This window comes from Adiantum capillus-veneris, chromosome 5, assembly GCF_014529385.1.
Source record: "Adiantum capillus-veneris isolate H3 chromosome 5, ASM1452938v2, whole genome shotgun sequence".
NCBI lineage: Eukaryota > Viridiplantae > Streptophyta > Polypodiopsida > Polypodiales > Pteridaceae > Adiantum > Adiantum capillus-veneris.
Window position 1 is genome coordinate 54,053,391 of NC_140935.1, and position 71,549 is coordinate 54,124,939.

At 43.0% G+C, this 71,549-nt stretch overlaps 1 protein-coding gene across 1 annotated transcript; it reads right to left on the reverse strand.

Annotated features, from left to right (window-relative positions):
• Window positions 1-24,255: 24,255 nt before the first annotated feature.
• Window positions 24,256-59,349, reverse strand: LOC147457338 (uncharacterized). The gene is made up of 6 exons (XM_086513306.1): window positions 58,014-59,349; window positions 26,683-26,738; window positions 26,365-26,598; window positions 25,987-26,263; window positions 25,059-25,423; window positions 24,256-24,950 (listed from the first exon to the last, which is right to left on the reverse strand). Exons 1-6 carry the CDS (start codon window positions 59,337-59,339, stop codon window positions 24,797-24,799), a joined length of 2,412 nt encoding a protein of 803 aa, XP_086369432.1. The 5' UTR covers window positions 59,340-59,349; the 3' UTR covers window positions 24,256-24,796.
• Between the last annotated feature and the right edge of the window lie 12,200 nt (window positions 59,350-71,549).

Sequence of the window (71,549 nt, forward strand, 5' to 3'; positions counted from 1 at the left end):
TACTGGAATAAGGCAAGAAAACCTAGGCACAACTGTCCATGAAGTTGTGAGCCACATTTCCAACTCACGTGAGTATCTGAAAAAGCTCATAGCTCCAACGGAATAGAATAGGGAGAGTCCTCATGTCATACTACTGACCATTTTGGAACACAGAGAACTACATGTTCACCCTAATGTAGGTTACATGCCAACATACTTTGTCAGCACACCTACTAAGCCCTTGACGTATGAAACTATTGAAACGGTATCCAACCCCACCAACAGGTGTTCAAAGTTGAAAACCTTACTTAAGCAAATTCTAGAATAGGGAGAAAATCACCCATTCAGAAATGCATTGTGCTAACGTATGCTCTTAGCAAAAAATACTTGTAAGCTACCCATCTAACACGGAATGAAGAGCAACAGTAAGAGTGAGGTGCTTTTCCCCAACCACTTACAAACAGTCTTCCACGATTTCCGATAAACTCATAATAAATCTGCAGTAGAGATTGCAATTGCAATGCAAAAAGGTGCAGAAATAATAAAGTCCGTGAATTTGCATGCCGCTCCAAATAAATTTGTGTTAAACACTAGGGCCCATAACACCTAGTGTGCATGCATTTAACACAAATTTACCCAAACCGCAATTCTATGACGAGACTTTCCACGGTACGTACGTGAAAGCCTTTCAACAAGAGTTGGACCATAACCAAATGTGAAAGCTCGGTCACACCTAGGTACCAACCATGAGACATTCTCAGTAACTTAGCATACTTGGCTGTATGTAGAAACGACCCTCCGTTAAGGTGGTTTCATAGCACTTGTCATTGCAACAAGTCTGTATTGAGTAGCTGACAATTTTTGGCCACTGAAATTGTTCTTGATACGGTGTGCTCCAAATGGTCTAATAAACGGATGGGGACCAGCACGTAGGGACCTCATCGCGACATCATTAAAAATTTGGTGCCAGTGTCAATCCGAGAGACTCATATTCTCCACATGTGGAATATGTCTCGAATAAGGATGGCCGAAAAAGCAACATCCATCAAGTACAAGATGTACTTGTGTGTAGAGGTGACTGCAAAACACTTTGCGACAAGAGTGAGAGGGACCCTCATTATCATTGCTCCACATTGTCTAAACTGAACGCCTTGAGTTCCTAGACCATGGTGTATCCCATGTGACAACATGTGCCAAATCGAACCCGACAAGTGGGTTCATAACAGCATAATGTACATTGGACACTATGGCCCAAAATACTTTGTTTCGACATGCCCTTGGCATGGCTCGGAAACCAATGTTAGACAAGGGGAACTAGAACCTAGGAGTCCACCTCCCAACCACCCACTATATAGCATGGCTCCTAGCCCTTTGCCCTATTTGGACTCCCTTTCTACACTACCTACCCCGGCCTTGCCCTTGTCTAGTCCGGCCTTGTTGTTGTCCTAAAAATAGGTTATGGATAAAGTATACTAATGCATTAAAGCTTTGGCTATAGCCGGCCAAGGTTTAATACAGACCCTTGTTGTCCAGATATCGAGAGCGAGATTACCAAAGAGGAAAGAAGTCAGCCAAGGGTTAGTCAAGGAATTGTCATCTAGATAAGAGTGTGTGTGTGTACTCCATATCGGCACGGGAGAATCATTTTATTACCAAGTTAGTGTAGGGCCTCCATCTTAGCACAGGAGATAGCAGAATGAGATTACCAAAGAGGGAACAAGTCGACCAAGGTTTAGTCCAAGAATTGTCAAACTAGATAAGTGTGTTGTGTGTGTGTGTGTGTGTGTGTGTGTGTGTTGTGTGTGTGTGTGGCCTCCCCCATCCCAGAGGAGAGATCCACTTGGTGGAGGATGGTCCACCAGACCAATCCCCCAGCAATTGTAGTACATGCTTCCTAAAATTTTCCATGTCTATAGCTCATTCTTGTACTGTGTTAAAAGAGTTTATATGTGCGCATACCCATCAGTAACGTGTTGAACAGGGTGTAGATGTAACAATACCCAATTTTTGTATGATAAAGGGGTCCTCCATGGAGGAGAGTATGGTTTAGATGCGTGAATACCATCTGTAATGTGTTGAGCAGGGTTTAGATGTAATAATACCCAATTGTTGTTTGATAAAAGGGGTGCTCCAGGGAGGAGAGTATGGTAGTATGAAACCTACATACCTCTCATCTCATGATTTTGGTTGATGTGTCACCTCAATTTTGTGAACTATGTCATCATCATGGTTACTATACAATATTCCAATCGTACAAAATAAAAACCATTTGAAATGCCACACCTGCTCAAGAGTGGATAATGATTACAGCATATGGATTATATGCAAGCATGTAGGTACTTGATTAATTTAGGAGCTGGAGCCCCACCCATCCTTTGGATTGGGTGGATCAAGCTAGTAATAATATAATTTGTATCAACTTGACCAATTAAGGAGCTAAAGAGCCCCAACCCATCCCTTTGGATTAGGTGAGTCAAGCAATTAATAATAGGCATTAAGTGCTCCAATTCTAGGGAATAATTATAAAGAAAGCCGCCAATCCAATTTTTAGGATATGAATACCCATATCCTGATAGAAACCGTTTAATTGAAGTCAAGATAAATTGGAGTAGCTATTATTATTTAATATATTATCTAATTTCATTGTTAAGGATGGCATAGTCTGACCAAAGACTAGTAGGAAAAAGGAGTGTGTGTTTAAGTATGAAAACTTTTAAGTATGATAATCCCTTCATAATTGAACATACTTAGACAATTGTATTTAAATAATATGTAATTAACAAAACTTTAAAAACAAAATGTCATAAAACTCAATAACATTTCATATACAACAATACAACATTCTGTATCAAATGGATCATACAGTTATTTAGATCAAAATTTGATCTCTGATCATTACAACTTGATATCTTGATGTTGTATCTCTGTGTGTCCACCTTTGGGATGAGCTTCCACACATCTACATGGAGGATCCAGCTGTTACCTACATCCATACAAAAACATTCAGTTAGGAATGCTATGTTTGTGTGTTTTGCAAATGCCGACACTGGATCCAGTTGTCATCCATGTCACACCTGTAGACCTAGTTTACAGCTTACCCTTAGGATTGACTATTAAGTTAAGATTTCAAGTAAGATAACCTCTAAATGTATATGCATGTGTAACCCAATACTCACCGAGCTCTCTCAAAAAACTACCAGTATCGATTACCATATATGACGCAAATACATATGTATTTATGGGTTATCTATCAATGTAGAGCACCTGGCAAAAATCGAGTAGCACCTCCTTTGTAATTCGAGTAGTATTTCAATAAAACTTAGTTTCTGCCATCTCCCAATGAGATCCTCCACAGGAGGTTTACGGCTTCAAGAACTAACATATATATCTCATGTATCAAAACCTCGCAATATATCACATGTTACTAGCTCAAAAATATGGTAGCGTCCTCAAAACATATTAGAGACTAATGTACTTTGCAAGTGATTCCTTTTGAACCTCCTAGCATATCAGTATATATTCAATCATGAATGAGAATCAATAGTCTTCATGAACCCATCAGTATCACGATTTTTCAGTTTATGTAATGTCAATCACCATGCTAGAATACGAATGCAATATCTATACCCTTTCCACCAATTATCTCAATAAAGCTAAGTGTTTATTTGTTGTTCCAAACCATTGATTTTTTGTATGAAAATCTAACCAATTTTGGTCATCAGTGTAGTATGATAAGTTAATATGATAAATGCGGTTTGATCAAAAAAATTGACCCTTTTAGTACGATAAATGAGGTTTCACCCTTTTTTTAAGTTAGTACAATAAATGGGGTTTGACCAAACCTTGACAGAGTTTTGTTTGTATTTTGGGGAGATTTTCAAAAGAAACAGTATACACCATCTCCTCAAGAGACCCTACAGTAGGTTTGAGGCTACAAGATAACCCACAAAAAATATCCTGTATATCAACATGCATCACACTTCATGAAGACTCATCCTAGTATCATCCATTAAAGTCGAGATCAAAAAGTATAATTGTAAGGTTATCCGCCTAAATTAGCCTTCAATTTATTTCAGATATCTTCATCCCAGCTAGGTCATTCAACCAATAGAATGTGTGTTATATTTTAAAGGTCTCACTTATTTATCCTTGATCTTGTTAGTCCATGTCATGTCATTTTATGGCCATATGTGATTTAAAACATCCTCGATAAGCAATGCTTTTCAACAGTCTATAGTATAGTTTGTACCATCGTGAATATGCACTAATACCATCCCACAACCAGCAGTACAATCTCCGAACTCACATATGGCATTCAACAATCACAAAATGTCCTTGAAAGAGATTAAAAATTCTAACACATAGGTTCTAGCTAGTTTATTTTATTTGTTAGGTCAAGCTTGATGTTTCAAAAATAGAATTGAAGAAAAACCAAAACAAATATTGATATAATCATGTCCAAATTCTAAGCAGGTGCCAGGGCACCTAATGTGGTCTGCATCCTGTTCCATGAAGTTGACTTTGCATTCTGTAACAAAATTGACTCCCTGATCGAGTTTCCATTGAGGCCTATTGCGGCAAAGGGACTATAAATGAACAAACCCACATAAACCAATTGCTTGAAGTAGTTGCCATCAGGAGTGTGTGTGTTGTGTGTGTGTATGTGTGTGTGTGTGTGTGTGTGTGTGGGTGTGTGTGTGTGTGTGTGTGTGTGTGTGTGTGTGTTGTGTGTGTGTGTGTTGTGTGGTGTGTGTGTGTGTGTGTGTGTGTGTGTGTGTGTGTGAGAGTGAGAGAGAGAGAGGAGAGAGAGAGAGATACAGTGTATGCATACGCATAGAGTCAAATACACAGATAAAGACGGCAATCAAGGAAGCTTGGTAGCAAAAATTGATGAGCATGGGGTTACCTCACACAGCTAAACCTCGACAGGGATCTGCGAGCAAAAAGAGAAGAGAGAGGACCATATCCGTCCATCAGATGGTCTATCGAGTATGGTCGTCCTTTAGCATATCCAAAGAGCCAATATGTCGTCCATTGAATGTCTTCATGGGAGGAATGTCCACGATCCTACGAGGACTGTCCATGCAAGCAGGGCACCAGGTTACGCAAAGAAAGAATATCAGTTGTATGTGTGTGAGAATGTGTGTGTGTGTGGGTATGGCATACCATATCATCATGCACCATATCATGCACGATGTACAGAGATACCAAAAAGAAAATGCACCATGTTGTGTGTGTGTGTGTGTGTGTGTGTGTGTGTGTGTGTGTGTGTGTGTGTGTGTGTGTGTGTGTGTGTGTGTGTGTGTGTGTGTGTGGAGATGATACATGTTCTATTAGAGATTTCAGGGAGGAGATGCACGATAATGCCTAGCGAGGCTGAGCTGGAACAAGGCTATTTGGTAGAGCCGTGTGATTGAATACCGAGCGGTTTGCTTTCTTTGTGCATTAGAAGCCGTATTGAAGCCAAGCTTTATGTGATAAGGAGAGTCTTACGACTTTATCTACATATAAAGGGGGGGGGGGGGGGGGGAAGAGAGAGAGAGAGAGAGAGAGAGAGAGAGAGGAGAGAGAGAGAGAGGAGAGAGAGAGAGTGAGAGAGAAGAGAGAGGGAGAGGAGAGAGAGAGAGAAGAGAGAGAGAGAGAGAGAGAGATGAGAGAGGAGAGAGGATCATGCTTTGCAGTAAAAGATGCTGCATGTGAACAATTGCACCACATTTAAGACTAAACATTTTTAAGAGCCATTGGTATTCGAAGTGACAAAGATAGAGATTACACATAATCGAAGAGCACGAAAAACCCATTGGGATCCTTAAGATCTGCTTGTAGAGGTAGCACCCACTTGGATGCAACTGTTGTTAAAGAGCCAAGAGACAAATTTATATAAATATTCTTCTTTGAAGATGAAAGGTGAGGATTTATTAGAACTTTTTTAACCAACCTACATGCCTTTTTGTTGAGATACATGTATATCCTAATCTCGCTCTGTGAGCAAAGGCCAACTTAATAAGAGTAGAAAGTGTATTAAGCAGACCATCGGGTCCTCTTAGAGGAATATTCTCATAACATTGTGTTATGTCTACGGTAAAAATCGAAAAAAATGTTTTTTGGGAGGTTAATAGTAAACTCCGCTGCATTTTTTATGATCCAAAACGAGCAACAATCTATATTTCTGAATAGTTTAAGATCATTACGCTTGATGGCGCAAATTGCTTCTAATTCAAGCAGAATATAATTTAAGCAGCAGGTGATGTCATTCGTAATCAAGGAAAAAGGGCTATTGGAAGCGTCAGAAATCCATCTAAATTTATGTTTATGATTTTTATACGTTGGGAAGAGTACATGAATTTTAGAGAGTTAGGACCCTAATTCTGGAAGCTCATTATTTAAAAGTGTAGCAGTACAACTCAGAGAGGTATCAATTTTTACAAAATCCAAGGCATTGAGTCTGGCAAATGCAGACTCAAATGCTAACTTTTTACATATCAAGGAAGCATTATTCGATGCTTTATCAAGGCCTATAATAAACCATTTCTCTTTAGCATCAGAAATGGACTTCTTAATGTTAGGCGTAAGCCAGGTAGTATCATTACTTAGCCATACTTGCGGCATAAGACTGATCCTTGTCCAAAAAAGTTCTGTGAGAGTTGAGATCAGTCGAATGTAAGTATCCGACTCCAGTTGGAGTTTTAAGGCCAAGTCGGCCAGGCATTCAAGTAGAGCCACTAAGGCAAGCTGAGGATTAAGTGGAAAAGGAGGAATATGATTCAAGCCTTTACTCAAGAGGTTCCTAACCGAAGTATCCGGTATAATTTCAACATTAGATGTACATACATGTGAGCCAAAATAAGTGAAAGTCTTACAAAACTTCGGAAATAGGTGACAAGAACAGATTGGAATCTCATCAATATGGAGGAACTTATTTGAATAAAATAGATTCTTGATAGGTGGCAAGTATTTCCAACCGAACATCACATCCTTTAGTAAAATATTAGATCTAAAAACATGACTAAAGCATTTTGTAAAGATAGCTTGGGGAGTAAAGAAATCCAAAATCTTGTTGGTAAACAAGCAATGTACAAAAATTATATTACACACTTCATTTTGCAGAGGTAGGTAAAGTCTGCCACAGGCGTTCCTCAGTACCTGCACATTATATATCCAAAATATTTATGATTGGTAGGTTTCTACCACGGCTTCTAACATAACTTCTACCTCTCCCTCCCCCAATAACAGAATCACTCGAGGAGGGAGTCAAGAAAGAGGTGTAAGATGTAGACGGAGAGACAACAGTGTTGGGGCGTTTTGAGACTTGAGATTCTTCATCATCAATGTTAGGTTTGATTTTCCCAACCATGCTTTTGATTCCTTTATATCCTCCATAGGTGGTTAGTAGTGTGCCGCACTCATCAGAACCAAGTTCCCGGAGGGTGTCACACATAATTGATTTATACTGAATAAAGGCGATTTGAGCCAAGACCAGCTCTTTAGCTTGGCCACCAAGCCATGAGTAAAAGAGGGAGAAATGAAATTCTTTTGCTTTGTCGGGAAAGATACTAGGAAGATTGTTGAGGGCATACCAAATGGCATGGTCAAACCAAATGATGCTCGACTCGCAAGCAGCTTTAGGATCTAAAAATGTCATAATAATCAATATCTAATTCTCCTAAATGATTTTCTCATATTAAACTGATCATTTAATGTGGGGAGGTACCAGGGGAGAAAAATCTAGAATATTGGTTAAGCTAGCAGACCGGCCACAGTAGGGATCCAAAGGAGGGAAAATAGGGATCAAAAGGGGGGGCCATCTGCAAAAGAGCCATGTGCAACAATGGGCTAAAAAGACCCTAAGGTTCAGCCCATTAAGACTTCCAAAATGCTAAGGTTCCAAAATTCAAAGGTTGTGTCCAAAGGTCAATCCTAGGGAAAATTGGATGCTTAGTGTGTGTACAAAAGTCTTCTTCAAAGCCTACAAAGGAGGGGGCGAGCCCATTTAGTAGGGGATGAGAGAGAAAGCCACACACACACATGCTCCCTTTTCACAAAGGGAATTAGGGACACATGTCAGCTCCCTAGGCCAGATGCCCACAAGGTGTGCCCAATTCCTATTGGAAGACCCTTGAACTGGACCAATGAGAATTAAGCTAGAGTAAATCTAGTTTAATTAATTTAAAAACATTTAATAAAAGAAACCAATGAGAATTAAGTCTCCTAGAAGACTATTGGGCAGTCTCCCAAGGGGTCCAATGAGCATTCAGGAGCTCAATGGCTTGCCTGTGTCCTATGGCCAGGAGGCAAAGGGGTCCAATGAGAGTTTAGTTTAATTATTTAATTACCTAAAGCTCTCACAAAAGGGGAAAGGGGGACACATGTCAGAAGGCTATCACTTATGCTGCTTAACACCCATTGGCTTGACTTGGGGAGGTCCAATGAGGCAAAAGCCAGACCATTTTAGCAGGAAGGGCTCGCCAAGAGAGAGAGAGAGAGGGGCTGATTTTTGCTTGGCATTGACACACACACACTCACACTTGACCATGTGTGAAGAAAGAATACTCTATCTCCTCCCAAGCTTTAATGGAGAGCTCATCACCTACTCCAAGCTTGTGAGATAGAAGCCTACATCAACACTCTCTTGGCATGTGGATGCAAATCCAACCAAGAGCCAAGCTTCAATGCATGCTCATCTTCTCTACCAAGCTAATTACTAAGCTAAGCTATGCTAATATGAGTGATTATGTGAGGAGATGTACATCTTTCTCGTAAGATACTCCTTCTTCCTCTCAATCTACTCTCATACCCTGCTAGCTCTCACCATCTTCGAAGGTGTGTGAGGTCTTGGGTCTGAGAACGGGGATAATTCAAGTTGTGTTTGATTAAGTGTTTTGCTTAGTGCATGAAGCTTCCATCTTCATTGCACTAGCTAGTCTTGAAGGAACACAAAGAATTGTATTGTACAATGTCTCTCTTGATGGGAGAAACCATAATACAAAGCCTTTTGGAGGGGGGACCGGCTCCATGCAAATCCGGTCCTCAACTGTTGTCAATAGCTTAATTTCTCTCTCTTTTGAAAGTATTGTTGATGCTATCTAACTAGGTGTTATGCTTTTCGTTGCTCTCTCCCCCAAGCACTCTTGTAATTCTCATTAGGAATCTATTCTAATGAAATGCCCACTATGTTCATGCTAATTTCCGCTACACATAAGATATTAGGCCATTAAATGTTACATTGGTATCAGAGCTCAAGGTTTCTCTTTTCTTGCTCAAGAAGGGAGGTCCTCAAGCTAGCTACAAATGGTTGGTATTATTAATTGCCTGTGAGTAAGTAGAATAGGGATTTTTCAGCCTTGCAGTGCGCCTGCCTTTGTGCAGTTAAGGGGCATCACCGTCGAGAGCTATGGTCTTAATAGTGGAGTCCTACGGGGCTTGCCTACGGCTTAACCACTATTGAGCTATTAGAAGCTTGACAGGAGCCGGTGCTGTTTTGGTGTCGAAAGACCCTCTCTTCTATTCCTTGCAATTAATGGTATTCGAGCCGCGGGTACAGTAGCTTGAGTGCTTTTTCTAAAGGGGTAAAGAGGAGTAGCAACTAGGGCTTGAAGTGCCAAAGTACACCTAAAACGTTTACACCTAAAAGTTGTTAGAATGGCTGACAATAGTAAAGAGAGTGAAATTAATATTGATAACTTTGATTTTGCTCATGAGCAAGCTACTAATGATGCTTCAATGCTTGTTAACTATCTTGTTTCTAGGCTTCAACAATCCATGGGCAATCCATCTCTCCAAAGTGAAGTGCAACGGCAGCTCCGTGCTCACGGGATTCTCCAAGCTCATCACCATGACGAGAGAACACCTAGGAAGCCTCCTTGTGAGACTACCAAAAGAGGTCTCTCTCCGATTCGGGAAGAAGAAGAGAATCCTTATGAAGGGCTCAAAAATTTACTTCTTGATGATGTATCTCCTTCCCAAAGGAGAACTCAAGAGCCTCCACCGAAGGAACGAGAAAGAAGCGAGTCTCCCGCCACCTCGGTGGAGATGGCTCCACGAAGACGGCGGGCTAAACGCTCTCCATCACCACCAAAGCGGAGAAGACCATCATATTCTTCTCCCCACCACAATTCAAAGAGGGATGATAAAAAGCAAGAGAAGAAAAAGGCGAGAAAGAGGACACCCTCTTCTTCATCCTCTTCCTCTTATGAAAGCTATGGTGAAGATGACAAAGATCAAGACAAGAAAAAGGCGAGAAAGAGGTCACCCTCTTCTCCACCTTCTTCAAATTCTTCACCCTCTGAAGAAAGTGATGGTGCAACCTTTGAACCATCAAAAAGAAGAGGCCATAGGAAATCCTATGCCGCATGGAAGAGGTCGTCCAAGTTGAAGAAATTCAAAGAGGGAGGGAAGAGCATCTCTTTCCTTACCTATGATGGTACCTTTGGTGCTACGGACAAAGTCCTGGCCTTTATCCAGCAATTCGATGCGGCGTTTGGAGATGAGGGCTTCACGGAGTCCTCTAAGCTACGCCATGTAGCTATGCACTTTCAAAAGTCCACCAGACAATGGTGGTCTAGCCTACGAGCCAACGGTGAAGCTCCACGAACATGGAAGGCTTTAAGAGCTTCCATTATGAAGCAATTTTTGGCCACCGATGCCAAAGACAAAGTACTCACCGAATGGCGAAGCTTAAAGCTCTCTCCCAATGAATCCATCCACAAATATGTAGACAAGTTTTGGGACCTACAACTCAAAGCCACTGTCTTCAAAAGGTTGGATTTTGGAGAGCAAAAGCAACAATTTTGTGCGGGCTTAACCGAAGAAATGGCGGAGTATGTCAACTCCCAAAGGCCACGCACCATATCGGCGGTAATACACCATACTATGGTGGCCTCTCGAATCAATTTCCAAACGGGGGTTAAAAGAAATAATAAACCCCGGAAAACAAGGGTTCCAATGAGCCTAAGGGGAAGGACAATGTCCAAAAGTCTCCTAAGGGCAATTTCAACAAAGCTAAAGAGAAGGGAGTTTATAAAGGAAAGAATAAACTCTCTCCTGAAGAGCTTGAGCGTTATCGTAAAGATAACCGGTGTTTCAAGTGCAGCGAACAAGGGCATGCGTACCGCGCTTGTCCCCAAAAGAACAACCGCCAAGATCCTCCTAGAGCTTCCTTGGTTGAAATTCAAGAGGAGGAGACCCACCAAACTCAACACAAAGGATCTCCTCTATGCCATGCTTGGGGAAAGGTAAGAGAACATGATGCTTTTATTCTCTTTGACCCTGGTTCTACTCACAATTTTATATCTATGGAGTTAGCCACCAAGCTAGGCATACAATCCTACGAGATGGGAGATGTCCTACCCGCAGACAGTGCCTTCAAGGGGCAAGAAGCTTCAGTCACTCCCTTAATTGGGAAATTGAGGCTTCATGTCCAAGGCTATGTGGACAAAGAGGACTTCTTTATCTCTCCTCTCAAGCATGAGGATGTAATCCTAGGGGCACCATGGTTTGACCGCCTGGCTGCCGATGTTAAATTTCCTGAAAGGAGAATCTCCTTTAAGTTCAGGGAAAAAGACATGTATATAGATGCTAAGGAAATGGGTAACACCATCCCCATTGTACATACACCAGCTTTCAACAAGTCAATAAAGAGCTCTATTTCCGTGTACATGATTTTTGTTAAAGATTCTCAAAATGAACCTAATGCTTTAACAAACGAAAATAAAAGCAACCAAAAGGAATTAGAGTTATCCAATTTTCTCAAGGGGTTTCAAGATGTTTTTATTGACGACATCCCTTGTGAGCTACCTCCTAAACGAGGTAATGATGACCATGCAATTGAACTTCTTCCAGGAAGTTCACCGCCTAATAAACCTCCTTATAGAGTTTCTCAAGCTCAACAAGAGGAGATTATGCGGCAAGTGCATGAGTTAGTTGAGAAGGGCATGGTTAGGCCTAGCTCATCTCCATTTTGCTCACCTGTGCTATTAGTGCAAAACAAAGACGGCACATATCGTATGTGTGTCGACTATAGAGCACTAAATAGGATCACTATTAAGAATAGGTTTCCCGTTCCACGGGTAGAAGACCTATTTGATAAGCTACAAGAATCGACCTACTTCAGTAGGATTGACCTAAAGAGTGGCTATCATCAAATAAGGATAGTTGATCAAGACATTGTAAAGACCGCGTTTCGCACTACATTTGGTCTTTACGAATATATTGTCATGCCTTTTGGCTTGACCAATGCACCAGCCACATTCAACCGCTTGATGGAGAAGTTGTTCAGGCCTCATCGAACCTTCACTAGAGTGTTCTTTGATGATATTATCATCTACTCTAATTCATTGGAGGAACACGAGCAACATCTCCAGGTAATATTTCAAGTTTTAAGAGAGAATAAACTTTATGTTAATCGAAAGAAAAGTGAATTTTTCTTGCAAGAGATTCAGTATTTAGGTCACATTATCTCTCAAGATGGCATCCAAATGGATCCATCCAAGTTAGAGGTAATAAAAGGATGGCCTAAACCAAGGAATCTTCATGAACTAAGAAGCTTTATAGGTATGTGTGCATACTATAGACGCTTCATAGAAAAGTTCTCACAAATTGCGGGCCCATTACATGACCTAACAAAGAAAAGCGTTAGGTATACATGGTCTGCTAAGGAGAACAATGCTTTCGAAAAGCTTAAAGAAAAGCTTATCTCTCAACCTGTGCTTACACTACCGGATCTCTCAAAACCATTTGAGGTCCAATGTGATGCTTGTGGTGATTGCCTTGGAGCTGTTTTGCTCCAAGAAGGGCACGCCATAGGTTATGAGAGCCGAAGGCTCGACCCTGTTGAGCAAGCTCTAGGCATATACGAAAAGGAACTCCTTGCAGTTCTACATGCCTTAGACTCATGGAAGCACTATTTATTGGGGACTCCTTTCATTCTGCGAACGGATCACCAAAGTCTTAAGTACTTCATGACGCAGACCAAGCTCTCCGACAAACAAATGAGGTGGGCAAATTTCCTTTCGCAATTTCATTTTCATATTGCTCACATTGCTGGCAAGCATAATCAAGTAGCCGATGCACTCTCAAGACGACCGAGAGTGAATGCGGTTTCCATAGCAACTCACAATGATCTATCTTCAATGATAGATGAGTATGCTATTGATCCCGATTTTAGAGATGTGATTTCAGCCCTTACATTAGGGAAGAAAGAAGAACCATTTACTTTACAAGATGGTTATCTTCTCTATGGCAATAGACTATGCGTTACTAACTCCCTGCGTGAGAAAGTAATGTATGAATCTCATGCTCCCCCGTATGCGGGGCATAGAGGGATTCAGTCTACCTTAAAGGGAATTGAAACATATTTCTATTGGCCTACCATGAAAGTGAACATACAAGAGTATGTTTCCAAATGTGTGGTATGTCAAAAGACAAAATTTGATAGAGGGAAGCAACCTGGATTGCTTCAACCCTTGCCAATCCCTAATTCACCATGGGAGAGCATATCCATGGATTTTATCTTTGGATTGCCTAAGTCTATCCATGGGAATACGGGAATATGGACGATAGTAGACAGGTTCAGTAAACAAGCTCATTTTATACCTGTCAAAAAGACTATCATAGCCCATCAAATGGCAACCCTCTTCATTTCACAAATTTTCAAATACCATGGCTTACCAATTTCCATAGTGTCGGATAGAGATCCTAGAATGACCAGTAATTTCTGGAAGGGTCTCTTTGAGAATTTAGGGACAAGGCTAAATTTCTCTTCGGCCTATCATCCACAAACGGATGGCCAAAGTGAAATAGCTAACCTAACAATTCTCGATCTACTAAAAGCCTATGTAACGGAAGTAGATCAAAGATCCCAATGGGAGAAGTACTTACCCTTAGTGGAGTATGCTTACAATAACACTGTACATACTTCCACGGGAAAAGCACCTTTCGAGGTAATTGAGGGAAGATCAAAAAGTCCCTTGCTACTTAAGGTACATGGGAAGATCTTCGCTGCAGATGAGTATAGCCGAGACCTACAAGAATCTTTTCAAAAGATTAAAGATGCTATCTCTATCTCACAGCAAAGGCAAAAGGCTGCTGCTGACAAGCACAGAAGAGCCCAAGCCTTTAAAGAAAACGATTGGGTCTTGTTAAAGTTTCCCAAGGCTCGATTAAGGCACACGACGGGCAAGAATCCTACGGGCCACCAAAAGTACTATGCTAAACTAGCAAAAAGGTACTATGGTCCCTTCCAGATTCTTAGGCCAATCAATGACATGGCCTATCAACTTAAGTTGCCCAATCATTGGCTCATACACAATGCTTTTCATGTGAGCCTATTAAAGCCTTACAAAGGAGAGCCACCTCAAGAACCAACTATTGAAGACCCACCGGAGATCGAGGACCAAGAGGAGGTGCTGCAGCCCGAGTCCATTCTCCGACATGAAGACAAGGTATTAAGAGGCGGTAAGACTATCCGACGATATCTTATTAAGTTTAAGAATTATCCTTTTGAAGATGCTAGATGGATGCAAGGCATACAATTAAAGGATAACCTAAACCTTGTCAATGCTTACAATGCTTCCCAAGAGTAAGCAAATGTACAAAATGTTAAAAATGAACAAAATTTTTGTCTTATAAGACTCTCTTTTTCTTTATTTGTGCACAAAAATGAAGTAGTATGCATGCTTAGATCAAGTTTGCGGAGACGACGTCTCCCAAACACCAAGTAGAGCTTGTCACTCTACTATGGAAGACTGATAGGATTGATGTGCAGACATGCTTGCGGCAGCCTCAGGCTCTCAAGCGCCAAATGGACTAGTCATCCATTATGGAATGATGTCGTAGGGTAACATAGGGATCCTCTACCCGCTAAGAAAAGGACTCATGAATATGCTTTATCTTCTCTACACCATAGTCGAGGACGACTATGATTTCAAGAGAGAGGTAATGTCATAATAATCAATATCTAATTCTCCTAAACGATTTTCTCATATTAAACTGATCATTTAATGTGGGGAGGTACCAGGGGAGAAAAATCTAGAATATTGGTTAAGCTAGCAGACCGGCCACAGTAGGGATCCAAAGGAGGGAAAATAGGGATCAAAAGGGGGGCCAATCTGCAAAAGAGCCATGTGCAACAATGGGCTAAAAAGACCCTAAGGTTCAGCCCATTAAGACTTCCAAAATGCTAAGGTTCCAAAATTCAAAGGTTGTGTCCAAAGGTCAATCCTAGGGAAAATTGGATGCTTAGTGTGTGTACAAAAGTCTTCTTCAAAGCCTACAAAGGAGGGGGGCGAGCCCATTTAGTAGGGGATGAGAGAGAAAGCCACACACACACAGGCTCCCTTTTCACAAAGGGAATTAGGGACACATGTCAGCTCCCTAGGCCAGATGCCCACAATGCCCACAAGGTGCCCAATTCCTATTGGAAGACCCTTGAACTGGACCAATGAGAATTAAGCTAGAGTAAATCTAGTTTAATTAATTTAAAAGCATTTAATAAAAGAAACCAATGAGAATTAAGTCTCCTAGAAGACTATTGGGCAGTCTCCCAAGGGGTCCAATGAGCATTCAGGAGCCCAATGGCTTGCCTGATTCCTATTGGCCAGGAGGCAAAGGGGTCCAATGAGAGTTTAGTTTAATTATTTAATTACCTAAAGCTCTCACAAAAGGGGAAAGGGGGACACATGTCAGAAGGCTATCACTTATGCTGCTTAACACCCATTGGCTTGACTTGGGGAGGTCCAATGAGGCAAAAGCCAGACCATTTTAGCAGGAAGGGCTCGCCCAAGAGAGAGAGAGAGAGGGGGCTGATTTTTGCTTGGCATTGACACACACACACTCACACTTGACCATGTGTGAAGAAAGAATACTCTATCTCCTCCCAAGCTTTAATGGAGAGCTCATCACCTACTCCAAGCTTGTGAGATAGAAGCCTACATCAACACTCTCTTGGCATGTGGATGCAAATCCAACCAAGAGCCAAGCTTCAATGCATGCTCATCTTCTCTACCAAGCTAATTACTAAGCTAAGCTATGCTAATATGAGTGATTATGTGAGGAGATGTACATCTTTCTCGTAAGATACTCCTTCTTCCTCTCAATCTACTCTCATACCCTGCTAGCTCTCACCATCTTCGAAGGTGTGTGAGGTCTTGGGTCTGAGAACGGGGATAATTCAAGTTGTGTTTGATTAAGTGTTTTGCTTAGTGCATGAAGCTTCCATCTTCATTGCACTAGCTAGTCTTGAAGGAACACAAAGAATTGTATTGTACAATGTCTCTCTTGATGGGAGAAACCATAATACAAAGCCTTTTGGAGGGGGGACCGGCTCCATGCAAATCCGGTCCTCAACTGTTGTCAATAGCTTAATTTCTCTCTCTTTTGAAAGTATTGTTGATGCTATCTAACTAGGTGTTATGCTTTTCGTTGCTCTCTCCACCCAAGCACTCTTGTAATTCTCATTAGGAATCTATTCTAATGAAATGCGCGCCCACTATGTTCATGCTAATTTCCGCTACACATAAGTTATTAGGCCATTAAATGTTACAAAAAATATACATACACATTTAAGGTAAGGTCTGAACACATTCCACACGTAATAGTTAGCATTATTCTTACTGAAGGCATCACACCTTTGGTTCTTGCATATAAACCTGTATTCGAACTGCATTTTTTTTCATCAAGGAAGTTCATATTGAACGGGAGCTTTAATCAAATCACCTTTATCCAAGAGTTGAATTCCTTTAAGAACTTTAAGTTTGCATTCTTCAATAGTGGCAGGTGCCAGGTTAGCCAGGAAGACCCAAGTTTCCATAGAGATGGGTGCAAGAAATCCTTTATTGGGGAACAACCAAAGTTTGTGCTCTACACCTAGTGATTCTACTTCAATCTGTCGTGATGGTAGAAAAGGAAAGGCCCTACATACCTTCGGCACCATATCTAACAGGAAGCTTCACTAAGTGAACATAGGTCCTTCTTAAATTCTTTTACATCTTCCAAAGCAGCGGCATCCCTACAAAAGAGGCTGTTTGGCGGAGGAACTATAGGTGTAGAGGGAGCAGTAATAAAGATGGGACTAAGCCCGCAAAATTTTCTGAGGAGATTGGAAAGTTCAGAACCTTTAGACGAGAAGGAAGCTAAGTCTTGTGAATGGGCTTTGGAAATAACCGCCAAATTAGAGGTAAATTCTCGAAGTAGGTTGATACCATCAGAATTATTCTTAACAAGGAGATCCAGAACCTTCATCCATTGGTCAAAGGAGATAAGCTGACAAGAGACAAACTAGAATCCTTCGAGGCATCAAAAATCAAGGTTGAAGCCTCACTATCCTGAATACACTTTAACACAAGTAACGAAGCAATGGAAAGGGGTTCCATCCGAAGCTTGAGCCCTTGGGAAAGGGATACAATCTGCATAGAATTCAAAAACGGGAGTTAGATTACATCCTTTTGGAAAGGTTGAGTAGACCTGGTAGTCTTATACAGAGTGTAATTGTTTTTTGAATTTTACATCCCTATGCAGATAAGGCCGAATCCTAAGAGAAATATAAGGAAAGGTGCTTTCTATTTCTTTAGCAAGTCGTAATTTCTCCGACATCAGAGCTCGTTTGACAGGGTCAGAACAGACTTTAATTCTTGCAGTGAGCTTTCCCGTAACCTGGTAGACATAAGTGATAAACTAGTGAAATGACATGAACCAAAAGGGGAAATCTAGAAAGTGAGAGTACAGTTTGGAGTGGTCGTGCTAGCAACCTTCAACCAGTCAGGTCAAGGGGGACCATTGAGACTGTGTGATAGCACCCCTACTTACTATCATATAATAAATTATATAATAGTAGGGCATTAACACTAGAACTAAGGTCTGAGAGAGAAACACATAAAAGTCAATCTCTCCTATGCGTTTAATGTGTGTGTAGCAGTTCTAAATAAATACAAATACATACGCAAACGAACTATACATTCACAGACCAATAATTCTAGGCAAGTACCATGGTTTAGTACAATAATTTATTTGCAGTTAAAAATAAATTTTGTACAAGGTAGTAAAGGTAATAAGTAAAGCTTGGGAAATAGTCATCCCAGACTCTGGCGTGTAGTTGCTTCAGGTAAGCGAATAGCTCCCAGTCATCTACCACAAAGAACAGAATGTTTTTATCAAAGAAGGTAGCCCTCACCTACCTCCATAGCCACAAGAGAGATTGTTAGCACGTGGCTGTACACAAGTGATGCTGGGCATCCCAGTTGTTATCCATGTCACCATGAAAAAACAAACCGTTCTTTAATATGTAAAAAATTAGAGTTTATACTAGGAATACCCCCCCTTTTTTTCAAGAGTGAGCCTCCTCTCAAGGCTAAACCATAAGCCCTTTCTTTATCTGAGTCTCATATTATGCCATAATCAACATATTCTTCAAAAATCAAGTATCTCATAAAGTCGCAAAATATGCTACTAACCAATGATTTCCATCTAAATATAACCAACCAAGGCAGGTTTACACATTCTTTAAGCAAGAGCAAGAAAACGGACAAATAATTTAATTGTTTTAATCTATAGAAAACTAGCCTTTCCATTTCTCGAAGTCATGTATGCTAGGAAAAAAGCAATAGCTTGCACAATCAGTACCAACTGAAGAAACAGTACGCCCAGCAACAACTCTTATCTGAAGAGCCATATAATCAAAGTTTCGCTCACTTAGTGATAGTCCAGTAACGTTCATACCAATTGGGAAGGTCTATAAACTTGGCATAGACAATCCGCTAAAAGCAGGTGACATAGACCAGTACAAGCTAAAAGACGGACCAGCACTTACTTTTAAACAAGTAATTTTTCATCGGTCTTCATTATGCAAGAGTGGGGTCATTCCATCAAGTATTGATACCGTAAGTGATGTTTAAAACATATTCATGTTTAAAGATTTTTATTAAAGGTGAAGACCCATCTTTCTTTTAAAAAAACACGAGGCATCAGTTATTTAACAAGTTATATCCTTAGAGGTGTGAACAATCTGGTAACAAACATCAACAGGCAAGATAACTTTATTATTTTTGTTTTTAATCAACTCCTACTGATCAAATGCTCATAACCTTCCAACCTAGTTTACCAAATCTGGCTGTCCTTCATCAACCAACAAGTGAATTAGTTTCGAGATTTGGTATTTCATAGCATCAGAAAATAGTCCCAAAACAACAAGCTGGAATCATAACCTCATAACCTCATAACAGGTATGCAACCATACAACCATGTATAAAACAAAGGTCAAGTTCAAAAACAAGTCATGCTTCCCTTAGTAAGTGAACAACATATTTAGGGCAATATCCTTAAAAGTTATCTCCTGTAAGAAAGTAACCAGGCAAAGCTAAGTCTGCAAAATTTATTTTCAAGTTTCAAGCATCTAAACGGAAATCACTACATTACATGGAAAAGAATAGTATCATCATTCATAGTAATTTTTTATACTGCCAGGCATAATCATAGTCTCGAGCATAGGTAGCGACACGGCTACAGTCAAAGTGCACCAATTTTATTTAGTATACCAGTCGATCTACTATTCATGCCATAGCTTTAGGTCAACCATACCAGCATATATTGTTTTTAGGATTTCAAGAAAGTCGAAGACCATGTTAGCTAGTCGACTAGTTTATGAAGCCATCCAGTACGGTAAGCTTGGTAAAAGAGAGCATGGTTTAATAGAAGCCATACTTGTATTGGACAGGAAGGACCAGATTTTTGCCACAACTTTATAATGAGTAAGTTTTAAGTTAGATTCCGTAAGATCTAAAACGGGATGTCTATAATCCAGGACAAGTTACCAAGCTATAGATAATAACCCAAAAAAGAACCGAGATTTCTAACGGTTTAGTGACAAGGTCACACACAATATGATATTCATTCATAGTTTCCATAGTAAGCATGGAGAAAGCATTTCAAAATTTTCCTCAACCCAACATGTATGCAATACTCTAGTCGGAAAAGGGTACAATCGACATGGCTAAGTTTAGGATTTTGAGACAAAAGTAACAAATCCAAAATTAGGCAGTAAGTCATACTACACCTCAAAAGATCTATGCTCAATCTTTTAATAGAGACACTATTATGCATGGAAACAACCATCAAGCTATTCCCAATCATGGTCAAGTTCTTTATCAAATCAAGATCTGGCAGCAAAACGTCAAGATGTAGTTCACAAATTTTATCAAGACAATTAGTCTAAGCAATCTTTCCATAACTTTAATCGAAAAAAACCCCGTCATATTGAGCGGCAATATAGAAAATGCATACGAACCATTAGATTTCCCACCCAAATATTAGCAAAAAAATACTCCAGATTACGACAATGCTTGAGGCTTTTAAGAAAATATCAGTTAACCTGTAGATTTGAGGATGACGAATCCATCAGCACCTTATCAATTTTTTTCGGCATGATGAGGACACCACAGCAAACCAGAAAATGAACGCAAAATAGAGGTTACAGAACCCAATGCTAAGTGAGTCATACCTTCCAGTGTATTTATAGGAGAAGAAGCTACTCCATAGCAGAAGGGGCCAGAATCAAGCAGGTAGTGCAGCCAACTATGTCTGCATTGAAGACCCCCTATATAGGGATTATTTACAGCACCGGATCCGGATGCAAGTGGCCAGCGTAGGGCTCCTCCACACAATCTACGCACGCTCACCCTTACATATTTTGCAGACAAGGGCGTGCGGCAATAACCCACAGAGCATCACTCAGCAAAGATATTCTCTCACGTCACAGCGATTTTAAGCATCAAGGGAAAATTTTAGTTACCTTAATAGCTAATAAGTTAAAAGCCATACCCACCCAAAAAAAAAGGGGGTTGTGAGCTAAATATGCTTTTTTAACCAAGTTGGTAGATAGCCAAGTTGTCTAGCCGGTTGTCGAGAGGTCGAAAAGCCCGGTAGGTAAATTTACCAAACATACACCTGTTCACATCAATGGGTGAAAACACCAGTTGTACACAACAATATTTCTAAGGCAACTATAATTAGAAGCCATATAAATTAGACACATTAAGAGAGTAGACAATTTGCCAGTCACTACAAAGTGAGATAAAGTGAGGGAGTAATTAATTTTGGGATTTTCGAAGCAATAAACAATGAGTATAGGTATCAATGTAGTTCTATAAAAGACGGGCAATAGTTTTGAAAGGGTGAGTGCACAAAGATCTTCCTTGAGTCGCTTTCTGAGATTTTTTTCATCCAACATATGCTATGACTCCTAGTGATGATCAGGTTTTACCAATATCCATTGCATATCTTCAACAGTCGAAAGTGTCTACTAAGAGGATCACATTGCTCCGTTATGAACGACATTTATTTCCGCAGTTAAGAACATCAGTTACTCAGACTAAGTGGTGGACATATAAGGATAGAGTGACGCGGGTGACTCTTTGGGGTCGAGAGCATTTTAAAAATAATATCCATCTGGCTATGGTGGCAGAAGCCATGGGCCTAGGGCCACACTACTATTATGTAGAACATTCAATGAAGCAAGGGGTTTCTGAGCGTTATATGTGCTAGCACAGTTTCTTCCTCCACAAACGATTTTTGTGTATCGTGGATATGGGCAGACACTATGAGGGTATTTTAATTGCACTCCTCGCACTAAGGAGTATGGTGTAGTCTTGGCAACCCGTATCCTACCCCTGGCTCAGAGTCCAAACACCTGCTATTACTGTGATAGTTGTTTGTACGATGATGTAATGGATGGTTTACTTGATATGTAGGGGAGAAAGAAAGAAAAAAAGGGGGTTATTTCTTTCTAGAAATCAGGCTTTTCCATCATAAATAATTTGGTGAAGTAAGATACAAAACAAAAGTAGTTTTGTTTGTGTGTGTGTACCTCTGCTAGGAATAATATGACATCCCTTGATTTGGCTCCCCTATACACAAGGCTTTGTGGCCCCTTGGCTAGAGGAAATTCACTATGTTCTTGATGTGTAGGTCTCGTGGTCAAAGACCTCATCCGACTTTGAAGAGGAGAATGCAGATAAATTTGAAGCCTCCCATTTCAAACAGCTCATAGAGCTAACATTCCAAGGCTTTGCTGTAAGTAGTGAATGTGACCAAGAATCTCCATTTGATTTCATTACCCTCTAAGGTCGAATAGTGCTTGTTCACATGAACAGGGGTTGCAGTCACCACTCCAAAGGGTGACTCCTCCACACAAGAAGGATTCCCCACAATATTTTCAAGCGAAAGTTCTCTACAAAGTTTTTTTAGACATCATTATCACAACTTTGCATGACTATGTTCACTTTGTTGATGAGTGCATGTGCTCTTGAAGTGTGGGAGGGATTGAAAAAAAGAAATTGGAGCTAAAGCAAAGAAAACTAAGGTGAGTTGAAACAATCATATACGCTTACCGTAGAGAGTGGGGAGGACATTGCAGGTCTAACCAATAGACATCAAAAGCCCAGTTACAAGTACCTACATCAACAAGAAGAAGACAAAGTTGAAGTGTTATTGGGAGCACTTCCAAGACAACATTATAACATTGTCATTTTTTAGAAGTGAAAGACCTATAGTAGGTTGATGCCATGTTGATCGTCTATGGATATCTCTATACAATAGTTCAAGTCTTAGCTTCTTACCTGCTTCTATCATACTAACTATTCTCAACTTGAGACTAAGTATTTGTACTTCTTATCCATACATGTTGGTAGCCTATGGACTCAAACTAATACTTGTCTAAGTTGCTAATTTAGTATTGTGCACTAATAATGGTGACTTAGATAGGTCTTACCCCAATCTAGGTGATTGGGCATTGTCTAGCTCGTTTACCCAACAGGTACAAAAACGTCATCACCATAAAGCAAAATGTGAGCATATGAAACACTCGATGGGATGGGTAAATTGAAATCTCTATCCAAGAAAAATGAATAACTAAAGCTCTATGGATTTGTAATAAACCCAATACGTTGAGAAATCAAGAATATTGAAAATTCAATAGATTGAGCAAACCAAGACTAACCATAACCTGCCAAAGCCATTTTTGACATTAAAATTGTTGATCCTTGATTTATGCTCTTTTATGGTTCAAAATTAGTGTAGCCCACAAATAGCTTGAGAAGTGTGGCTTCAATATTTCTCAACCAAAGTGCAAAAACTTCTCCAATAGCCAATGGAAGCAAGTGGAAAAAAAAATATTGAGTTTCAATAATGCAGATAGTTGTAGGCTAGATACCTTGTTGTCCAAGCAATTGACAAGGGATGATAGTTGCCACAATGCTTCATGATTGTCCCGAGGAAATTTGGTAAATAGTGAAGAGATTGAGAGGATGATTTGATAACCTGTTTGCTATTTTTGTAAGAACCAATGATGAGGGCTAAATAAGGTGTTGATGAGGTTTTCCCTAAGCGATAGAGCACTTTCTCTACAAATTGCTAAGCCAATTTTTCTATATATGGAATAGTAAATGCAACTAATTGATAACATGAATTGGAAAAGTTCAAAAATAGGTCCCTTGGTTAAAGGGCATTTGATTATTAGTTTCCTTTACCTAGAGCTAGGCTATTATCAAAATCTAATATTTGCAACATGATGCAATTGCTTCAAAAAAAAACCGTCAACTAGCCCTAGGACTGGTGCCATGGGCTCTGATATTAGTTAGGGGTTGTCAAGCCAACGATGACAAATAAGGTAAATAATACAATGGACTACGGAAGAGGATGAGAAACCAGTGATGACAAATAAGGTAACATTATTTGAGAAACCAATGATGACAAATAAGGTAAAATAATACAATGGACTGCATCAGAGGATGAGAAGAGAGGGACCCTCTACTTGATGTGCCACTATATAGAAATAGGGGGGAAAAAAATGTCAACTATCTCACACATAATCCTACATATACATGATACTATGCTTACTTAACGCCCCTGTTGTAAGAAGGAAAATGGTTTGCCAGCATAAGCACGTCATGAGGCACTAATCAAGAGATTTATGCAATGTTTTTTTTTTTAAATGTTCATTAAAATATCTCTAAGAATACAAGCAATGCCTCTGTCGGCTTTGTGATGGCCTTGTTCAAGAATCTATGGGTAAAACTCATGCACAGTTGGAAATTCATCTAAAGGTGTATACATCAATAAATGTCCATTATACACCTCGGTAGCACATACTTGTTCTGCTATAAGCAACTCCTTTTTAGCTCACACTAGTAGTGTATATAAGCAACAGACTACTAAACCCCTTATTAGACAACTGCAAAAGGAAAAAAGCAAATTCTTAACACAAATTGCAACTCCTTTTTAAGTTCACAGAAGTAGCGTTTCTATGCGACCACTGAATATTGAACCTTACCCTTCCTGCAGGGGAGAAAAAGATACATACTTTGCTTACCACTTTGACAAATCAATTTATGACCCTAAAAGAAAAAGTATATTTGGTATGTTAACATCACTATGACTTGCTTTGTCAAGGCTCAGATTTCATACTACTTTGAAACCATTTGGCCCTGCAAGCTTGGATTGCACAAGCGCAACACGCTACTAGCAAAGATATAGGTCTTCAACTCAAAACATCAAGAACTAATTGTCGCCGAGGTGTTGACAGCCCAAAAACTGCTAACTTCAGCAGACTAGTAGGATAAAGAAAGTGTCGTTTAGCGTCGCAAATGCAAGCACTAAAGAACCTTTGAGCCCATCCACCTTTTTCTTCAACCTTTGTCATTTTGCAGCAACCCCAAAACAATGTGAATAGAAGCATGTCAAAAGCTCTGCAACTGGGCTATGCTATGCTTCAAAAGAAAATGCCTTCTGTACAACCATTACCTCGAACATGCATAAACAATTAGCCCATTCCCACCTACACATTAGGACTCCAGTCAAAAGGCTGGTAAACAACCTTGAACTGGTTTCCATCAAGCAACTCCAGCAGGTTCTCAGCCTTGTTTGGCTCTAAGTGATTGACAAGCCATCTCAATATCTCCAGCTCATTCTTCCCAAAATCAACACTAAACCTGCAACCATTTCCAACAAACTCCAGACTGTTAGCCATCTTGGAGGATGTATAGTCTCAATGATAGAAACATGGTTAAGATAGTTGAAAGCCTGCATAGGCTTCTTACCACTTGATGATTTTGCTGAGAGAGACAGTTTTAGACTCCATGTCAATGACCACACCACCATCCAGAAAGAAAGCCCTGACAGCCGCCCTAAGCTCCGCATCAATGTCTCTAGGAGAGTAACACTTGAGAGCCGGACTTGAGCGAGACGCATTTGTTAGCGCAAAATGTATAAGACATTGCGATTCTGGCAATGCTATCTGGCAAGAAGTAAAAATATCAGTAATGCTACCAATATGCAACCGCAACGGAAGAAATATATACTTTATTACAAGAGAAACAAAAAAGCAGCAAAACAACTGCTGTCCTCCAAAGGGATGACACACAAACAACGAGGCATAAACCTTGCTTACACTAAAATCCAGCTCCTAATATTTGACGATAGAGATCAAAGTTACATTACCACAAGTCTGTTATTCTAAGAGGAATGTACAAGGAAATCACCCTTTCTACACCCATAATAAGGATACCCACCCATTGTTAGCGACAGAAGCTCATGTTCTAAGGTAGAAAACCTAATGCATTTGCAACTTGAATTACCTTCGCCACCCAATAGAGTTTTGCTACCCTTAGGATGACTTCTAAAGGCCAAAAATATTAATAGCTTGCCGTTGAGTTCTAAATGTGTTATAATCTGTAAACTTCAACACTCTTCTCCTGAGACTTTTTCCCTATTTTTTACTTTGCTTCCCATTTCCCTCGGTTTCGACCCCCCTCATTCCATACAATCACTGAAAGCTCCCCAAATTTCCAAATTTTTAGAATTTTTTTGTTAGCATCTCCGTGCTTGTTCGCCCTTCTCCCTTTCCCACAACTATGAGACATACACCTCGATGGTAGCACGACATATTAGTTAATCTCTCACGAGCCTGACTTAGAGGAACCATTACTTTGTAGTAATCAGGAGACTTTAATGGTAAAAGATTGTCTTTTGGTCCAATTCTGGCTGGATGAGTTGAGAAGGTGGTCGTTGATTGCCTCGTAACACTCCATTCTGTATTGCTGACAATGAATACGGGTAGCCACCGACCAGGTATTGGAAATCTCCAAATAGCCGTCTCCTATCCAATGGACCGGTTGGATGGCCCAGGATAATTATCGCATGTATCGTCATGATGTTGTAGAGATTGATAAAGAATGCAAGCTTCTCCTCTTGTGAAAGGGTGCTAGGATCAAAGCGATGCAGCAATTCTGTCATTTTGACATACCTGCACATAACATGACAAAGGTCTTTAAGTACAAATAATCATTGTATTCATTATGCTGTAGCTAAGTAAGTCTTGATAAATCAAACCAAAAGAAGGTTCACCTTCTGAACTCTTCGCTCATAGAGATGCTTTGATAGTCAACGCGCTTGCCATCATCTGAAACATACGAATCTATTATGGCAAGGGTGAACTTTCTTAGGCTAACTTCAATCTCTGAGGTAGAAAGTGGCTCCGCATCATTTGTGGTTCCATTGAAGTTAAAACATTTGGTTGATACGACTGGATCATGCTCTAGAAACCGATAAAGATGATTCCCATCTTCAAACAAATTTTCCCTGAGCATGTGCAATGAATATGAAGAATGAACAGAATGTGGTACCCCTCAAAAATGCCAAAGAAATCAGGAACTTGGTACTTACTGCAAGACATGACGAATAAAATGTTTGGCTGCAACTTTCCTTCCAAATTCCACTGCCTGCACAAATCATCTCGTTAGCGACAAATTGTCATTCTAAATAGAGCAAACGTATGCAAACACTGAATGGACAAAAGCATTCCTCAGCTGCTATAGTCTACTTAATGACCAACGTTGACCACAAGAACGTGATTTATCCGGTTGTCAGAAGATAAAATACACCTCTGATACAATTCAAATAGTTGCCAATGACTAATTAATTTATGACTAGTTACAATAAAAACTTTATTATATATGCTGTTTCATGTTCTTCGAATTTTGTCTTTCACTTGGGTCTTTGCAGTATATTGAGGCTTGATTGAGCAGTCCATGTGTCTATTGTGTCATTTCTATCTCTAGTATGTCGGTTGATCCACTGTTTCAATTTCGTTTTTTTACAAAATTCGTGCGATCACATTGCACTGCACACTGTCGGGCACTTGAGTGAGACTCTCGAGCATTTTGCTCTCAAGCTTCATGCACAGAGCGCCAGGACAGGTTTTTCTACTACAGCTGTTCTCATATTACACGCCCGGTGGGACCTGAACTGAAGCTCACTAAAGCTGGAGGCATAGCAAGGTCAGCCAGTGAGTGGTGTTGGGTTAAACGCCCTAAATGACCTCTTAATGTATATTTTTATACTTTGTCTAGGTTCACATTGAACCTGGACACATTTTTTAAAAGTCACTTATAATAAAGTGGGAAAGCCACAAACTCATTAAGTGAGTTTTCCCCAATCGTGTGAGCCCTCTCTCTTTGTTGTTTTTGATCTTCAGCGCTACTGCTCTCCTGCACTCACGCTTGGTTGCACCCGGCCCAGACCTGCGCTATTTCACCTCGCGCATCTCCTTGTAGCCTCTTCTTCACACTTTCAAGTGGTATTAGAGCCCTAGGGTCCGAAACAAGCCCTGCGCATGTTGCTGGACAGCAAGCTATATTGCTTTCCTGCAACAATTTTCGCTTCCATCGCGAAGCTCCTTGCTTCTGTGGTCAAGGTCTTCACCAAAACTGCCAAAACAGCCCAAAACAGACTGTTTTTAGGTCAAAACAAGTGATTTACAGGTTATTACAGGTTATGACTGCAATACGCAAGTGTACCAAATTTATGGGATCACATGTATTGAAGTTTTGTGCAAGGATTTTAGTGAAAAGCTGAGTACATGTGATTTAAATCACATATTCAGCTGAAAATTCCGATTTGGACAGTTTCATGTAAAGAAGTTGTGATCTATCGAATGCAAAGTCTTGTGGTTGCTCCTATTTGCTCAACTTTTCAGCCTATTGCATCTCTCTTGTGTACACACTTGTGGTTGAGTTAAGATGGCTGCTACCTCTTCCGCATCTGACACTAAAAGTTTGATGGAAATCAAACGGTTCGATGGTCAAGGCTTCGACCTTTGGCAAGAACGCATGCAAGGTATCCTTTTCTTGAAGGATTGTGAAGATGCATTGCAAGAGAATAAGCCGCAAGGTTTGTCTAACTTAGAGTGGGCCAGGTTGAATAAGAAGGCCATGGCCTACATCAAAATGGCTATGAATGATGACATTTTGACAGACATCAAGCGTTTAGACTCTGCTTATACAATATGGCAAAAGCTAAAGTCCAATTACGAGAACACGCCTGTGAACCAGGTGCATTTGATGCAAAAGTTGGTGAATATACAGCTTGATGACTCGAAGTCAACTTCTAAGCATTTGAGTGCTTTTACATGTGTGTTGAGTCAGTTGCAGGACAATGGGCTTCAGCAATTTCATGATAAGCTGAAAGCTATTTTTTTGCTTATGACATTGCCAGATACATGGGAAACATCGGTTGTCTCCTTGAGTAACAGTCCCAACCTCACGTATGACGATGTAAGAGGGTCTATTCTCAATGAAGAGATTAGACGCAAGTCTAGTGAGGAAGGTGACAGTTTTGCCTACATCGTAAGAGGTAGAAATCAAAAGCGTGATGTGGGCAACAGAACTTAAAATAGAAGTAAGAGCAAGACAAAGGATAAAGATGTCACTTGCTATCAATGTGGCAAAAAAGGCCACAAGAAACCCGATTGCAGATATTTCAAGAAAGAGCAGGATAGGAAGAAGGAAGCGCAAGAGAAGAAGAAAGATGATAAGAAAGGGGAAAAATCAGCATGTGATTCCTCCAAGGATGCTGAAAATGCAAATGTATCCTCTAGTGTGGTCATTGAGGAGTTGTCAGACGTTGAGGAAATTTTGGTTGCAGCTTCATGCTCTTCAGATATGGTGATAGCTAATACAGAAAACATGCTTATCTCAAAGAAAGATGTCATTGATGCATTGCTTAGTGCTAATGATGACCTATCCCAATCTTGGATAGTACATTATGGTGCTTCGTTCCATGTGACTCCATCTTTGAAGTGTTTTGCTACATATGCTGCAGGCAATTATGGCAAGGTGTACCTTGGTGATAATTTTACTTGTAATATTGAGGAAATGGGTACCATGCGCTTGGCTCTTAACGATGGTCAAGAGCTTGTATTGAATGATGTCAAGTTTGTACCATGCATTAAGAAAAGTTTGCTATCAGTTGACAAGTTAGATGCACATGGTTTTACTACCATCTTTGCTGGGGGTTCATGTAAGTTACTTAAGGGCTCTATGCTTGTTGCAAAAGAGTCTAAAAAAGATAATTTGTACTATCTTTGATGTAAAGCTTTGCCTAGCAAGTTACTTGCTGTTGCTAAAATTGCTCACATACGGAATTGTGGCATAAGAGACTTGGCCATATGAGCCAAAGGGGTATTGATGTCCTTTCCTCTTTGAAGAGGGTTGATGTAAAAGGCAAAAACTTGGATTTTTGTAACGATTGTCTTTATGGAAAGGAAAAGAAATCTTCTTATTACTCTGGTGTCACTCGCAAAGCTAATCCTCTTGATCTTATTCACTCCGATGTATGCACTATGCATGTTAAGTCTTTTGGTGGTGCTTCGTATTTTGTTACATTCATTGATGACTGTACTAGGAAAGGATGGGTGCATTTATTGAAAAGTAAGAGTGAGACTTTTAATGCTTTTCAGAAGTTTCATGCTTTTGTCACTACTCAAAAGAATGCTAAGCTTAAATGTCGCAGGTCCGATAATGGAGGAGAATATGTCTGTTGAATTTCAACGTTTTTGTGATGATAATGGAATCAAAAGAGAGTTGACAGCCCCTTATAATCCGTCTTCGAATGGTGTGGCTAAGAGGTACAACCGTACTTTGTGTGAGAGAGTGCGTTGCATGTTGTCCACCGCTAATCTTTCCCAAGAGTTTTGGGGAGATGCATTAAAAACTGCATTTCATATTTGCAATCGCTCTCCGAATAGTACGCTGAAAAATGACATTCCAGAGGAGGTTTGGTCTGACAAACCTGCCTCTTATGATCATTTAAGAGTATTTGGCTACGAAGCTTTTGTTCATGTACGCAATGACTTGAGAACAAAGCTTGATATGAAATCCATTGAAGAAGTCTTCCTAGGTTATGGAAAAGAAGGTGAAATGGGGTATAGAGTGTGGTTACCACAATTTAGAAAGGTAATTTGTAGCCGAGATGTAGTGTTCAATGAGACAAAATTGCTTAAGAATGCTACCAAATCTGATTCTGACAAGAAAACAGTCAGATTTTAGTCTTTCGTGCCACCCATTGATGTTGAAAAAGAGCCTCATGATGCATTACCGCAAGCTGAAATTGATAATCATCCGGTTAACCTTGAAACAGAAGAGGTAGGACATGATATTGATGCTCCTAATAAGGATGGACAACCACTTGAATTAGTTGAAAATGATTTGCAACAGCATGATAGAGCTGAAAATGAGTTGCCTCATGATGTAGAACCGTTGCCTGAGAATGTAGATCATTGGGTACGAAGGTCAACTCGTTTGAGAACGCAACTGCAAAGATTTAATCCCTCTTTGCATCATGTAATGTTGTCAGATGAGGGTGAACCTCTTACTTATAAAGAGGCTAAGTCATGTGAGTCAAGCAGTAAGTGGGAGGTTGCAATGCAAGAGGTAATGAAATCCTTGTATGTAAATGATACTTGGGATCTTGTGCCATTGCCTCAAGAGAGAAAGGCTCTTCTTAACAAATGAGTGTACAAGATTAAGATTGTGGATAAAAAACCCAAGTACAAAGCAAGATTGGTTGCAAAAAGGATATACAAAACAAAGGAATTGATTTTCAAGAAATTTTTTGCCTTGTTGTAAAGCTTACAACGTTACGTGTCCTTTTTGCTCTCGTTGCGATGCTTGATTTGGAATTGAATCAAATGGATGTAAAGACAACGTTTTTGCATGGTGACATTGAGGAAGACATATACATGAAACAACCTGATGTAACAGACTTGGACACTCCAAGTCAAGAATCAATCACGACAGCACCAAATAACCACTTCAAAACAGTTCACAATTCACAATAGATTTGCACTGGCTCGACGGAGTTTCGTGCCTAGAGATGTTGGCCCCAAAGACTGGCGCCCCTTCCTGTATTTCTTTTTGTATTAATCAGTTCAAAGTACAAGAGTGGTTCGGGCTTCACTCTCAAATTCTGCGTCCTGATGGTCTGCAGAGTGTGAGTCCTAGCCACATATTTATTGATTACAAGGGTTGCCAAAAGCAGAGCCCCAAAAGCTTCAGATCAAAAGCCTAAATAAAAGCAAAGGCTCTTTTTCCTCTCTCAAACTCACTCGAGTTTTTAATAATAATCTCTCTCTCTCTCTCTCTCTCTCTCTCTCTCTCTCTCTCTCTCTCTCTCTCTCTCTCTCTCTCTCTCTCTCTCTCTCTCTCTCTCTCTCTCTCTCTCTCTCTCTCTCTGATAATTGCGTAGAGAAAAGCAAGGTCAAAAGCTGTCGTCCACAACTATCTCCACGCAAAAGCTGAAAAGCTACCGCCGTACGGTGCCACGTCAGCATGTTGCACATTTTCCGAGATTTCAGTATACTGCCCTTTTAGGGTTAGGGTTAGGGTTATGTTTTTTGCTGGTTTTAGGGTTTGCAAGTTTTAGGGTTAGGGTTTCCAAAAATTAGGGTTTCAACAGCAGTTAGGGTTTCGGCTCTCAGGCAAACACGTCATCACTTTGTGACATACCCCCCTCTTGAAAGCATTGTAATCACCCTCGATAACCCCTGCAAAACAGACAGAGGCCATAAACCGTCTTAGTAGATACTTCCTGTTAGTATCTACGTACTAGGAACACACATCTAGCACATGTACCAATCGACAGTCACATCACACGACATCACATGACATTCAACATTGATTTGGATCTTAGACCATGATTTATCAACAATGTAGCTAGCAATCGCATCTAGATCCAGTCAGGACCTCATCGATGTCTGATTGACTAACCCCTATTGCAACCATGTCTATTCGAGATCAAGTAGACCAAAATGTTGCAGTCATTTCGTCTATCAGTTCCTGCACTTAAAAGAAGTCAAGAACAAATCAGTATCATAATCAGGAATTCTATTTAATAAAGTCATACAGCAGAATACTGTCAGCTTTCAGTATCCCTGAAGCTCAAAGAGACATCAGTGACTCTAGTATCAAAATCAAGGCATCTGTTGACAAAAGAGTGGAGTGACTCCCCTCTTGTGCATCCCGCTGCACCAGATCTCCGGCCAAGCTGAATTCCAGGTTCCATTTGGAGTAGACTATGCTAAACCAAAAGCATCGAGGTAAAGTTTCACAATCTAAGGAGTATCTGCCAGGTCCTCCTCCTCCATCCACTTTGCATCCAATGCAAGATAGTTCTTGAACTTAACCAAGAACCGCCTTTGGACTTTACCTTTATTCTTCGTATCCTTGTGTGCCAAAATCTGTTCAGGAACAAGGATCTCCTCGTTTTTCTTCCACTTCGGGTTGCTCATCAGGCACATCACCTTTGAAAGGTTTCAAGAGACTCACATGAAATGCATTGTGAATCCTCGAAGTATCCGGCAGTTTCAATCAAAATGAGACATCATTTATATTTTCAAAGATCTGGAAAGGTCCGTAGTATCGCTTACCAAGCTTTGGAAAAAGCCTCTCCTTTCCATTTTTCTTTCTCAGGCGTGCCTTCGCAAAACGTAGGAGCACCCAATCATCCTCCTTCAATTTCAAGTCGCGACGATGGCGATCCGCTGCCTTTTTCTGTTGTTCTTGAGATTTCTGCAAAGTCTCGCGAAGCTTGGCAAAAGCCGTATCTAAGTCTCGCGTATATTCATCCGCTTCAAAAATCTTATCTTTTGTGCTTAGGAAGGCTGGAACCTTCGCAGCACCTTCAACAATCTCAAATGGCGCCTTCCCCATCGAAGAGTGTATCGTGTTATTCTAGGCAAATTCCACCAAAGGTAAGTACTTTTCCCATTGAGTCTTTTGATTTGAGATATAAGACTTCAATAAATCGAAAATCACTAAATTGGTAATCTCAGCTTGCCCGTCAGTCTGGGGGTGGAACGATGACGAGAACTGCAACCGCGTGCCAATGTTCTCCCAAATTGCCTTCCAAAACAAACTCGTAAATCTGGGGTCTCTCTCAGAGACAATCGTCTCAGGCATGCCATGTAATCTGAAGATCTAGGCCACAAACAGTCTCGCTAAGTGATTCGGCTTGACTGTTTTCTTCACTGGAATGAAATGAGCCTGCTTGCTAAATCTATCAATAACAATCCAAATACCATCATGACCACTCTGCGTTCTCGGGAGATCAAAAATGAAATCCATTGCAATAATTTCCCAGGGGAGGGTGGGTATGGGTAAAGCCCTATGATTTATGCATGTCAAACTTGACCTTCTGGCATACCACGCAACTGCGCACAAACTCTTCCACATCCTTCTTGAGTCTCGGCCAAAAGAAGTATCTCTGTACCCCTTTCATGGTGGTAGCAATGCCGCGGTGACCCGTAAAAGGTGGACAGTGGCATTCAATCATAACCTTTTCCCTCAACAACTGTGTAACACACAACAAGGTTTTTCTCATCAAGTAGCCATCCCGAATGGAGTATCCTACTATTGTCTCCCCATCCCGTATCCGTGTGAAAACGTCTGCAAAATCTGTATCGTGGCATACTGGTCAACCATATCCTCAAAGCTTCTATTATGATGTATCGCGGAAATAGCCAGAACCAACGGCTTCCGAGACAAAACATCTGCCACCACATTTTTCTGTCCTTGAACATGGACAATCTGGAAGTGAAACTGTGACAAGATGTTCGCCCACCGCATCTGCTTTTCCGAAAGCTGCTTCTGTGACAAGAAGTAGTGCAAACTCTGATGGTCTGTAAAGACAGTAAAATCCACTCCGAGTAGGTAGTGCCACCATTGAGTAAGAGCATGGATAATCGCCAAAAGCTCTTTCTCATAAATATGTGCTGTCATCTCCGGCCTTGAGAACAATCGACTCTCGTAAGCAATGACATGGCCTTCTTGCATTCAGACCGCACCCAGACTACGACCACAAGCATCACAATATACTTCAAATGACTTCTGCAAGTCCGGCAAAGCCAAAACCGGTCCCGTAGCCGGTTTCTCTTTCAATGTCTGAAAGGCAGTCACCTCTGTGGGTCCCCACGAGAAAGGGACTCCTTTCTGTGTCAAGATATGCAAAGGGGAAGCAACCTCTGCAAACTTTCGAATGAACCGCCTGTAGTACGAACACAGTCCCAAGAAGCTTCTAACTTCATGGACATTCTTCAAATCGGGCCAATCACGGATAGTCTCTATCTTGGCCGGATCCATTTGCACTCCTATTGCTGAGACAATGTGTCCCAAAAAGTGTATCTCTGGTAGGAAAAATTCACTTTTCTTTGCATTAATCACTAACTTGTGATTTCATAATGCCTAAAAGACCTGAAGCAGACGATCTCTGTGTTCTGCCTCATTCTTGGAGAAAACAATGATATCGTCAAAGAAAGTGCCAACATATAGCCTGTGCTCTCGAAAAATCATGTCCATCATCCGGTTAAATGTCGCAGGAGCATTGGTTAAGCCAAAAGGCATCACCAAAAACTCAAATAACCCAAAAGTCGTCCGAAAAGCTGTCTTGTAGACGTCTCCCGACGCGATTCTGATCTGATGATATCCACTCTTCAAATCAATCTTGCTAAAGCACGATGATCCCTGTAACCTGTCGAGTATATCATCAATCCTAGGAATGGGGAATCTGTTCTTGATGGTGATTTTATTGAGAGCTCTGTAATCGATGCACATTCTCCAAGATCCGTCTTTCTTCAAAACCAACAACATTGGAGAGAAATACGGTGAAGTACTAGGCTGGACAAGACCCTTTTCCAAGAGGTCTTTCACTTGGTTCATAATCTCTTCATTCTGTGCTCGGCTCACACGGTAAGGTGGCCGGTTCGGTGGTGTGCTTCCAGGTATCAGATCAATGGTATGATCTTCAGGACGAGCAGGTGGTAACTTGCCTGGCAGGCCCTTTGAGAAGCAATCGGCATGAGTGTAGAAAATCTTGGCGTTCTTTATCAAGTTTAGACATATTTGTGCTATCCTCATCACTCAACTCTTTCATAAAGATCGAGTAAACAAACTAACTCGATTTCATTAATTTAGAAATGGCCAAAGCCGATACAATAGAGACAGACTGGCCCTTTAGTTTAATGTCAAGTACAATGGTTCTGCCCTTCTCTGTAGTTAATGTTGCTTTCCTCGCCCGATAATCGACCACGGCGTTGTTCTTGTGGTACCAAGGAATCCCTAAGAGAACATCACAACCTTCCAAAGGCATTATGAAAAAGTCCTCATGCCCCAAATACCCTTGACAATGCAACCGGAGTTTGCCAATGACAGGTGTAATGGCTACATCCCTGCCAGGTGCCGCTACAACAGCCTCTGCAAGTGGTCCCATCCGATCGGGAGTGATCTCGAGCCGTGCCGCCAATTCCGATGAAATGAAGTTGGCCTTGGCTCCTCCATCAAAGAAGATCAGGGCCTCTTGATCTTTCACTTTGCCCCAAGCTAGGCAAAGTTCTATACTCTGGTCCATGGTGTTGGGATCGGTACCCACACAATCTGGAACCAGTCCTGTTTTTCTCTTGCCTTTCCTTACACGTTCCTCAGTTGCTCTCGAACTCTCAAGCCTTTCGTCGTCCTTGTAGTTTCGTTCTTTCTGTGTCTTTTTAGGACACTTTGCGGAGATATGTCCAAATTCCCCGCATCCAAAGCACTTCCCTTCCCTGATAAAGCAAGCTCTCTCCTGAGGAGTAAGCTTGGGTCGTGCATCCTTGTTTTCTGGGTTGCTCTCTCTCTTTCTACTTCCATTCGCTGAAGTCTGTTCGGCTCGTTGTGTCATGCCAGAGTGAATGGCAAAACCCGTTTCGCATGATTCATCAACTCCTAAATAGAAGCTGACTTTTGTTCCAAGCAATGATCTCGGGTCTCTATAGGAAGACCCAAGGTAAACCGCTCAATCTGTTCTCTGAACGAGATCTTCTTGAACGAAGAGGCGGGTAGAAAAGAGCTCCAGAATCTCTCGCAATAAGCATCCACTGTATCTCTCTTGGTCATCCGAAGATGGTTCCAAGCAGCTCGTATATCGCGTTCATACTCTTGAGTCGGCCAAGAAGAAATAAAAAGCTTTTTAAATTTCAACCATTTAACTGGCGCAGTCTTGTTTAAAAGAAGCGTGGACCACCAAGTTCGAGCATTCCCCTTAAAATAAGAGGCAGCTCTCCAAATCTTGGTGTGCTCTGAGTAGCGTCTTCCCGCGAAAGCCATGTCAAACTGCTGTATAAAAGACAAAGCCTTCGAAGCATCTTTGTATCCTGAAAAAGTGTCAAATTTGATGGCATGTCCACCTTCCTTAAACTCTCGGACTTTCTTGCTTTTATCTTCCAGAAAGTCATACTGGTTGGCTTTATAAAAATTCTTCTTGTTCGCATAAAAGTTGCCGTCATCAAAGTTTGAACTGTTTGTAGACGAGTCCTTTGTAGAACTGTCACTCACTGGGCGAGATTTAGACTTCTTTGCCTTTTTCTTGCCCTTTCTGAAGCGTTGTTTCTTGCTTCGCTTTTTACCTTTTCTGTCTTCTTTGCTCGAATCAGAAGAGCTAGAAGAAATATCAGAAGAAGAAAAAGAGCTGGGTACTCCTTCAAATCGAACACACTTCTTCTGTTTCTTTGCCTTTTCAAATGTCGACTAACGACCCAAATAACCCGGAAAGTCAGTGCCTTTCTTCTGCTTTTTGCCGTGCTGCTTTGTTTTGCACGTCAAAAAGCTAAGCAAATCGTGCATCCACCACCTCTTCTAATTCCTTCTCTATATACTTCTTGGGAACAAGAGGTTTCTTGAGAACGGGTTTCGGGGGTGGTGTTGTGGTTCTCTGCCACTCCGTATGCACCTCCTCCAAAGAGGTCTTGCTCATATATTTTGCCATCTTTAGGTCCTTGGCAAAATTGAGCATCATCTTTGTTGCATCGTTGATCAATTGTCGGTGCTCCATCTCTCGATGCTCCGCTTGAGTAGGCCGAGGCGGGCCATACTCCTCTCATGAACCTTCGTTGTGATCCCTTCCTACATCTCCGGATGCAGAGGGAGTCGATTGGTCCTTGTCTGAAGCCATAGGCACCGCGGAAAAAAATTAGGATCGGATTTCTCGTAGAAGAGAAATCGGCCGTGCTCTGATACTACTGTAACAGACTTGGACACTCCAAGTCAAGAATCAATCACGACAGCACCAAATAACCACTTCAAAACAGTTCAGAGTTCACAATAGATTTGCACTTGCCCGGCGGAGTTCCGTGCCTAGAGATGTTGGCCCCAAAGACTGGCGCCCGTTTCGGTATTTCTTTTTGTATTAATCAGTTCAAAGTACAAGAGAGTGGTTCGGGCTTCACTCTCAGACTCTGCGTCCAGATAGTCTGCAGAGTGTGAGCCCTAGCCACATATTTATTGATTACAAGGGTTGCCAAAAGCAGAGCCCCAAAAACTTCAGATCAAAAGCCTAAATAAAAGCAAAGGCTCTTTTTCCTCTCTCAAACTCACTTTAGTTTTTAATAATAATTTCTCTCTCTCTCTCTCTCTCTCTCTCTCTCTCTCTCTCTCTCTCTCTCTCTCTCTCTCTCTCTCTCTCTCTCTCTCTCTCTCTCTCTCTCTCTCTCTCTCTCTCTCCTGACTAATAATTGCGTAGAGAAAAGCAAGGTCAAAAGCTGCCGTCCATAGCTATCTCCACGCAAAAGCTGAAAAGCTACTGCCGTACGGTGCACGTCAGCATGTTGCACGTTTTCCGAGATTTCAGCTTGCTGTTCTTTTAGGGTTAGGGTTAGGGTTTTTGCTAGTTTTGGGTTTTTTGGCAGATTTTAAGGTTTGCAAGTTTTAGGGTTAGGGTTTCCAAAAATTAGGGTTTCAACAGCAATTAGGGTTTCGGCTCTCGGACAGAGACGTTATCACTTTGTGACACCCAAGGGTTTTGTAGTTCCTACACGTGAGGAACTAGTATGCAAATTGAAAAGGGCTCTATATGGTTTGAGACATAATCATCATGGCAGTGGTATAAGAAGTTTGACACTTTTATGCTGTCTCAAGGCTTTAAACGTAGCCATGCAGATCATTGAGATCATTGTTTGTATACGAAAAGAGATGAAGATGGTAGTCCCATCATACTTGTTCTCTATGTTGATGACATGTTATTGCCGGGAGACATAAAGCTAGTCTCGATGCTTTGAAGCGTAAGCTAAATTCAACTTTTGCTATAAAGGATTTGGGTGATGCAAAGCATATTTTGGGCATGCCTTTTAAAAGAGATAGAAAGATGAAATTGTTGTTTTTATCTCAAGAAAAGTACATTGCTAAAGTACTTGACAGATTTAATATGGCTGATGCTAAGCCTCTTGGAGTACCTTTACCTCCATACACTAAGCTTAGCAAAGCAGATTGCCCAAAGGATGAGGTGGCATTGAAAGCAATGAAGGGGATCAGCTTGTGGTTCTCTTATGTATACTATGGTTGCCAGTCGCCCCGACATTAATATGCAGTGAGAGTTGTTAGTCGATACATGTCGAATCTTGGCAAAGCGCATTGGGAAGCTGTCAAATGCATTTTGAGATATTTGCAAGGTACACAATCAAAGTGTATTTGTTATGGCAAAAGTGACTTAAAGTTGCAGGGATATTGTGATGCAAACACGGCAAGTGACATGGATACCAGGAAATCTACCAGTGGATATGTATTTGCTTGCTAGTGGTGTAGTCTCTTGGTGTTCTAGGTTGCAAAAAATTGTGGCACTGAGTACTATTGAGATTGAATACATTTCAGCCATAGAGGCTTCAAAGAAGGCCATTTGGTTGGGCAAACTTGCAAAAGAACTTGGCATGCCTGCTCATACTCCAGTGTTGCGATGTGATAGCCAGAGTGCAAATTATTTAGCCAAAAATGCAATGTTTCATGCGTGTACCAAACACAAAGATGTGCGGTGCCACTTCATACGTCAAGTATTGGAGGATGGTCTAGTCACCTTGACTAAGATCAATACACAGGATAACCCTGCAGATGTTCTCATCGAGAGTCTTGCTAAGGCTCAACATGAGCATTGCATACAGCTGGTGGGAATTGGTTAGCTTAAAGGCGTCATTTAAGCCTTTAAATAGAAGGTGGTTGGGTTAAAGGCCCTAAATGACCTCTTAATGTATATTTTTATACTTTGTCCAAGTTCACATTTTTTAAAAGTCACTTATAATAAAGTGGGAAAGCCACAAACTCATTAAGTGAGTTTTCCCCAAATCGTGTGAGCCCTCTCTCTCTCTGTTGTTTTCAATCTTCAACGCTACTGCTCTCCTGCACTCACGCTTGGTTGCACCCGGCCCAGACCTGCACTATTTCACCTCGCGCATCTCTTGGTAGCCTCTTCTTCGCGCTTTCAAGTGGTCTACTGGTCAACTAATCTGCTAGGCAAGTAGGACTAGTCCCAGCAAGCCGAGAGATAGACGAGTCCAAGAAAGGTCAACTAGCCCAAGCAGGTCAAGAAGGTTGACTAATCCAAGCAGGTCAGGCGGTCGGGTCCAAGCAGTCAAGAAGGTTGACTAGTCCAAGGCTCAAGCAGGTCAAGAATAGTCCAAGCAGAGCAAGGTGGTAAGGTACGTAAGGTACGGTACATATTCGGTACGACATGTACGTAGTATCGAATGGATAGAGTTGTTTATATAAAATTCGTAGGTATTTCTTATTTTAAAGTCAAAAACCTACAATACGGTTTGTACTTGATTAAAAATTCATAAGTATCACTCCAAGGATGTCAGTTCACTATTCTACAAACCAAGGCAAAGCTTTCATACAAGTTCCTGATCGTGCTAGCCCTCCTATATTCACCACCGCAAGGACATTCGTGTGTGCTCTACAGATGCAAGTTGTGTCAAAATGTCTACAAAATTAGGCGTTGGGATCAGGCTAAAGAAAGGCAAACCAAAAATTGCCTACGCAATAGGGTTACCCACAGCACCGCGTCCAAAAAAAATTAAAAATAAAAATCCCGTACAGTACGAATCCGTACGGTACGATATGTACCGTATAGACGTACCGTATTGTACAGATCCGTACGTACGTACGGATCCTACCTTGAAGCAGAGGTCGAGTGGTCTAGTTCTAACGGTGCAAGAGGTTCACTAGTCGTAGAGACTGCCTACCAAGCCGGTTGGTTCATAGTGTGCTCATGTATGACCCATAAAAGGCAGACTTAAGGACCATGTGTCACGTGCACATCTAACCCTATGTGTACTTGGACAAGCTACTTCATGACATGGGTTCAATTCAGTTAGCTTAGGAAGTGTTCTGGCACTTTTGTGAGTCTGTTCGCAGACCATGCATGACCAGGCACTTAGAGTAGATGCATATCCTCTGGTTGCACACAGCATGATCATCAGATTTCCATCAAAACCCATCAAGAGCATTTTTACAGTGTATAGACCTATTTTCCCTATTTTTGACATTTTTCACTTATTATTTTTGAGTGACTTTTGTTGGGAACTGGGTAGGGCAAATTCAATAAGCTAATATACCCAGCGCTATCATTTCTGGCAGAAGAGGTAGCAGGAACTTTGCGTTCAACAGGCACCTTCTCAACAAGACCACCTTCCCGCAACAGCCCTAGCGTTTTCATCCCATCTAAAAGCCTAGCGTTTTTTCATGACAGATCAGCCTTGGCGTTTGCATTGCAGATCAGCCCCGGCAACAGCAAGATAGCAGATCAGCCCTAGCGTTAGCAAATTCCACAAGCAACACAGCAGATCAGTCCTAGCGTTAGCAGATTTCTCCAACAGGATAGAACCAGCCCTAGCGTTTTTGGTTTGTAGATCAGCCTCGGCGTTTTGCAGATTCATCGCGACGGAACCTCAGTAAGCACCAGCGTTTTCAGTTTTCAGCAGTCAGACATCGCAGTAGAAGTCCCAAACCTCGCAGATCTCACCTTCCCGCAGCAGATCCTCGTCGCACGGTCAAATCCAACGTAGTTTGAGGTTTCAGCCCGGAAAACGCAGATTTCAGCATCTGAGTCGTCGTCGCATCGTCGTCATCGACATCGTCATCGACATAGAGTCAGAATTCAACAGATAAAGATTTGCTGATTTCAGCCATTAGCATTTCAACCCGCCTCGTCGTCGTCAACATCGTTGGCAAGTCCAAGCATTGTAGAGATTTGTGCAATCAATAGTGGACCGCTCTCGCCATAGAGAGTGGGGCCTTTGGAGGAGGGTTTGACAACATTTTAGTGTCGTATTCTTCTCTCTCTATCTCTCAATCTCAACACCTTCATTCACAATGTTTGCCACTTTTGTGTCCATTGCACTCTCTCACTAAAGGAACGGAGGGCTCTCCCTTCCGTAAGTAAAAGGAACCCTTGAGCACAATTCGGAGCACTCATCTTGAGCAAAGTTCAACATTCACTTCCGCTGCACCTTACACCATGTCAGTCCCCTGAAGAGACCACTGCAATATTATCACAGGAAGTGATGGCCCTTCTTACCTAGTAGAAAACTCCAACCCCACTCCCGCTACCAACCAAAGCCTCAACATCCTCGCCCCAACTGAGCCACCTCATCACCATTGTACCATCACTACCCCTGTCGCCCCTTCCCAAGAATCTCTTTCCTCCCCAGTTCAAGGCCCATTACCAACCACTCAAGAGCCTACAGTACCCACAAGAATGGTTGTGGACCTAACCAATATTTTGACAAAGGTCAAGATCAAGTGACGAGTTTCCAGCCTTCAAAGGGCTCTCAACTGAAGATGTTGACGACCATGTGAGGAGGAGTCTGAACCAGAAGATGCAAAGTTTACCTCAACATTGGATGGCCACGGAGATAAGTTGTATAGCCAATTCACAGACTTCTTCTTTGCAAACGAGGGTGCAATGAAGAGTGCTTTTTCTACTGCTTTCTACACAAGTGATTACCAAGAGAAAGCACTAGATGAGCTAGAAAGCACTAGTGATTACCAAGAGAAAGCACTAGCTTGTCCCACAACTTGATGAGACCTTTGTTGAACTGATGGCGAGGACCCCTTGGCTTTGGTGGTCAAATGGCCTAAATAAGCTGGAGACTTTATGGTGAAGAAAAGGATAGAGAAGGCTATCCCCAAGGCGTCTCAACTTCAAGAGCCCCTCAAGTCAAACTCCACCCTTGATGATTTCATTGCTGCCGCTACAAGGATAGAAAGAGTTAGAAGACTCTTCAAACACCCCTCTAGAGCTACCCACCCGCATTTCCTTAAAAGATGCCACTGAGCGCAGGGAGCTAGAGGCACTCAAGCTACAACATGCCTTGCAAGAAGACGGGTCTTCATTCACTACAATAAAGCAGGACAAGACCAGTTCAAACAGGAGCTAGAGGGACTCAAGGCTCAACGAGACACTAGGGCACAAGTGTGGTGCACTACATGCAGGAATCTTGGTCATCCTCCTCAAGAGAGCCCTCTATAACCAGCTTGGACACTCAAGCAAGAAATCAATAATAACACACGAGCAGATACAAGAACAAACTGAACACTGGAGCTGAAAAGAGAGAGAAGAGTCGACACGAAGCAACAGAGTCCCGCTCCCCAATGCATTGCCCCCAAAGTATGGAGCCCCTTTCGGTACTTCTTTCTTTATTGATAATCATAGTACGATTGCCGAAGGAAGCATCTCTGCAATCTACGATCTGCAACCATGCACAATCTGCAAGAGAGCCCTACGAGGCCTTGTTTATAAAAGTACAAAGGGGCCCTAAAATTGGGTGCCCCCAAAAGCAGACAACTGCAAGAAACAGTCGTCCAAAAGCTTCTAGAAAAGTGCGGCCAAAAATGCCATACGATCCTGCCACATCAATAGCATCATTCACAACACGATTTGCAGAAATATTGCCATATCATCAATTCGGTACAAAACTACTACGTCAACATTTAATAACCAACCAATATGTCACGTCATCGTTTTGTGGCATACCCTTCGCTCCCATAAAAAGAGTAATCACCATCCATAATGCCTACAAAACAGATAGAGACAAAAACTAACTCAATAGACACTGACTTCATGCGCACATGTACCAAATTGCACACATCTAGCACTTGCACAAAGACACCAGTCATTGAATATCTACCATAGCCTCAAGGTACACCTCTTGTCACCAAGGAGTATTTGCTAAGTCCTTCTCCTCCATCCACTTTGCATCAAGAACCATATAATTCTTGAACTTCACCAAATATCAGCGGATCTGCTTACCTTTCACTTTGCTTTCCGTGTGCGCTAGGACCTCTGTCACAAACTACTGACGTGGCAAGCCCTAAAGATCTGACCTGCTAAAGACAATCGAGGGGCCTAAACCCCAACAGAAGAAGCAAAAGAAGTCCTGACCAACTTACTGAAGCTAGACAAGTGGCCCTAACAAAAGAAGCAAAAGAAGTCCTACCCAACTTACTGAAGCCAACCAAGGAGCCTAAAACCTCAACTGAAGACAGAAGGGCCTAAGAATGAAAATTTAACCCTACCAGCTTACGGAACCATGGCCGAGGGCCTAAACCCTAAATGAGAAAAAGCGCACACACAAATTGCATAAAAGATGATGACGTGGCATGCTATACGGACCAAACCCGCAATTTGCAAAAATAGCAAATGACGTGGCGACGTTGTACGAACAGGGTGTAAGCTTTTAAACCAGATGCTTATAGAAGCATTGCTTTTCATGTAGCTCCTTTTGGATAGGCCAAGGGCCTTTAAAAAAGGTGTGTGGGCTCCCTCTCTCTAGCATTCTACCACGTGGAGAAACACAACAAAGTCCTCAGAGTTGTACATGTTGTACCAATATAAAGAAATATATATATCTATCTATCTATCTATCTATCTATATATATACCACTCTCAGCACTTTCCCTCACAGTTTCCACTCTCTTGTTTTGTTCATTGCACAATCTCTCATTAAGTCGAGGAAGGCTCTCCCTTCCCTAAGTAAAAGGAACCTTGGGCACTCACTGATCACTCATCCTGAGCATACACCATTATCCACTTCCGCTACACATTACAATAGAATTTGGTGCAATCCGTGGTCTGGATGGGGATGGAAGATCTCAAAACCGTTCTCCTGGTGTAGGGACTTCTCCAATTCCACCCTCATCACCTTCACGCGAAGTATCCATTATGCTTCTCGTGATGACCATGCACTGACTACTTGGGTACTTGGGGCACTTGGATACTTGGGATTCTTAGTACTTGGACTGCTTGCAATCTACATTTAAGAAGGCTTTTCTCTAACCCAAAACCATTCTCCTGGTGTAGGGACTTCTCCAATTCCACCCTCATCACCTTCACGCGAAGTATCCATTATGCTTCTCGTGATGACCATGCACTGACTACTTGGGTACTTGGGGCACTTGGGTACTTGGGATTCTTAGTACTTGGACTGCTTGCAATCTACATTTAAGAAGGCTTTTCTCTAACCCAAGCTCAACTCCTTCCTGCGGGTGCACCTCCTAGCGGCCTTGCGCTCACACCAAGGTTTCTTTTTCCCACCTCCCGTCGATTGGCCTGCCGCAATGTGCAAGGTCCGCTCTCAATGAGTGGAAAAGAGAAACGAGGAAAGGCTAGACAAGTTGGATCACTTGTCACTCTTCAAAAACACAGATTAGGAATCGACACGCCCAAGTGGTCTTGGGTTACATGCGATCGCAACAAAACAAAAAATTCCAAGGTTCTTATATGACGCTTTTTTTGAGTGATGATATCGTACACTGCAAGAGAGCTCTAATACCAATGTTATGTGCAACGGAAGTGATTTATGGTGTATGCTCAAGATGAGTGCTCAATGTGTACTCAAGGTTCCTTTTTTTGAAGGGAAGAGAGAGCCCCCCTTTACTTCATGAGAGTTGTGCTAAAGACTAAAACAAGAGACTGAAAACTATGAGTGAAGGTGTTGTGAGTGGGGGGGGGGGGGGGGGGGGGGGGGGGGGGGGGGGGGGGGGGGAGGAGAGAGAGAGGACCGACACCAAAAGGGGTCGCGAACCCCCCTCTAGGGGCCCCTCTCTCCATTGCTAGAGAGATATTTGCTTTAGATTGCACAAAAACTGGTACAATAATACTAAATGCCGGAGTGATTTGGCGATAGATGTCAAGGTACTGCGAGGGAGATTTAAACTGACAAGTGCTGGCAATCTGTGGCCAAAAACGCTAATTTTTCTAATGGATGAAAACGCTAATTTTGGTGGTTGAAAACGCTGGGAAGGGGTGCTGAGGGAAAGCGCTAACTGCTGGTCTGGTGCTGTTGCGGATAGGCTCCAAAGACTGGCACCCCCTTAGTTACTTTTTTATCATTAATCATTGCAAAGTACAAGTCCCGAGGGACCTTTGCTCTCAAACTCTACGTCCAAAATTCAAATGCTCTCCAAAGTGAGGCCCCAGGGGCTCTATTATTCTTACAAGGGATGCCCAAAAACAAAACCCCAAAAGCAAGCAAGTTCAAAAGCACTAAGCCCAAAAGCAGCTAATCCCAGAAGCTTACGTAAAGCTGTTATGAGAGTGCACATGTGCAGAAGCGTGAGAGAGAGAGAGAGAGAGAGAGAGAGTAGACCACAAACGCAAGATATGGTGAAGAGGGGGTGATCAACCCATGACTACCATGAGCAGAAGACCCAATACACAATGTCAGACTATGTGAAATGGGTACCCCCCTGACTCCATACATAGGAGTGCCCAAGGTGTGCGCACCCAGCTCAAGTGGGCGGTCCGACATGTAACAAACTGATGACGTGGCAAATTTCCAAAAATTGCGCTGGCATGATGACATGGCAAGCTGTACGGATTTCCGCGTTTTGCGCTGGCTGATGACGTGGCAGACTGTACGGATTTCCGTAAATTACGCTGGTAACTTTTGGCATTGCTTTTTGGACCAAAAGCTTTTGAGTTTTAAAGGCTTTTTACTGTAACTGCTTTTCAGGTCAAGGGCCTTTAAATATGAGGCTAGGGCTCATTCTCTAGCATGCTTCCTGAAGAAGGTGCACAGTCTGGAGTACCGCTTGATGTAATATAAAGATATACCGAAAGGGGCGCCAAGGTTTGGGGCCAATACTCTCTGGGGTGGAATTTCGCCACTCCGTGTCGCGTGTTGCCTCTCTCTTTTAATTCAGTTGTTATTGAAGTGCTAAAAGTCTACTCAGTCTGTTCTTTTCTATTGGCACGTGGTGCCCGCCTTGTGACAGTGGTATCAGAGCATCAGGCCTGTGCTTTTCTGAAAGCATACCGGTCCTACATAAGAGCAGACAGAAGCTATTGGAATTTATTCGAGGTATCTTCACCATGCTGTGCTCAGCTACGACCTTATGAAAGAAACCTAACCCTAATTTTTGGTGCAGGTTTCACGATGGAAAGTCAGTCAACTTTTCGAGCTCGGCTGATGTCGAGATTGCTTTTTAAGTTTGAATTTTGTCTGAGAACTTGTTTGGTGATCCTGTTTGAAATTTGTTTGAAATGGATGGTATCTGTTTTGAACCTGTCTTGGTGCCGATTTGATTTGTTTGACTCTGGTTTTAATACTGGTTTCAATGATTGGTGATTTTACTCCTGGGTGGAGTTGTGAGAAATTATGTTTGAGAATGCTTGTTCATACTCATGGCCCAGACCCTTGTGGTTATTTACGGGGGAAGTATTGAATGATTGAAAAGTGCTGTTTTTTTTTTATACTCATGGCCTGAACCCTTGTGGTTATTTACGGGGGGAGTATTGTTGTTGTGACTCTCGGCCCAGACCCGGATGGTTATGCGGGAGGAGTATTAAGAAGTCTGAGCAATGGTTACTCTCAACACCTCCAAACGACGCAAGTTGCGGTCTGGGGGGCATTTGGTTGTAAAAGGCCTCTATATCTCCCGGCTCGGACCTTTTTTAGGTTATGCAAGAGGAGTGATGAGGGAGTCGTTGAATATCTCCCGACCCAGACCTTGTTAGGTTATGCGGAAGGAGTGTTCATCGGCGGCTTTATGTTTCTATGTCTTGTAACATGCATATGTAAGCATTTGTGCTGCATTGTGATGTGCCAACTACTGAAAATTCCTAATTGGATGAGATTGCGTGGGTATGTAATTTTGTGTGCATCAAGATACCCGTGGAAGATCAATACGGTCTGGGTGTGATGGCTAATTTTACTACGCCGGAATATCAAGAGTTTTGATCTGGACGAAAGGAGAAGCTAACTCCTTGATCAAAAGAGCAGAAAGAGAAGCTAACTCCTTGATCAAAACAACCGAAAGGAGAAGCTAACTCCTTGATCAAAAGAGTAGAAAGAAGAAGCTAACTCCTTAATAAAAAGAACAAATTGATTGTCCCTCGGAATGACCCTCGAAAATTTTTGAGCTAACTTGAGTTGTTTTGCAGATATGCTATAATCGCGGACGATTACTCTCTTTCAAGAAGGGGAGATGTAACAAACTAATGATGTCGCAGATTTCCGAAAATTGCGTTGGCATGATGACATGACAGGCTGTACGGATTTCCACGTTTTGCGTTGGCTAATGACGTGGCAGGCTGTACGGATTTCTGTAAATTACGCTGGCACAAGGAACAACCTAGACTATGGATGGCCAACCCGGAGACACTAGCCGTACAGGCAGTGCCCTAGACTTGTGTGAAGTAGCATAGTGGTGTAAATCTAACACCCCCCCTCAGCACCTAATGCTAAACAATCGCATGAAGCCGAAGATGTGAGGCAAATGATGAAGATGTGTACTGCCATGTTTGCAGCAGGTCACGAGCAGTGTAGCAAATTGTTGTACTCCGCCGATAAAGGCGTGAAGGTCGTGAACTGAGTGTGAAAACAACTCCTTGTCTAAAAGAAGTGTCAATAGACCATCAAGTGTCATGCCCAATAGGACTTGTGGTGTCTCTAGTCAAACCGTCTAGAGAAAATGGAGAAGCCGAGGAACCATCATGAGACTGACCGGAAGCCTGTCAATGCACGAACCTGTAACCCAGTGTGGCCAAGTGGCTAGGCTGTATTAAACTCTTGGAAGGCTAGAAGTAGCAATCTACACCGTAAACGCCTTCGAAACAAGGAAAGCCAGACTAAGTAGTCTGCATTGTAGAAGCTACCGTAAGCTACAACAGTCACCAGTAGACCGCACGGACTACCACCGGATGGTGTCCTATCAGTAGGTAGGATAATCCAAGATGAGGTGTCACAAGAGGTGTAAGGTGCAGCGGAATGAATGTTGTATTTTCTCAAGATTAGTGATCTTTATTGCTCAAGGTTCCTTTTAGTTCTTAGGGAAAGAGAGAGCTTTCCGTATTATGGAGAGTGCTATGATCACGAACAAAGTGACTGGATATTGTGCGTGCAAGTGAATGGGACTGAGAGATAGAGAGAGAAGAGAGATACGACACCAGAGACGTTGTAAAACCCTCCTCCGAAGGCCCCACTCTCGTATCTGTGGTCTTCTAATCGCTGAATTTCGGGGCTGTTTCGGTGGCTGAAAATGACTGCTTTGGCTGCGTTTTTATGGCTGAAAATGGGGGAGCATCTGCAACCATCTTGGGCTTATCTTCTACTGTGTCATAGACTGAAAACTGAGAGCATCTGCTGCGGTGAGGACTGATAATCAAAAACGCTGATGTGGCTGAGTCTTGCTGGCGTTTTTGCAAGAAAAACGCTGGGCTGAATGGTACTGTAGGGCAAACGCCAGGCAAAGCAATGTGATGGCGATGCTGAATGATGTGGGGGAGACGCCAGGGATGGGGTGAAGGTGGCGATGGTACTGCTTGGAAACGCTAGGGGGTCATGAGGGGGGGTACTGCTGAGAAGTTGCTTGTTGAGCGGGAAGCTCCTGCTACCTCTTCTGCCACAAAGTGCTAACTTGGGTTTGCTTATATATTAACTTAGCAAAATTGCCCTACCTACTTTTGTTGAAAAGTCACTTAAAAATAATAAGTAAAAATAACCAAAAATAGGAAAATAGGCTAAATGCACTGGAAAATTCCCCTAACTGATGCTAATGGATTCTGATGGGAATTTCGATGATCATGCTGTGTGCAACCGGAGGATATGCATCTATGCTAAGTGACTGGGCATGCACGGTCTACGAGTAGACTCACAAAAGTGCCAGATCACTGCTAATCTAGACTTGACTGAACTGACTGAACCCTGTTGTGGTGTAGCTTGTCCACGGACACATAGGGTTGGGATGTGTCACGTGACAAGAGGGGCACCACGTGCCAATAGAAAAGAACAGACTGAACAACTTTAAGCACTTCAAATAACAACTGAACTGAGAGAGAGAGAGAGAGAGAGAGAGAGACAACACGCAACACGGAGTGGCGGAATTCCACCCCAGAGAGTATTGGCCCCAAACCTTGGCGACCCTTTCGGTATTTCTTTACAGTGCATCAACATAGTACAAGCCGGTACTCCATACTATGCACCTTCTCCAGGAAGCATGCCAGAGAATGAGCCCTAACCTCATATTTGAAGGCCCTTGGCCTAAAAAGCAATTTACAGTAAAAAGCCTTCAAACTTGAAAGCATCTAGTCCAAAAGCAAAGCCAAAAAGCTATCAGCATAAATCACGGAAATCCGTACAGCCTGCCACATCATCAACCAACGCAAAACTCAAAAATCCGTACAGCCTGCCACATCATCATGTCAACGCAATTTTCGAAATTCTATTTGCTGCCCTTAGGGTTAGGATTTCTACAATTTTAGGGTTAGGATTTTCATAATTAGGGTTTGCAGGTTTTATGGTTAGAGTTTCCAAAATTAGGGTTTTAGCAATTAGGGTTTCTGGTAAAATTTAGGGTTAGGGTTTCTGCTCTCGAACAGCCACGTCGTCTGTAAGTTGGCTCCATTCTTTAGGCTTTGACACGTCAACAGTTTGTTACATCTCCCCTTCTTGAAAGAGAGTAATCGCGGAATCGTCCGCGATTACAACATATCTGCAAAACAACTCAAGTTAGCTCAAAAAGTTCCGAGGGACAATCAGTTTGCTCTTTTTATTAAGGAGTTAGCTTCTCCTTTCTGCTCTTTTGATCAAGGAGTTAGCTTCTCTTTTCGGCTGTTTTGATCAAGGAGTTAGCTTCTCCTTTCGGCTGTTTTGATCAAGGAGTTAGCCTCTCCTTTCATCCAAATCGGAACTCTTGATATTCCGGCGTAGTAAAATTAGCTATCACACCCAGACCGTACTGATCTTCCATAGGTGTCTTGATGCACTAAAATTACATACCCAAGCAATCTCATCCAATTAGGAATATTCAGTAATTGACACATCACAATGCAACACAAATGCTCACATATGCATGTTACAAGACACAACAAACAGCGCCGCTGAGCACTCTCCCGAGACAAACGGTCTGCGATATTAAGCTACTCAACGACTACCTAGTCACTCCCCCCGCAAATAACCTAAAAAGGTCCGGACCATGAGCTCAGAAGACTGTACAACCAAACGCTCCCTAGACCGCAGTCTGCATCGCTCGGAGGTTCAAGCATACAACCAAACGCTCCCCAGACCGCAGTCTGCGTCGCTTGGAGGTTCAAGCATACAACCAAACGCTCCCTAGGCATCTGCCTGCGTCGTTCGGAGGTTTTCTAGCATACAACGAAACGCTCCCCAGGCATCGGCCTCCGTCGTTCCGAGGTTCAAACAATACCAAAACAGTATTTCTTACTTCTCCACCCGGGAGTAAAAATCACCAATCAATGAAACCAGTATTGAAACCAGAGTCAAACATTTCAAATCGGCACCAAGACAGGTTTAAAACAGATAGCATCCATTTCAAACAAAGTTCAAACAATACTTTCTCAAACAATGTTCAAAAGTATCTAACTAGAAAACAACTAGAGATGTCATTCAAGGTTTTGTTCGGACAATCGAACTTTGAGGACAACGGGCTTGCCCTTCTGCATCACGGAAATGGTTCGGTTCCGGACCTGGAGAGCTGCATCATTCTTGTCGTGCCAGGGCATGCCCAAGAGAACGTCGCAATTGCCCAACTTCATAATGTGGAAATTGGCTTTTCCATGATAATCTTGTATAGTCACTGGAAGTGCACCAATGAGCGGTACCACTTTCTGAGTTTGCCCCGTGGCTAGCTCAGCTTCAATTTCTCCACCCTTTGCATCATAATCAAAGTGCATCTGCTTCAAGAATTCTGGATGGATGAAGTTCTCCATAGCTTCGAGGTCAAAGAAAATAAGGGCTTTCAAGCCGTTGACTTTTCCATATGTCACGTGACACATTCAACCCTATATGTCCGTGGACAAGCTACAGCACGACAAGGGTTCAGTCAGTCTAGATTTAGAAGTGATCTGGCACTTTTGTGAGTCTGTTCGCAGATCGTGCATGTCCAGACACTTAGTGTAGATGCATATCCTCTGGTTGCACACAGCATGATCATAAGCGTTCCCATTAGAATCCATTAGAATCCTTCAAGGGAATTTTCCAGTGCATTTAACCTATTTTCCCTATTTTTGACATTTTTCACTTATTATTTTTAAGTGACTTTTGTTGGAAAGTAGGTAGGGCAAATTGAGTAAGTTTGTATATAAGCAAACCTAGGCTAGCACTAATTGGCAGAATAGGCAGCAAGAGCACCTTGCTCAACAGGCAACTTCTCAGCAAGACCAACCCCCGCGACAACTCTGGCGTTTTCTCTCAACAGAAGGCCTAGCGTTTTTGCACCAGATCAGCCAACGTTTTTGCACTAGCAGATTCCAGCTACAGCGGGACATCAGATCAGCCTAGCGTTTTGCATTTACAAGACAACCGGAGACAGATTTCCAAATTTTCAGCCCTAGCGTTTTTGCATCTGCATCATAACCCAATGTTTTGCAGATTCACCGCGACGGAACATCAAGAAACCTCAGCATTTTCAGTTTTCAGCCCTTAGACACCGCAGATCAAGTCCCGAACCTCGCAGATCTCACCTTCCCGCAGCAGTTCCTCGCCGCACGGTCAATTCCCGCAAGGTTTACAGTTTCAGCCCGGAAAACGCAGATTTCAGCACCTGCGTTTTCAACGCGTCGTCATCGCATCGTCGCCATCGACATCGTCATCGACATAGAGTCAGAATTAAGCAAATAAAGATTTGCAAATTTCAGCCATTAGAGTTTTCAGATTTCAGCCCGTCTCGTCGTCGTCCTAATCGTCGGCAAGTCCAAGCATTGTAGAGATTTGTGCAATTATAAGTAGACTGCTCTCGCCATAGAGAGTGGGGCATTTGGAGGAGGGTTTTACAACGTCTCTGGTGTCGTATTCTCTTCTTTATCTCTCAATCTCATGCACTTCCATTCACAGTGTCCATTCACTTTGTTTGTGTCCATAGGACTCTCTCACTAAGGGAACAGAAGGCTCTCCCTTCCGTAAGTAAAAGGAACCTTGAGCACACTTCGGAGGACTCATCTTGAGCAAAGTTCGAACATTCATTCCGTTCCACCTAACACCATAAGCTCTGCATAATTCATTAAAACTCTCGAGGTGTATACCATAAATATCGGGTACTTGTCCAATAGCAGGTCTAGCCTTCTTGGCCGGAGATGGCCGCGGGGATCTGTCTGTCGTGGGAGCAGAAGGTTGCACTGAGGTCGAGGCTCGCTCAGGACATGTATTGAGCGTAAGTCCTCTTTGGAAACATTCGAAGCATCGGCCTTCTTGTAAAAAGGCGTCTCATTGACGTTGTGTCAAACGAGGCCGTTGAGGTTGGTTTTCATGGGATTCGTTCGTTGTTGCCGAGAATTCTGGTTAGTGGCCAGAGGTTCTTCTGTGGTAAACTCACAACTTTCCTTTCATGAGCTTATAGCCGACCACCGCATGGTCCATAAGCTCTTGCATGGTAGAGATTTGCTTGGAGAGACAATATTCTTGCAATGGTGATGGTAGTCCAATGGTGTAGCGCTCGCACTGGTTCCCCAAGGGAATGAACTTAAAGGACACCGGAAGGTACACGTCGAGAAACCTTTGGTTATGGTCGTCCATGGTTTCGGTGGCAAGCATTTTCAAGTTGCCCCACTTTGTCAAAATCCGGACTTCAAACATCGAAGTCATGTAACTACGTGCAAAAATTGTCTTGAAAGCTTGCCAAGTCCTTGGAGCATGTGGTTGTGTCACGATTGAACTCCACCATTGCATAGCATTATCTTTAAGAAATTCCGCTACTCGAAAAATCTTGGATTCTTCTGTATAATTCCCCAAAGCATAGATGTTGTCGAATTGCTGTAGGAACTACAATGCTTTCTTGCGATCTTTCACCCCGAAAAAAGTGAAAAATTTGACTGTCGTACCATCATCTTTGAAATCTTTGGGTTGGTTAGGCGCATGTCCTGGGCATGGATAATAAGGCTATCCATATGGGCTCCAAACATTGTAGCCTGGTGGCGATGGTGGTGGTGGTGGAGGTGGGGACAATGGCGGTGGCAAAGGCGGTTGCACTAGATCAAGGTCAGATGGTTGCACCATATTCCTGAAGACTCCCCCGATCGGAATAGATGGCTGAGAAGGTTGCCGATTGAAAGCTCTCGTACTTTCTATTGCCGGAGGAGGAGGTACCACCTGGGGCATCAGAGGGGATAACATGTAGTTCAAAAATTGTTGAAAACTTTGAAGCATCTGAAGATTCTGCTGAGGATGCCGCGAAAGAATGTCGTGAAGCTCGTTGAGCAGAAACTGCAAAAATTCTGTTGAAACAATGAATTCCAAGAATTGGGTTCTTAATTGGCTTATGCCTTGTAAGACACTGTGGTGAAGACGGAAGCGCGCCCAATGCGCGATGAAGTAAGGGTGGGAGTGGCTAATGAGTCCGGGTTGGAGGGCGAAGATACCTCAAATAAAATTCCAAAAAGCTCTGTCTGCTCTTTTGTGGGACCGGTATGCTTTCAACGCCTGTATCTCTTGCCTCCAATCCCCGGTGTCAACCAAAACACAATCCGCTCCAACAACACCACCAAACCGCATCTCGGTGTGCCTCTCAATGTAAATGAGCTGGGAGTGGCCTACTGCCCAAGTCGGGGGATAAGTTTGTTGTAAGGTTACAAAGGGTGAGTGTAAGCAACTCTGAAGATAGCAATCCAAATGATTAGGAGTGTAGAAGAGCAACTGCACTACCATCCAAGCCAAGCTCTGGGTGACTCCGGATGTAGTCGCATAATGATGCCTAATCTCCCGCAGCTTGCGGGTAAACTCTCCAAGAGAGTCAAAAGCATTGAAGTCCCACTCCAATCTAAAGATCCAAGCAATGAACCTGTCCAAGAGGAGATCCAAGATCCTCTCTCTGAGTCCATGTAGATGCTCCTAATACCTCCGTAAGCAAGTGATCCGTAGTGTCGAGGTCAAGTGGTAAGGGTCTGTCCACCCAAGATGGTGGTGTCTTCTCTGGGAATGTCTGAATCCCATATGCCATGAGCATGGCCATATCTCGTGTGAACTCCTTTCATGAGTGCATAGGTGTGTCCATAGCAAACCACAAGTCACCACCCCCTCTAGAGTGCACAACCGCCAAATGATGGCCAGAATGAATGGATCTCCCAAGGATCGTACGTCCGTAGATGATCAAGCCGATGTCGAAGATACCCTATACTGTAGCAGTCACTGAGAGACCGCATGGACCACCATCGGATGGTGTCCTGGCAAGAGGTAACTTCATTCTCTCTTAAAAACTCAAACCATGTGGCTACTGTCCAAAACACAACTGCGAGGTGATGAAAACAATGTACAGGAATCACGACAGCGATGCACCGGATGCAAAGCCGTGTCGGAAGCAAGATTCATGTGGGCCAAGCTGAGCGCTGCCCCCCTCTGCTGAAAACGCCAGATCTCGCCAAAAACGCAGGTAGAGGGAGGGGTGTTTCGGCAACGAAAGTGCCCAACAGAGGTAGAGCTAGCAGTCACAAGCAAAAACGTTGGTGGAGGAGGTGAAACTCCACGATGAAAACTCTCTAGATTTCATTGCTTGCCTGGCCTTTTGCAAGACGTTGGCTGATGTGATCCCTTGGAAGAAGTACTGATGCGGGTGACGCGCCTTGGACATGAAGAGCATCAAGCTTTGGTACGATGTGGGTGCGCGTGTGCGGAAGAGAGAGAGAGAGAGAGAGAGAGAGAGAGAGAGAGAGAGAGAGAGAGAGAGAGAGAGAGAGATACCACAAACGCAAAATATAGTGAAGAGGGAGCGATCAGCTGCCCATGACTACCATGAGTAGAAGACCCAATACACAATGTCAAACTATGTGAAATGGGTACCCCCCTAACTCCATATATAGAAGTGCCCAAGGTGGCGCCCAACTCAAGTGGGCGGCCGGACAAGGTACAACCTAGACTATGGATGGCCAGCCCGAAGACACTAGCCATACAAGGAAGTGCCCTAGACTTGTGTGAAGCAACAAAGTGGTGTAAATCTAACAACTGCCACGTCAGCAACCCAACGCAAATCGCAGCAATCTGTACAGCCTGCTATGAGGTGCCTGCAACATAAATCGTGAAAATTTTGTACGGCCCTACAAGCTACTACGTCAGCATCCATACAATCTGCCACGTCAACATGTCAACGCATTTTACAGAAACCTCTCCCAGAGCTCAAGCTTTTGGTCTTTAGGGTTTTAGGCCCCACGACCGATGCCGGACAAGGTACAACCTAGACTGTGGATAGCCAGCCCGGAGACACTAGCCGTACAAGGAAGTGCCCTAGACTTGTGTGAAGCAACAAAGTGGTGTTAATCTAACAATTGCAACGTCAGCAACCCAACGCAAATCGCAGCAATCTGTACAGCCTGCTATGCGGCGCAGTGGTGTAAATCTAACAATTGCCACGTCAGCAACCCAACGCAAATCGCAGCAATCTGTACAGCCTGCTATGCGGCGTCTGCAGCATAAATCGCGAAAATTCCGTACGCCCTACAAGCTACCACGTCAGCATCCGTACAATCTGCCATGTCAACATGTCAACGCATTTTACGAAAACCTCTCCCAGAGCTCAAGCTTTTGGTCTTTAGGGTTTTAGGCCCCACGACCGATGCTTCATAAGTTCTTCAAGTTAGTCCGTTCAGTTTCTCTTGTCCACTTGGTCATTTCTCCGCCAATTGGTCATGCCATGTCATCACTTTGTGATAGTTTTCTTCAGCTCCTTGCAGACGAGTAGTTAGAGGGGTGTTGTCTCTATCGTATTCACTGCTAGAACCCATGTGTTGCAAAAAGGATACGATCCTCCGTAGAAGAAGGATCGTTTGAGCTTTGATACCATTGTTACAAGGTTGGATACTCTAAGCAAGAAATCAATAGCAACACATGAACAGAAATTATAAATAACCGAATTGAACTTGAATAGAGAGAGAGAGAGAGAGGAGCAAAGTCAACACGATGCAATAGAGTTTCATTTCCAAATCCACTGGCCCCAAAGACTTGCACCCCTTTCGGTATTTCTTTCTTTATTGCCGATCACCAAGGTACAACTCCCGAGGGTCCAACTCTGTGACTATATCCATATGCTCTTAGAGAGTGGCCCTTAGAGCCGTACAAGGAATGGCCAAAAGCAAAGTCCCAAAAGCTCTCATCCAAAAGCACTTGACCCCCAAAAGCATCTACTCTCAAAAGCTTGCGTAAATCCCACCTCTGCAACCAACACAAAACGTGAAAATCCGTATAGCAGTGTCTGATCAACAATTAATGCTAATTACGAAATTCGCAAATCAATCCTTATGCTTTTTTTAATTAGAGCTTAGGCCCTTCGGTTGTGCTCTTCAAGTTAGTAGGGATTAGGTTTTTTAACCCTAACGTCCTAGGCCTCTCGACCACATCTTCTCTAGTCCTCTCTACCATATCCTTTAAGTTGGGCATGCCACATCTCTTGGGCATCTCATCTGAGACAACGCCTTCACTTGCCTTCCCCCTCCTACTCCTGGTAGCCAAGGTGTTATCTCCCCTCCAGAGCCGGCTTCTACCTCTTGCATTGGTTTCAAAGAGTTTTTTCATTCTCAGCTTGCTTTCTTCCACCACACATGACTCGCCTTCAGCTTCCGAATTCTCAAAGCTTGCAAACTCAAGCCAAATGCTCTCTTCCATGACCTATTGGTTCCAACTGCTGTATCACACGGTTGTTACACTATGCTACCAACCCTTGTCTTCAGTGTTTTGGTATAGACAGCCTGATACCTTTGCTCTATCGGCGACATCCCAGGTTCTTCAAGAGATTGTGGTCATTTCCCCATCCTCACATCTTACTTTTCCCTACAGCTATGTCAACTTTCGGCAACCGGAGGTGCCAATCTTCCACCCATCGGAAAAGTTGGATGGTTCCAGCTTTACAGTTTGGAAGGTAAAGAACATGGTTATTCTTAAGGCGAACAACTTATAGGATTGGCTGATGGACCACGCCTATATGCTCTGCTAATCTCCACAATAATCATGAAATATTAGCCCAACCTTCAAAATAGCTCCCATTCAAACCCAACCTGGCAAATAGATACGACCCAAAGAGGATTTTTGTAACATATATTGTAACTTCACTAGGGTGCATTGTGACGATTGAAGACTTCCTCCGACAATGATAAAGAGGCAATCTTCTGTGTCCAGGCAGCAATGGAATCATCTCACAAAAAAAACTCCCGACGTGTTCTCTATGATCAAAACAGTACTAACTGATACTTTCAGAAGCTTACGTGAAATGGCTCTCACAATGCTTCGAGGTGACCATCAGCGCACAAATGTCAGAAAGATCACCAACTTGGCGTTTAAGAGTTAAAAGAGCTAAAGTAGTGACAGGGCAGCCTTGTTCTTGAGGGTAGGGAAAAGAACAATTGGGATTACAATAATGATCATCAACATCAGAGACATCACAGAGAAAAATCAGGTGGCATGCAACTCCATTAAAAATACACAAAACACTTACTTCTTCCTTCTCACAATACTGGTCATCGGCAAAGATATCCAAAGCTTCTGATCCTGGAAAACACCTGCTGAAGAGTCTCATCTTGTAGAAGCGATCTTTCACCTGGACCCTTTCTCTGAGTTTTCTAACAACTTCTGCACACTCATCAAGCTTTAAATTCTCTGCCTCATCCTCTCCGTAAACGGGAGCTTGAGGGGCAGTTGCAGGACACTCAGTCTCAAAGACGTCCTTAACCTTTTCATCAAGCTCTTTCTTGGCTTCCAATGCATTAAGCTCATCGATTCCTCCAACAAACGTATTGTTAAAAAACACCTGAGGAACGCTGGAAGTTCCTGTTCTCTCTTCCAGCTCCATCTTTCGTTGAGGGAAGATGTCCACATTAACCTCCACAAAGCTCAGACCTTTGCTTCTGAGAAAGGATCTGGCTGCTCTGCTGTCTTGGCATCCAGATTTGGAAAATAGAGTGATTCTACCTTTCATTTTAGGACCATGAGAGCTGCTATGTAATGAGCCATCCAAATCAATGCCCTTGGGAGACTGAAGGTCAGGTGAAGCTGCATGCAGACCGCCAGCCTCGACCGGATCACCATCTTTCTCCGGTAGCAATCCTAAATCTTCCATTTTGTCCGAAAGACGCCTTAATGCATTTGACATCACCACACCCCGCTCCTTCACAAAACTTTTCAATGCTGCAGCTTTCTCTGGCCAATCTACACCTTTCCGAGCAAACTCAAGAGCAGAAAAGAGGCCCTTATCATGGCTTTGAGAAGTCTCACTGCTAGGAGACCTCTCCGACTCTCCATGCATACCCCCACCTGCTTTCTCCGTGCCATCAAACACTGGTTCCTCTGGGATGCGCTCAAGAGGGACATCTGCAGCAGACAAGGTTGACTGAGCTTTCACCTCCTCTCCTTCGAGAGGACCATCCACCCTTTTAGTATCCGCAGATACATCTAACTTCTGTACGACGATCTCTCCATCTGATGCATCCTTGTTTCGATCTGCAGGAGAGGGGCCCTCAGCTGCTACGGCAGCTTCGGTAGGCTGATCCTCCTTGACAGCAGGAGCATCCATGGAAATCTGATTGAAATGGTGATAGCAATACGATGTGATGAAACGAATCGAATTGGGCGATGGATGAAGTGAAACTATGGGAGCATGAGGAACTGTAACTGTGGCGAAACGTGGAGAAAAGAGCGATCTAGGGTTCTGCACAGTGGTGGATTCTGCAGCCTCGCTCGAAGACAAAGGAGAGATGCATGAACGACAGGAAACGAAAAACGTGCAAAGCCTCGGACTCGGAATCCCAAATCGAGCGGGAAGCATTCATATGCCCTTAGGGACGGACCCGTTCAAATTGTGGACTTTGTGGCTAGACTCTAGGTTTTTCAATCCATTCGTGAGCTGTGATCAAAATGAAGACGACCTCTCATGAAAGTCTCTAGTGGGTGCATAGTCCTGGTCGTTCTTCTTGTATACTTTTTTGGTGTATAAGGGGAGCGGCCGGGCGTGTCCTACCCGACTCCGAAAACAAAACAAAAAAAATCCAAGGGAGTAGTGCCCCACTCAGGCCGGATTCAGGCATACCCGACTAAAGAATGCTCGCGACCAAGTTGCCGTCGTGCTTGTTGTTCACAAGCAACGGAGGTGTAGCGATTCAGTAGACAATCTACGGCCTTGCAATCAACGTTCAACCTTTGCTCTCCGCGTTTGGTATTGAAAAGTGTAGTGCATGTTTATCTTGTTGGGAGGAGGGGGGGGGGGCACCCTTGTTCTAGTGGGCTCAAAGAAGCTCCCATTGTTTTGTTTCCCAATGAGAAAGCTCCAACGTGGACAGGACACCCCTTTTGTCGTCCCTAATGAACCCGACCTGAGCCCATTGGGTCACATATGGCTCTGGATTTGATGATATGAGAGAAAGCTCCTTGCACATGTGTCAAAGACCTCACTCGTATGTTACACCATGCACAAAAGTTTTAGAGAGTTTGCAAGTTGAGTTTAATGATACTGTTTTGCATCTTAATCGCATTCATGCAGTACGTTGGCAGCTGGCTAAGTAGACAAATGGGTGTGAAAAAAGTGTGTGAATATGCCAAGGTTGAGAATGTAACTTGCTTTGATAAATTGATCGATTTGGAGTTCGTGTACAATTTGAGCATTGGAAATGTTCTTTATTGAGGACCCTATAGTTTATACAAGCTCACATGACTCGTCTCCGTGGGTCTCGCTCGCTCTTATCAACAACCCAACTAAAGGCATATGAGGTTTACTCAGGGTGGTTGGGGTGGGGTGATGCAAACTATTGGTGGAGCTCGCTGTTGGTGTTGGGCGGCCAAAAAACAAAGATTGTCATTGTGAGCTGAGTGAGAGAAAGGTCGCGAGTAGCAATTGTGGAATCAAGCCTTTATGAGGTGTGGAGAGCGCAGACATGGCTCAGTAGGACATTGACCACGTAGTAGAGCAAGGTTGATTGAGGGTGAGGCCAGACTCTACAACAGAAAAACCATATGGCATAGAGGGGTCTCTCTCTCTCTCTCTCTCTCTCTCTCTCTCTCTCTCTCTCTCTCTCTCTCTCTCTCTCTCACTCACACACACACACACACACACACACACACACAAATTGTTGCTTCAGCTCCCAGCTACGGAGCCTTCGCCTTCATGCCTACTTCAACACTTTTGATCCCCTTTTGTTTACTCACAATCAAGGGATTGCCTCTCACAATCCCTTGACCCTGAGTAAATATTGGAATTCTAGAAAGAGTTCAGAATACAATGAGCATTGAATAGAGAGACTCACTCAACTCTCTCTCTCTCTCTCTCCCTCTCTCTCTCTCTCTCTCTCTCTCTCTCTCTCTCTCTCTCTCTCTCTCTCTCTCTCTCTCTCTCTCTCTCTCTCTCTCTCAACCTCAACCATCATAAGAAAAATGAGAGCATGCAAAACGATCAGCTTGGAAGCTGTGCGCTCCTTGCCGCACTGTCGAAGCAAGGGACTTGCCAATACACCGTATGCGAGCCACAAACGGCTCCAAGCACACAACAAGCCTAAACTAGCAAGCTCAAGGAAACAAAGGGTGTGTCACTCACCGCTCTACGCTCGCCTTCGTAGTGGATTCCTCGCCGCGATGAAGAAGAAGCTGCAGTCGTGCCGCGCTCAACCGCTTCGCCGCCGTCGTGCCTTCGTAATGCTCGATCGCACACACACTCTCCCTCTCTCTCTCTCTCTCTCTCTCTCACACACACACACAAGGAGGTGAAGAAGAAGAAGATGGAGATGGAGCAAGAGCACTCTTCAATGGCACAAATGAGAGAATGAGTAAAAATTAGGTTTAGTTGGCTTTTATAGGAGCTCACCCCATTCACACTTGGGCGTCCATGCTTAACCAACTAATCCCTTGAATGTCCAAGTTAAAGTGCGCCTCTCATCGACGATCACTCTACCTTTCCCTATTGGACCGACAAGCCCGGTACCTGACTCTACCAAATACATAATACGCGTCCATCGTAGGTGATGGGTGTCCGTGTGCCGTGAGGGTTAACATGCCCCCCTTCCTGATGTAGATTCCGTCCTCGGAAGCTATTGAGTTGAAGCTGGTTCGTCGAGGTGGAAGAGCATTTGAGATGAATGTCCTTAGCCTTCTTCAGTCACTGCAAAATCAAACAACATTGGCACAGTAATTGCATTCCCCGGCAGCGGCGCCAAAAATGTGCACTCCTTGCCGCACTGTCGAAGCAAGGGACTTGCCAATACACCGTATGCGAGCCACAAACGGCTCCAAGCACACAACAAGCCTAAACTAGCAAGCTCAAGAAAACAAAGGGTGTGTCACTCACCGCTCTACGCTCGCCTTCGTGGTGGATTCCTCGCCGCGATGAAGAAGAAGCTGCAGTCGTGCCGCGCTCAACCGCTTCGCCGCCGTCGTGCCTTCGTAATGCTCGATCGCACACACACTCTCCCTCTCTCTCTCTCTCACACACACACACACACAAGGAGGTGAAGAAGAAGAAGATGGAGATGGAGCAAGAGCACTCTTCAATTGCACAAATGAGAGAATGAGTAAAAATTAGGTTTAGTTGGCTTTTATAGGAGCTCACCCCATTCACACTTGGGCGCCCATGCTTAACCAACTAATCCCTTGAATGTCCAAGTTAAAGTGCGCCTCTCATCGACGATCACTCTACCTTTCCCTATTGGACCGACAAGCCCGGTACCTGACTCTACCAAATACATAATACGCGTCCATCGTAGGTGATGGGTGTCCGTGTGCCGTGAGGGTTAACATGCCCCCCTTCCTGATGTAGATTCCGTCCTCGGAAGCTATTGAGTTGAAGCTGGTTCGTCGAGGTGGAAGAGCATTTGAGATGAATGTCCTTAGCCTTCTTCAGTCACTGCAAAATCAAACAACATTGGCACAGTAATTGCATTCTCTTAAAAAGCATATGCAGTTTTAGGTAGACACATTGATTGGTCAAAGAATTTCAAACAATTTGGTAGCAATGAACATTAAATTTCAATGTAATCAAATGCATAAACAGATGTAAAGGTAGAAAATTAAACAAGTCTGGGGTCGCTAATTTGACGGTCGAAAAGCACTAGAGATCGAATATTAATACCATGGGTAAGCTTCTTAATTTTCTGTGGTCAATTAAGTTGTTTAATCGCGAGAGCCAAGTATTCATGTTCGAGGGCTGACTAGAGGCTATATCTAGAAAACCTTGTAGTTAAGCTACCATAAAAGGAATTTCTCATGAAATCATCGCCTGACTGATTACTTTTTCTTTGACCCCCCAAGGTCTTTTCACACTGATTCAATTATGATGTGTGTGCTTATTTTGTATGCCTTGGGTTTTTTGCTTTTCAAGGAAAAGCGCCCACACTGGGAACCTCTAGGGCTCTAGTACCATAGGCGATACATGTGAGTGAAGTACCAAATCAAGCCAGGATTTCTCTTCCAGCTTAAAATTTTACATTGTGGCACTTTGATTTTTTGCTTGTTCATTTTCAGCATTTAAATTTTGTAACTTTGGGGGGTCATATAACACTGTTACCCTCCCCAGGCTCATCACATTAGTAAACTCCCTTTATAATACTTACGCTAAAGGTCAATAGGGTTAAGCCCACTAGAAAGCCCTAGTACATTTCACACAATGCTGCCTAAATCGGATTAAGAACCTAAGTAACCATTGCTTATTAGGAAGGCATTCCCCATGGTATTAAGAGAAGATTTCTAATACCTAGCTTGGTCAAACTAGCTTAGTCGGACTGCTTGATTTTTACACCTAAACAAGTGATTATGACAAAAGATTGCATTGAATTAAATGTTTGATACTAAGCCAATGCGCTGAATAGTATGCTACCAATCACAATCAAAGCAGACAATCATAGATGCAAAAAGATAAGGGCAATGCTAATGGACAAGAAACACCTGTTTGTGTTGATGGTCGCGCTTGATTTGAAGTGTGAACGAGAGAAAGGTTCCATGAAGGTCCAAATCCTATCAATAGCAACACGCTCCTGTACACACTAGGAAACAAAAGGAATACCTCCAGGAGGCACATCAGTGGGAAAAATTAAAACTCCTAAAAAACAAACTCAAAACACAATCTAGACCCCTAACCTACCTATCTGTCACCCCTTTTAGAATCAAGGAAAGAGGATATTATATAAACCGGGTGGCCACCCTAAGGCTAGGCCTCTATCCTCATCATCTAGATAAATAAAATCGTTGTCCGTGAGGCCATAGTCTTCCTCGGTCTCTATTAGTTCCTCTTCATCATCCTCTTGTGCAAGCATGCTAATCAAGAACCTCGTGATGCGTGGATACTCATCTTGTGCAAAAGAATAAGCATGTGCCATTGGAGACACATTCGCTACTGGGTAGGGATCACTAGTTAGCCATAGACGTATCAGCCATTCTAACTCCTCAAAATTTCTCTCACATGCAAGGCTCTCTATCAAATCCCATTCGCAAGAAAGTATAGGGTAGCATACGTAGAACACTTGTTGAAAAGACAAGGGGTACCTTTCATCAAAAATAGAAGTGCATGCCTCTGGTGAAGTAGCCATTTCTGACAAGACAGATAGATTTGGTTAGGCCTTTAAAACATAAGAGTTGTTTTTGTGTGTTGCTTGACTTGACACGGTGAATTTGGACTTATATGTAAGATCTGATAGGGTGCTCTCTCATTGCTAGGCGCTCTTGCTCTTTACTATTTTTGTTTTTTTGCGAGTATAAGGCTATATATATACATTCCCTAAGATCGGAGATTGAGAGGTCAGGGAAAAAGGTTGAGAGGGAAACAAATGAATAATGACTATCAGCAAACACTCCCCCCTTCCTTGGGTAGATCATACCGTTTGAAATGAGCTTGTCACCCTTTGAAACCAATTGTTCCAGTTGGTAATAGGTGAGGATTTTTGCCAGTAGTTTTCTATTACCCTAGGTGCCTCGTCAAGCTGCAAGGGTGGTAAGGTACTCTCCCAGGATCGAACTTGAAGTGGTTCATTAGGTGATTCTTGAACACTGGGAGGTGTGGATTCTTTTGTAGCTTCATGGAGGTCCACTACTATAGATGGAGGCTGTGTAGAAGCTTTTACCTCTATGGATGTATTACATGAGGAGCTAGAATCTTCATGGGACTCCCCCCTTCTTGAGCTAGGTGGAACAAATCGTTCTTTCTTTGGTACCCAAACTAGCTCTGGACTAGGTGTGTAGCATTCTGTGATTTTTTTCTTTCCACGATCATTGATTCGTTTTGGAGCTACGGGATTGGGCTCACTTGGGTTAGGTGACAGGTAAGAGCACAATCTACGTTTTGGCACCCAGATTTGATCATTTCCTTGATAGTAGCCTTGGGCTTCCAATAGTCGTTTAGGGATCCATCGCAACATTTTCTTACTTTTCTTGGAGCGAGTGGTACGTTTCTTACAAGGCTTCTGTTTTTTAGCACTAGCTATGGTCACTAAAGAAGCTTTAGGAACCCACTTGTATGTTTTCTTCGTTACATTAGGATGAGTCTTGTCGGAAGCGATATGCATTGCTTGTAGCATATTTAAGGGTATACGCATTTCATCCCCCTCAGGTGTTACCCAGGTCGTCCCCCTATTTCCCCAAGTGTCTATGGTTGATGCTAGGTGGACCCAATCCACATTGTCTGATTCCGTCATACCCGGTAACACATCCATGTAAGGAGAATCTTGGCCAATGTATGTATCCTTCTTACAAGTGTAACAATATTGTAGTGGGGCCGAGTGAACTGTGGTGTCAGAGCGATGATCAATAATGGTTTTACTCCCTAAGGGGTGTACCTTACCAGTCACCAAATCCACTCTAAGGACAGAGTCTTGGAATTGCAAATAGACATGATTTTTAGACCAATCATGAACCATTTGTGCTTCCCTCATGAATGGTCGCCCTAAAATCATTTCATATGACATAAGGTGTTTAGAGAAATCCATTACAATGAACGTATGTCGTACCTTGTGTCCTAGAACTTTGATCTTAAGATCCTTGAGCATCCCCATAGGTTTGGCTATGGTACCATTTGCCATCTTTACCACAATGTTAGTAACACTGAGGCGGGGTTTTCCCATGGATTCCCAACAATCTTTTGTAACGATGCTAACTCCCGCACCACCATCAAGAATTCCCTTTATAGTTAATCCCTTGGTAGTGATGGGTAGGGTCGCATTAGACTCGTCGCCTTCAAAATACTGCCCTAATTCGTTAATGGGTACCTCAATCACAGACTCGTGTCCATCTAAGTCAAGTGATTGCACATGATTTTCTTCATCAATCATAATCGAGTCATGCCTATTTGGTTGCGCAAACTGCGGTAATCCCGTTCGTAGCTCTCCGTTAAGGAATGCTCGAAGTGCAAGGAATAACTCAGGATCTCCATACAGCTTTGCTATGATCGTGGTTCGGACCTCAGAAGACATGAAGTCCACTAGTTTGGCAACATTCATTGGCGTTTTGCAGGGTGTAGGTCCTTGACTAGGAACTGGTGAGGATGGAATCTCATATTCCTCAATGGGATCAGGTATTCCTTCGTTAAACATCCTTTCCAACAAGAAGGGTGTATGCTCACTTTCTGATGTCCCGTCCTCACTCCCTTCTTGGATGATACTAGATATGGCTAACGGTCTATGGTTCATGTGAGGTGGATGAACTTGCGTGGGAAACACTGTGTCATGAATTTTGACCTGCATGGGTTCTGGTTCTAGTTTCCTTTGAGTCTCCTCCACTAAACCTCTTAGATGTTTCACCTGCTTAATCTCGTCTACAGGGTTTGGGTACGTCCCAATCTTCTTTTTACGATTCTTCCCTTTTTGCCCCTGCGGTTTATCTTGGGGGTCTTGGATTGGATTTGGAAACACTTGTGGTGTTTTCAGAGGCTCTTTATGGTTTTCTCTTATTCGGTTTTCATTTGGTCCCATGTTACGGTTTTCCTTGTCGGTCTTTCCCTTTGTGGTATTGGTTCTAGTCTCCATTGTCTCGACTGAATCTGAATCATCCTCGAGGTCATTCATATACACGGGGTCATCTCCTGTTCCTATGTTTGTTTTGGAACTTGGCTTTGAATTTTCCGTATTCTGCGACTTCTTCCTTCGTATCTTCTTTTTCTTTGCTTGGATAACTGACGCGGTATCTCTCTCTTCGAGGATATGGCCTGGCCCTTGAAGCATGGACCGTGTAATCGCATAAGCGGGTGCGACGGGTGGCATTGGCGATGTCACACTAGCAATTTCGACCAAATTCAGGGGTGTGATTTTAGGCGCATTTGGGTTATAGGGGCATTGGGCAATCAAGTGATCTATGCCACAACGATTACATGTGAGTATTGGCATTGCAGACGTGCTCCCTTGGTTTATTTGCATCTGTGCAGCATTCTTTTGCAGCCTAATAGGGCATTCCGCTACTCGATGTGGTCCACCACACTCGTAGCATTGAAGAGGTGGCCTCCTAGCATGGGTGTTGATATTTTGACCTCTGGATGCGAGAGCAGCAGCTTGATAAACCGGCTTGACTTGTCCCCAACAATCTTCCATGTAGTATATAGGACACTCTTCCAATGTATCAAGTCCGTAGGCAATACTAGTGTCTATTTCCTCCTCACAGCCATCTGCATAAGCATTTGATGGCTCGCAACCCACTTGGTTCATAGGGGCGACTCTTGGATGCGGGGGCTGCGGTCCTAGCACAGGAGGTGGTAACGGTGTAGCTTGTACAACATTTTGAGATCTAGGGACCATGTGTTGCGGTAGTTGCTCAACAGGTGGAGCAGGCATCAATACAGGAGCTCGAGGTGCATCCGTCCAGGCTACAGGTGGTCTATTTGCCATCATACGTTTGATCATTAAACAATCCTTAGCTTGGTGACCATACCTACCACATGCGTTGCAAGTTCCATTAAATTTTACTCTAAACGTAGGGCACTCACTAGTGCTATGTGGACCTAAGCAAATGGAACACCATTGTTGCTCCCTTCTCGGATACATGTGACTATTTTGAGGGGGTCGATTATCCTTAAGAGACTCTTGGATTGCCTTGGTGAGGTCTGTCAAGAAGGTCTCAAATACCTTTGGCTCATTGGCAATGGGCTTTGCAGTCATGGGTTCATACTCAATGGCTTGTGAGCTAGTGGATCTCGTGTCAGTGGACACCCTCATGCCTGCTATCATCAAGTTGTCCTCTAATTGGATTGCATTGGCAGTGACATCTGATACCTCTAATCACTAGTCCATTATAGATTCCTTCATTCCTCAACCCTCGAATGAATCGATCAAGCAGTTGGTTATTGTTGAAGCGCTCATTTACAGGGCAGCGAGAGTTTAAGTGCTTTAGACGACTAATGAAGTCCCTTACTGACTCTCCTTCCTTACGTTCGGCCTTCTGTAGCTGAGATGCTACACCCCAAAGCACACCTTCTCGTATGTACTCCTTTAGAAACAACCTTCGAAGGGTAGGGTAGATTGTTTTCTCGTCCACCCTTAGGGTCCTATACCAATCTCCAGCCTTCCCACTTAATGTCAAGCTTAAGGCATTGCACTTATGTAGTTCGTTGTGTTCCCCTAAGGAATCACATACTTGTTCAAACACTTCAATGTGTTTTCTAGCATCTTCATCCCCATTGAATTTTTGCGTGAGTTTGGCAATTTGTACTGCCTTACTTCTAGGCTCTCTATCAGATGCATGACGCATATTTTCCGCGATAGATCGACCTATGGTTTGAGCAAACGCTGCCAAGTCACCTATGTGAGGAGGCAGGGCCGGTGGAGGTACTCTTGGAATCATATGTGGGAGAGGAACGGGTACCGGTCTTGGCATATGTGTGGATGATGCAGGATATGGAACATAACCGGGCATAGGTCCACTCGGATAAGAGCTAGGGAGCGGCACTCGAGGAGCATAAGCAAGTGGTACAATTGGAGGTGTGGGGGCCATGTGTGCATAAGGGGCTAGAGGCACATATGGTCGAGGCCCCATATTAGGTAGTACGACACTAGGTAGTGGCACTGCGCTAACCGTAGATGTCATCGGTACATTCTCTGTCAGGCTTATCCCTGGAGTGAGCACTGGGTTTTCCTTAATAGAGGGTTGAGCCAAGTTAGGGAAGCTAAAGTTTTCGCTCGGAGGCTCAGATTGCATAGAGACCCCAGGTGAAATGACGTAAGATGGGTCCATGGGGCTCATTAGAGGAGTCTCCATTTGTGATAGAGTAGGTTGTTGAGCCTTGCTCGTATCCAGAAATCTCATGGGGCCAGTTGAGAGTATATTTACCCCTCGGTTTTGCCTTTCTGATTGAATAATGCCATGGATAACATTACAGATCATTTTCTGTTGATCTTCGATGCTCGTGGCACTAGAGGTGGATTGTACAATCTCTATCCATCCTACATGGTAGGCGTGGCCAGAGTGTAGATCCGTCAACACCTCAGTGTGGAGGTCGTATGTCCAATGATCATTAATGAACAATCCTTCTAGAGTCGACGTGTTAACGGTTTCTTGTGAGGTAGAAGCAATGTTGCTCCCCGTGGTTTTACTTGTCACCAACGGTACTCTAGAGGGAACTTCTGAAGGAGGCAGCTCAACAGGGCCTTCTTGGTAAGAAGTTGGTAGGATATCCACATGGACACTCTTTGGGGGTGTGGGGTCCACGTGCGATGTGAAAGGAGAGTCCACTTCCCCACCCCCTTCGTGTGCTTCATTTGCATCAGGTTCCGAGCGAGTAGCTCTACCTAATGTTTCCATGAAACGGCTAAACATACTAGTACTAGGCTGTGGAGCTTCGGGAGGTGCATGGCCTTCTCTCTCAGTGTTTTGGTTAGGGTATGCTTCCATGATTTCTGAGTCGGAGGAGGAATCACTAGCGGCTATTTTAGGGTCTTGGGTGGTGCTACCTTGTGTCCCCGCTGAGGGTCTAGAGCTTATCGTGGATGGGTAATGGGTGTCCGTATGAACAGAGGCACCCTCAATATGCTCGTGTACTAGCACCCGCCCAGAGCGTAAGTGCATGTGCTTTTGATACCCTAAGGTGTCAAAAAGCTGCTCTAGGAGGCCTTGTGACTAGTTTTTAGCGTGTTTTTTGTTTGATTTTTTTGCTAGATTTTTTAGAGCGTGTCGTGGAATGGGCCGTGTGATAGCTCGAAACGAGCGTATCGGTCAGAGGGTCGTGCCGTGCTTTACAGCCCTCCGTTTGGTCACTCTATGCCCTCGGAATCCCTAAAACTGTCAATTTTCAGTAGGGAACTAGGCCCAAACTAGAAAGTCTAAGGGTGCAAGTGGGAAGAGAAAGGAGGAGAGTGGAGGACTTGTCCCACATGCTCTCATTCTCTCTTGAGGGAGTAGGGTATATATATAAGAGTGAGTCTAGTATATATCATAAGACTGCGGACTGAGGCTTGGGCTTGGGCTTGGGCTTCACGTTTTTTATTTTCGAAAAATATCGCCGCCCACTCGCTCGCGTTTTTAATTTCCGAATTTTTTTCCTTTTTTTTTTCAAAAATTTAAATTTTTTTTTTCTTCACAAAAAACTTTTTTTCTTTTTCCAAAAAAAATTTTAAATTATTTTTTATTTTTTGATGCAGAAAATACAGAAATTGAAAAAACGCAGAAAATGCAGAAATTGCAGAAAATGCGAAAAAAACGCAGAAACTGCAGAAAATGCAGAAAAAACACAGAAATTGTAGAAAATGCAGAAAAAACGCAGAAATTGCAGAAAATTGACAGAAATGCAAAAAATTGCAGAAATTGAAAACGCCGAACTTGAAAATGCAGAAATTGCAGAAATTGAAAAAACGCAGACAATAGCAAAAATTGAAACTTGACAGCAATTGCAGAAAACGCAAAAAACAGAAATTTTCCACACACTCCTTCCCTGCCTTTCCTATGATAGAAATTGCACCGCAAGGAAGCGTAAAGTGCTAACCGAGCTTAGTGTAGGACATATCCCCGGCAGCGGCGCCAAAAATGTGCGCTCCTTGCCGCACTGTCGAAGCAAGGGACTTGCCAATACACCGTATGCGAGCCACAAACGGCTCCAAGCACACAACAAGCCTAAACTAGCAAGCTCAAGGAAACAAAGGGTGTGTCACTCACCGCTCTACGCTCGCCTTCGTGGTGGATTCCTCGCCGCGATGAAGAAGAAGCTGCAGTCGTGCCGCGCTCAACCGCTTCGCCGCCGTCGTGCCTTCGTAATGCTCGATCGCACACACACTCTCCCTCTCTCTCTCTCTCACACACACACACACAAGGAGGTGAAGAAGAAGAAGATGGAGATGGAGCAAGAGCACTCTTCAATGGCACAAATGAGAGAATGAGTAAAAATTAGGTTTAGTTGGCTTTTATAGGAGCTCACCCCATTCACACTTGGGCGCCCATGCTTAACCAACTAATCCCTTGAATGTCCAAGTTAAAGTGCGCCTCTCATCGACGATCACTCTACCTTTCCCTATTGGACCGACAAGCCCGGTACCTGACTCTACCAAATACATAATACGCTTCCATCGTAGGTGATGGGTGTCCGTGTGCCGTGAGGGTTAACAGAAGCAACCGCCTCATCTGTTTGCAAGGCATTAGAATTCAAGCTCGTTGTGGTCATGTTGGCCACAAATCACAAACACTATTGTAGTGTTGCTCACAACAATCATAGAAATAGGAGTTAGACATAGGAGTCCGACATGCTCCCCCACCTCTGATCTCTGAATGCTTGAGAGAGAGAGAGAGAGAGAGAGAGAGAGAGATTGAGATTTGTTGAGTCCAATGACTCAAGCATGAGACTATACTTTCTAAAAACTCTTGCATGCTTCTGATCCCCCGAGAATTTCTATCATCTCGATCGCTCCTACTAATCGAGTCTCTTCATTCATCATCATTGTCATTGCGAGTCCTTCAACTATCAACTCTGGCCCAGCCTTTCGGTCTCCACTTTGGCATCGCACCACCTTCATCAATGCACATGAAAGCGTAAGTGCACGTGCAAGAGTAGGGCATGTGAGATAGAAGAAGTGTAGGTGGAGGTGCGAGCAGATGCAAG

Excerpts from the sequence above, each read along its gene's own strand:
- LOC147457338 (XM_086513306.1), bottom strand. The coding sequence starts at position 59,339 with ATGCTTCCCGCTCGATTTGGGATTCCGAGTCCGAGGCTTTGCACGTTT. Across the intron at positions 26,739-58,013 it reads AGTATTGTGAGAAGGAAGAA|GCAGTGGAATTTGGAAGGAA; the intron begins GTAAGTGTTTTG and ends TGATTTGTGCAG. Across the intron at positions 26,599-26,682 it reads TTTATTCGTCATGTCTTGCA|GGAAAATTTGTTTGAAGATG; the intron begins GTAAGTACCAAG and ends GCACATGCTCAG.